Consider the following 72089-nt stretch of genomic DNA (forward strand, 5'->3'; position numbering starts at 1 on the left):
TTCATGTTTCTGTACTCTGTGACACTTTAAAAGTAACATCATAAAACATTTGGTCAATAAACAAGAGGGCCTTTGGAGCATGACTAGCCATGTGGGCTCCACCTTCATGAATGGGATTAGTTCTCTTATGAGAGAGGCTGGAGGGACCCTATTTGCTCTGTCTGCTATGAGGAAACACATACAAGGTGACGGACTCCCAACAGACTCAGATTTACTGGCTTCTTCATCTTGGACTTTCTAGTCCAGAACTGTGAAGGATGAGTTTCTGTTGTTCATAAATGACCAAGTTGAAGGCATTTTGCTTTAGCATCCCAAATGGCCTGACAATAGTCTCCCTACTTTCAGCCTCACCCCCTCAAATCTTTTCTCTACCTCAAACCAAGATTGGTACTTACACACAGCCTATCTTACACACAGAACCCTACAACAGTTTCCATCTCACTCAAAATAAAGCTAAAGTCTATAATGGTTCCAAGGTCCTCAAGGCTCTCAGAAAACCTGCTCCCGCAACACCTAGTATTTGTTCAAATTTCACCTTCCCAGGTGAACTTATGTAGTCATTGCATTTCAAACCATACCCATTCCCTTCACATTCATTATCCTTGTTAACTAGCCTATGCATCCCCCATCTGCTAGAAATGAATGTCACTATTCATTGGTACACTCCTTGTGCTAGAACAGCCTGTGTTCTTGCAGATGACACCTTGTACATATCTGTTGAATTAATGGTGTTTGAGTAAATGGATAATATTCTGAAGTATGTGGTTATTGATTTTCAGGTTTTAATTAAAAGAGAAAGGGAACAGGAAGTTTCAAGGGGAAATATAAGAAAGGAAGAGCATAGCCTAGCCAAATAAACAGATGTCAGTAGAAAGAAAGGAACAGCTCTCCTGAGAATATGCATCCAAATCATGACGTGCAAGATGCAGGTGCATGAACGGTTATGCTAGCTTTTAACAAAATTATACGCTCTTCGGGTGTTACCCAGGAAACTGGCGATGACAGCTGTTCCTACATAAGGATACTGAGCGGCTAGGCAGCAAGGGTTAGCAGGAACTAGCATCTCAACGGGCAACACTTTACTTTTGAATGTTGTGCCACGTGTAAACAATATCTATTGATTTAAAATTTAAAATAAAATCCTAAGAAAAGAACAGCGTCCATGATTAGCAATTCCCAAATGAACACTCGATTGATTAGCCATGATTTGCCTACTCTTCGAACAGGAAGACTTCATCCCAATACTTGACTGTAAGACCCATCTGAACATACTTAAATGTCGAGGAAAGAAGTGGCTCGGGGGCTGGCAAGATGGCTCAGCAGGTGAATGTGTTTGTGGACTCGCCTGAGTACCTGAGTTCAATACCTGAGATCTACATGGTAACAGGAGAGAACTGACTCCTGCAAGTCGCCTCTGACTTCCACAAGCATGCACGCGCGCACGCGTACACACACACTATATATATATATTAATATATATATTAAAATAAGTACTCAGGAAGGGCAGTCAGCCACAGTGAAAGTTGTTCAGTGCCATCAAACACCAACTTGACCAATCTAACCACATCGGCTACTCCATCCACAAGGACATGGTTAGAGCATGAAACATGTCCCCCTCCACTGTCCCACAGACACACTCCTCCTGGAGAAGCATCTTCCTGATGATTAAGGGTGCTCCAGGACAAGGAAGAGGGTCCTCCCTCAAATCTCCTTTTCTGACCGTTTCAGTCACATCTGCCTAAGCAAGGCCACGTATATGTGCAGAAACTGGAGTTCACCTTCCCATTGGTGGCACCACTGCTTTTGTCTCTTCATTTGCCTCATAGCTTCCAATAAATTCTTTGCTTATATATATCAATTTTTTACTCACTAGTGGATAGAAGAGGATAACACTCAGGCTTAGGTTCTTACCTGCCACATTGTGGGATCCAGGGACCCAACTTAGGTTGCGAGGCCCATGCACAAGAGCTTCTACACACCGAAGCCACCTCAATGGACCAACTTTCTTATGCTACTTATTTACTGGGTCTTAAGTATAAGAGATGTCTTCCAGGAAAATTCCAAAGCATTGGTACTGATGATGCTTTCAATGGCATTGATCTAATTAATTCTGTCTATTCAAATTCCTATAGCTTTTATATCAGTTTGACTGTTCCTCCTTGTAGCAAGTAGGTGAACACACTAGTCATTCATGAATTCTAAGTGTTCTGTTTTCTGAGACGTCCATTATGTGTTTGGCTGTGTGGTTTAAAAAAGTCCAATATGAGCCAGGCGTGGTGGCATTCACCTTTAGTCCCAGTACTCGGGAGACAGAGGCAGGCAGAGCTCTGTGTTTTGAGGCAAAAACATCTTTCCCCCTTGTTGGTGCTATTACGGTGGTACAAGTGACTAACACATCATGCATACTTTTGGGTTCGAGGTAAAATTTCACATGTGTGAACAAATTGTTTCTGATGTGCCTATATAGCAAAAGCGTCCAAACTCAGACTTATTTACTGATCACGAATGAGAAGTTATATACTGACAGATGATCCCTCGCTGCCGCTTTAGAAGTGGATGCTGCCTGCTTAGAATTTGCATAGCATCATTAGATGTGCTGAGATTGATGCCACCCACCTGTGATTTCAGTACTCAGGAATCTGAGGCAAGAGGACTGGGAGTTAGGGATAGCCTGGACTATATGTAGAGAAAACCCATTTCAAAACCCAAAGGGCTGGGGATGCTCAATGGCAGGCTACAAACCTAATGTGCAAGGCCCTGGAAAAGTTATGAAAAGTATCACATATATGTAATGGTTACACTAGAAACTAAATGGTGTTTGTGAGGGCTAGGGTGGGGACAAAAAGGCTTTAAAAAAACCTCTTTATTATTCTAATTTTTGGAGCATGAAAATGCATCACCCATTTAAATAAGCAAAGCCAGCTACATGGAGCCCTGTGCCTTGTGTAAAATGTGGGGTTTATCACGTAGCATACAGACATGCTATGCTTTGTGTTTTCTTAGTACCACTAAATGGGATAGAACCAGATGCCCAGAGGCTAGGGTTCCTAGAGTCTGGTGTATGATAACTACATTTTCTAGCTTCTAGATTCGATGTTTTGGCATTTTGGAGACACACTGACTTGTCTGTCTCCCAAGGACTAGCCAGTTCTTAGAGATTCACAATAAGGACTTGCCTGCAAGCTCAGCAATCCAGAGCCATGCTCCCAGCCACCTTCTCTACGGGCTTCCATATTCTGAGACACCATCCACATGCCCTAGTCAGCCTGGGCCCAGATACCAAACAGCTGTGACGCACAATCCTACTTAGTCTTATTTAACAAAAACCAAGAGTGAAATATTAGGGTGAAAACTGAAAGATCAGAGAAGCAGAGCAACAAAACCACTAGACTTCTTTGAAATCTCAGACCTAACGGGGGGATCCTGTTTGTATGAATCTTCAGACTGAATGGGGGAGATTCTGTCTCCACTAGCCTTATATTCCTGTCTCCACCTCCCTCATGCTGGGATTAAAGACGCAAGTCACCACCACCTGGCTCTGTTTCTCTTTTAGACTGTCAGAATCTCGTGTAGGCCAGGGTGATCTTGAACTCCTGATCTTCCTGCTTCCTCCTCCCAAGTGCTGGGATCAAAGTTATGTGCCACCTCTGCCTGGCCTCTATGACTAACTAGTGGCTAGTTCTGATCTCCAAGCAAACTTTATTTGTCAGAACACAAACAAAATATTACACAACATAACTAGGGATGGTTCTGCCACTGAAAGCATTAAATTGTCTGCATTGGCCCCTTCTGCTATGTCCTACCTGGTCCTCTTCTCAGAAGCCACGCTGAAGTCTCTTGCTAGATGTACTGCTGGGACTTCCATATATGGCTCCCACGACATGTGCATTTCCACTGGAGATCTTCAAGGATAACAAACTGTCCCTTGAGTGACTGTTACCTCCTGATCTATTGGCCTGGTCTTGCCAACATAAAATCTACATTTAAAAATATAGTAAGAATATAATGCTGATATACAAGAGGTACATTAGCCATATAGACATGAGACAACAGCAAAAAAAAAAAAAATCATTGCTGGAGATGTGACAGAATGTCCCCTTAAGTAAAAGCCAAGAATGTCACCTCTCCTCAGGAGGAGAAGGTTAGGATACATGGCTCAGGGCAGGGTGGGAACCAATACCCCTGCAAGAATGTCTACCAAGTGCTCTCTGGGTGAGAACTGCATGCTTAGGATGAAGCACGGTCCACTGAATGACCAGGTGGTATGTGCACATGCCTGGTCTACAGGAGGGCATGCACTATAGAGTATGTGAATTGTGTGCAGTGACCAGAGGGCACTTCCAGTTTGTTGATGATCATATTTTGCATTTTTACTTTATGTAAGCCTCACAGGAGAAGACCAACATTTATTTAAAACAGAAAGAAAAGGATCCTTTGTCCTGTGAATAGCATGTGCCAGACGTTCTTTTCCAGCTTAGTTGACTTAAGTGATTTTATTGGCCCAAAAGTCTTTAATTGCATACTACTTAGGAGCTGTTTATCCATTGTGAAGAGCAGAAAGAACACAAGCTCAAGTAACAAAGGTGAATGCCTAGATCGGCGTGGTCTTTTGGCTGCCAGAACAGCCTGAGGGATGTGGTCACTTGCGAAGCAAAGGGAGAAGCAGGTCTCTGGATGAAGGGATGGCAGGTGTGTGCAACTCACACTTGAACCTGCTCCCCTGTCAGTTCTCAGAACTGACCATTTAGAGGCTGTGTTGTATGAATTTGATTTGGGGGGGGGGCGCCATGAGCTCCCAAATATGTCAATACATGGAGGCTTATTATTACTTATGAATGCCTGGACTTAGCTTGGTTTGTTTTCTGCCTGCTTTCCTAAACTTAAATTATCCCATCTACCTTTTCCCTCTGGGCTTTTATCTTTTTTACTTCTGTATCTTACTTTCCTTCTTATTCCATGGCTGGCTGTGCAGCTGGGTGACTGGCTGTGCGGCTGGGTGACTGGCTGTGCGGCTGGGTGACTGGCTGGCTGTGCGGCTGGGTGGCTGGCTGTGCGGCTGGGTGACTGGCTGGCTGTGCGGCTGGGTGACTGGCTGTGCGGCTGGGTGACTGGCTGGCTGTGCGGCTGGGTGGCTGGCTGTGCGGCTGGGTGACTGGCTGGCTGTGCGGCTGGGTGACTGGCTGTGCGGCTGGGTGACTGGGCCCTGACGTCCTCCTCTTCTTTTTCTCTTTCTGCTGCTTCTCCTCCTCCCAGATTTCTCCTCCTATAGATTCTCTTTGCCTGCCAGTCCCGTCTAGCCTTTCTCCTGCCTTGCTATGGCCATTCAGCGCTTTATTACACCATCAGGTGTTTTAAACAAAGAATCACAGCTTCACAGAGTTAAACAAATGCAGCAGAAACAAAAGTGACACACCTTAAAATAATTTTCTACAACAAGGCTGCAAGTTCATGATTCTCTTACTTGGCCAAGTTTCCTGTGCTTGTTTTATGCCCACACTCACAACTGGGATCTTTCACCTAACAAGTCAGAGTTTTTCTCTGTATTGGAATCTATCTAACCATAGCAGTCCCCATAAAGAGCAGCAGTGGCTTCCTGGGTGTAGGACAAGCTCTTTGTCTACCACAGATGCATCAGCCTATACCCTTCATGAGGATGCTGAGTGTCAGTAACCACACCATTACACTGTAAGGAATATCCATCTGCAATCCCAGCACTCAGGAGTCTGAGGAAGGAAGATCTAGAATTCATGCCAGTCAGAACTTGCCTCAAAACAATCAACAACAAACAACAAAACCTGTTTGTTTGTACTTTACTTTTTCTCTTCCTGAGACGGGGGTAAGAGAAGAGAGTTGAGACAGAGTCCCATGTAGGGTGTTACTGAATTCCATATATAGCCAAAGAAGACCTTAAACTGGTCCTCCTGCTTCTATTTCCCTAAGGTAGAGATTGAAGACATATATGTACCATGCCTGGTTTTATTGGTGTCGATGTTAATAGGGAAACTCTTTTTGTATTGATCTTAATTTGACAGTAAGACAACAAAGATAACTGGCCAACCCCAGTCAGTCCCTCAGTAGCATATATGAAAAGCAGGATGCATTATAAGTTGAACACAGCTGGAAGGAAAAATTCACGGAAATACCATTTGTATTGTAGCTGGGTCACCAGAGAAGCTTCTTGTGCCTGCCAAAGAGGAAAGCGGAGAAGGGGAAACCCGTAAGTCAAAATGAAAGCCACCCCAAGCTGTTTGTTCATTATCTGGTTTGAATAGATCACTCCCCAGGGAGAACACATTTCCTAAATACTAGTGTGTCAGGAAGAGTGAGTGCTAGGGTCAGGTCTCAGGGTAGAGGTGGGGTGGGGGCTGGATGTCAGCATTTGCCTTCTTTCTTGTCCCTAAGCAAGGGACAAAATGAACCACATCTTTTTACACAAACAACCCCACTCGATCAAAGTAGAACAATAGAGTTTATTTAATTAAAATAGATTAAAAACAGACTGTGTAAAAGAATTAGAATTTTCAATAATTTACTATTATTTACATTAGCAAGTGCTGGTCGTTAGTAGACACAGTGAGGAGGCGAGCTCGCAGGACCCAGACCTTCCTGTGGTCCAAGCTGTAAGCTTCCCTTCCTCCCCGTCCTATCCTTCCTGATTCATCAGGGCAATTATGCCACTGAGTGCACCAGGGGAGGAACTTCAAGCACCCTCGGTGGTGGAAACAGTATCACAGCCTGGCAGAAGAGTTCGGGTGCTGGCAGAGAGAGGGAACTCTTCTCTGGAGGAAAACTTTTGCTGGGTTCGTATGCACTTTATGGTGCATGCTCTCCCCTCCCTGAAGCCGGCGCCCCCTCCCCTTCAGGGCTGACCCTTTGCGAACACTCCTTCCAGATGACCCCAAACCCTGTTTCCAGGGAGGAGATGTGAAGCAAACAAACAAAAGCCACACATCTCAGGGAAGCCCTGAGTCACTTAATATCCCCTGCCCTTGTGGTCCAGATCTTGTTGACTTATCAAAAATCCTCTTGAAATGCTTTGTGCCTTTTGACACATGAGAGAAACGTGGGAAGTCAGAACCATGTGACCAAGAGGAATGCTCCCCTGCAGTAGGCAATGAGAACAAGAGGAAGCATGGCCCGCAGGAACAGTGTGTCCCAGGAGAAGAGTCAAGCTGGCGGGCTGAGGGCAGGTAGAAGGCCTCTCAGAGCTGCAGGACATGTGGCCTCCTGTCGCCGGAGTCAGCCTGGGGACAGCCTGTGGACATCAAGAGCCCCCTGTGCCTCTGCTTTCAGGACATCCAGGCCTGGTGAACTTCAGGACCCTGGGAGGCCCAGGCTGAGCAGCAGCTTTGGCCCTTGGGGCCACACAGTGGACAGCATGAGGACATGCAGTCAAGGACTGAGGCAGAGATGGCCCAGTGGAGAGGCTCAGTCCAAAATGTCTGTCTCAAACGGAACCAGGTGGTAATAGGACAAGTTGGTGACATAAGCTGCCGGGTCATCGCCATCCTCCAGCTCTGCAGTGAACTCGCTGCCGTTCTCGAACCTGAAATAGATGACAGAGGTGAAGGCCACCTTACAGGTCTGCAGCTAGAGTCAAGGACACTGGGGGATCCAGGCTCTGTGGAAGGGGACAAGGGACATCAATGAGATGAGGTCCTTCCCAGACACACAGCAGACACATGGGAGAACCCTAGATACACAGACTGGAAAACACAGGTAGCACTGCACAGGAAAAGCTTCTGAGCTCTGGTGCCCTTGTAATTACTGTCCCCATTTGTTTCAGCGGGTTAGCGGGGCTCTCATTCATTCTTTGTGGTGACATTCCTGCTCCTGTTCTGTGTCAGGCCCTGTGTCAGCTTGGAGAGCAGCAGGGCGATGGGCAGATGAAGGCGATATGTCCTCAGGGAACAGGAGCTTGCAAGAACGCCAGGAAGGAACACTACAGGAAGCTCCCTATGGTCATGGAGGGAAATTCTACCTGGTGGCCAAGCCTGGTGTGATCTAGGCTGACTCAGGCTCAGGAGGATGAAAATCATGTGGATGTAGGGAGCTTACACTGTGTGTGCACAGCACGATCCTGAACTTCCCACCACTTGCTCTGCCTTCATCACCCTCCTCAGACCAAAGGATGTCCTGAAGACGGGAGGAAAGAAGGGATGCTTGAGGAACTGCCAAAATGGCTCAGGACCAGCACTGCCAAGCGTCCTGCTGCCTCTCCTGCCCCACCTCCATCAGGCACACCACGCCCTCAGTGCTCACTCACTGGTGCTTACCTTCCTTCTGGGTCAAATTAACATGCTCTCTGCAGAGACTCCACTGCATGGCAGCCCCTACTTACAGCCCAAGGCCACGTGGTAGGCATCAAGTGCCACCAGCCTTCCAATCTCTGAGGGTTCACCAACCTTCTTCTAAGAGATTGATGCGCATTCTGGGACAGTTACCGGGAATGCTGAAGAATTTCACAGAGGGCGTGATCTTAGAAGCTTGCATGAGAATGTGGTGAGAAACTGTGTTGACAGAGTAATCCCCTGACCTGCCTAGGCACTAGGCATGTCTGGTCAAGACACCATGGGATGCTGCACCCATCACATGCAGTTCCTTGGAGACCTCTGGCTGTCAGGGATGGTGCACACTGAATGAGTGTTAAGAAAAGAGAAGTCTTTCAGCTTTGTGTGGCGAGGTGCTGGCCAGGGACTGTCATGACAGAGGAGTCAGTTGGAGACCTTTTCACACCACCATTTGCTACAGGGCCTAGGTCTGCCCCCACAGAATTCCCAGGGACACCCAGAAACAAAGCCAGTTCTCCTGTCAACCTGTCTGAGGACTCTGCTACCTGAGTAATTCAACACAGAGCTGACTGGCAGGAGCCAAGCTTGCAGGTGGCTGTTCCTGCTGGCCGCTAGGTGGCAGGCTCTCTGCAGCACATTCTGGGGAGAAGCTCCATTGCAGAGGTGGGGAATGCAGGCAACAGGGAGTGGCTTTTGGTTGTCCAGCCCTCAGAAATCAAGGCTCCTCTCTAGAATAAGGCTCTAATGAAGCACTCATAAACGTGGGAGACCACATGTGTGTCACAGCCCTAGTCCAGGAAGTGTAAAGACATGTGGATCCTGGATCCTGGACCAGAAGATAGGGTTTCACACCTCAGAGCCAGCACAAACTAGAAGCTGGAGCTTTGCAACTCCTTCAAAACTCCCCTCATGTCTCATGACCGGGTGACTAGGTCTCTCCCTAGATCAGTTAACCAAATTCTCACCAGAATATGAGGCAAGCTTTTAAAATAGAAACCCTGAAACTGGCAGAGTCTGCGGCTATGTCCGTATTGGAATGGGCCGTGTCCATTCCTCCCTATAGAGCACTGCACACGCCACCAGCTTTCAACTCCAAGTACGAAAGCGCATCAGAAGCTGTGTACTCACAGATGCTCTGTGGGATCTGTGTCCAGGAGCTGGTCCTTTCCGTTGGGTACGCTGTGGTCAATGACTATTGTCTCTGTGTTTGCCAAACAAAATCCATTGGACCTCATGATTTCTGAAAACCAAAGCCATAATAAGGTAAGCATTCAGGAGAGGTCAGCACTTGAGGTTTAGAATTTCAGGACTTACCATAGATTGACCTCTCTCAGCCTTAGCCAGAGAAGTTTCTTTTCGCAGTGAGAGATTGTTAATGCAAACTCATAATTGATCACAGTGCTGAGAATAAGAGATGCTAAGTGCCTGTCCCCAAATAGGACATCTATAGCACCCTCTCCAAGGCTCTGGGAGTCAGTCTTGTGAGAGAGGGGAAAGAAAGAATGTAAGAGTTGGAGAATGGGGGGAGGAGGGCGATGCTATGCTGTCTTCTATAGCTGTTGCACCCAGGAACTCACAACAACAGAGGCTACCTGTCCAAATCTGGATCCATCAACACCTGTCATGGGTGGAAGAGGGACTCCAAAGGTCCCGTCCCTTCCTGAGCAACTGCAGGCAGTTGGTAATGGGAACCGTGGAAAGAAAAGTGATAGTCCTCAGAGGTGTCAAGTTGCTCTTGCTCAATAAATAACCTCCCACCCATGCTCATGCCAGCAACTCTAATTAAATAGAACATATCATTAAAAAAAAAAGTCATGAAAATAGGAGGGGGAACTGTAAAGAGAAGGGGTTCTGTGTGGGAGGGAGAAGGTGACAAGAGAGAATATTGGGTGAGGAGACCATACCGCACATGTGTGTGCGTGTGTGTGAAACTGTGAAATAAAACTTTAGAATTGAAGTTCACATCAATCTCCCCCTCCCCCATCACCCATTGTCCCTAGTTCTCCCTCCCACTGCCCGGAGAATCCTTCTAGGGTTCAGACAGACAGATTAAGGTGCTGACACCAGTGCCCAAAGGGGCAGCGTGCGTCTCCCTGAAGGAAGATCCTCCGACTTTCTGAGCACCTTCCCACATGCCTGTCCCTCTGGGTTTACAGAGGAGGATGAAGGGAAGCGGGTACAGGACTGGGCTCAAGCTGGAGGTAGGATCTACATATCACTGTGATGTGTGACATCACCGTTTTCCTGACCTGTCTGACCTCAGCCCTAGCTGAGACAGGGTTGGCAGCATCCACATTCTGGTTAATCCTAAGCATCAGATGAGAGCGACCTGCTGGCTTTGCTTGATAAAATCGTATATACACATTAAGATTTCTCCCGTATTCACAGATGTGGGTTCTTTAGAAACATCAACAAACAAAAGTGACTTCCTGTATCTACACTGGCTGTAAGGTTACAAGGGCTCTCCTATGCCTGGAAGGGCTGAAGTGAAGGGTTGGTGGCAGCCACTAAGCTGGAGGCTTAGCCTGCAGCCTCATGGCCTTGAAATTCTTCTTCTCCATGGGACACCTTCAAGATTGTATTTGAGAACCTCTAAGGATTTACCTAACTCTAGTATCCCATGATGTCCTGAACCCCATCATGGCAAGCAAGCATCCATATATAGCTACAGACACTCTCTTTGAATAGCAAAGCTTATGGTGTTCAAATCTCTAATGCAAAATGAGACAGAGTTTCTGGACTCTGCACCCATCCTCCCTCCAGGCTTTAAATCATCTTTAGATCACGTATAATACCTGATACAAGGTAAACGATATGTAAAGCACTGTTACAGTGCCAGAGGAGAAAGGGCTACGCTTGATCAGTAGACATAGTACTTCCCCTAGTATTTTGGCCTACGCTTGGTTGACTCCACAGATTCTGGACCCACAGATGCAGAGAGCTTACTATGCAAAACCCAGAAAGGCTTGGCTCTCTCTTTTATCTACTACAGCCTTGACATTTCAGAAGGAACTAGGTGCCATCTTGGCCGAGACTTGCTCATCTTGGGTCCTTGACTCGTAAGCAGCTGAGCTTCATTCTCAGGGCCACCTCTATTGGTTTTCTCAAGCCAGGCTCTCACCCTAAAATACACACTTAACACATACTCGGAGAATGGGTATGTTTAGTTTACAAGGTCGTATCCTCACATTAGGGACACAGCTGCCTTTAGCCCCTCCTCTCCTCCTGGCACACACAGCCAATAAGAGTATCTCTCCCGTCTTAAGGGTTAGGGGACATCAGATGCCTTTGTTTCTCAAGGATTATCGTAGTCCTTTCTCCACCTGACCATGGTCTAATTTATTCCTGAGTATAGAAATTGGCTTTTCCATGAAGAAATTATTACTTCCTGTTTATTTATTTTTTAACCTTTCTAGGCACTTGGTGCTCCATTCTGTGAACTCCTCTCCATATGTGGAGAATCAGGGAGCCACCCAAAAAGAATAAAGAAAACTTGGTTTCCTCCTCTCACAAAATTATCGTTCAGCCAGTTTCCCAAGTCCTCGCTGAAAAGCACACGGGGCTTTCTGGAGAAGGAGCTAACATGTGTCCTGAGTCTCCTGTAGCACTTCCCAGTCAGTCACACTGGTGAGGGGGGCGCTATCAGCTTCTGGCTTCCTCCCCTGCCTCTTTCCTCTCTCTTCCACCTGGGAAAAATGCTACAAACCACTAAGGGGGTTGGTCTGGGAACTTGGGCCAGCTATATTTCTTTGTATGAAGAACAAAGGGAAGATGCTTAGCCAATGAGCTGTCAGACTGAAAAACCAGCTAACCCCACACGAGTTCCGATTCCTAGCCTCCCCACTCAAAGGGGGAGGCAGCAGAGAGCCAATTTCTTTATTGTTCTTATTAACTCTGACCCAAATCTGTCTGTCTGAGGAAGTGCAGGCAGCCCCTGTGCAGCCTTCACACCACTGACTGACAGCCTAGGTCTCCTTCTCCCTCCCCTTTGCCAAGGGAATCCCGGCTGGGGAAGGGATCCTGGGAGTTCAAATAGATGTCACTCATGCAAGTCACTTCTGTCCATACTCCTGGAGGTATTGGCATGTCTAATGTATACTGCAGAGTCCAGGCAGTACATTCTATACTGGCCCCTCCAGAATAGATTTGGAACAAGTCACTCCTCAGCTGTCTATGACAAAGAGCTTTTGGGAACATAAATGAGATCTAAAGCTCCCAAGGCCAGTTGGGTTCTGAGGATAATAAGTATATTGGTTTCCAGTCCCTCAGAGTCCCGCCCCCAGGTCACAAAGGGACCCTGCTCAAATTACTAGTATCTCACAAAAGATGATCCCGGAGAAGCTCTTGGTCCCTCTTGGATTCCCAACCTCACCCTCATCACTCTGAGCCACCAGCCCTCAGGCCTCTCAACACACAGCTTGTATCTGTAAACCTTTAACACAGCCATCCCAGGCTGGCTCAGAGAGGGATGGCTCACTGAGAAACACTGACACAAAAACAGGTACCACAGCAGGCTCCAAACCTCGCCAGATACACGTGACCCACCTATACCTGTGCTAGCTAAAACTGGAACAAAGATTCTGGGACAGTTTATACTTTTATCTCCTCCATTCACTTAACAAACAGTGTCTTAAGAAGGGCTGTGATTTATGAGGAATTATTCAAAATTTACAACAAAGACAGTCTAACCTTAACACGCAACTAATTGCAGGGGCCATTGGTTTAAAATGACCACTTTGCTAAGAGTTGTTCAGTGGCGCCCTCTCCAGGCGCCGTCCACCCATTGAACACCGGCTTGAAGGGGCGGTTACTCTTGGGCCAGTCTTCATGGAAGGGTGAAGCTGTCTGTGGTTTGAATGTGAAATGGCCCCCAAAGGCTTGTGTGTTTGAACACTTAGTCCCCAGCTGGTCATGCTGCTTTGGAAGGTTGGGAATCATTCAGGAAGTGGGCCTGGCTGGAATGAGTCACTAGGGGTGGGCACCATAGCCCCCGGGCTATTTTCAAACAAACTTCACGAATTTCTTGCATGTCAGTTTAGAACCCACAACAACACACAAAAAAAAATCACTAAGTAGCTTAATTTTTGAAGTTACATCCCTAACTCCATCAACCCTGATGCAAGAATCAAACTCAAGGCCTCAAATACGCTAGGCAATGGTTCTGTCACTGAGGCACACCCCAGACCTCAAGATACACTTGTATTCCTGTGTTGGTATTTTGTAATCCAGGTAAGCCATGAGGACATAGACAGGGCTCAGACATGTCCCCCAGCAGCTCCCCTACTGTCAGCACTTCATGCAGGGTCCTTCATTGCATCCAGGGAATGATGACGTCACTAGGGAAGAGCCCCTTCAGTGGGGTTTCACCTGTCTTCTGCTAACGGCCCTTTCCTGTGGAAATGTGGGGTATGCCTATGTGCATGTGTATACTACACAATATCCATAGGCCCATTATCCAATACTATTAACAAATATCTTAGAGAATACGTTGTTAATACTGGGCAAACTCTGATTTTCCTTGAACTTCCACCCACTGCTTATCTTATCTCCATCAATGGATTTTTTTTTTTTTTTGGACATCTTCCAATCTGCGTGCATGGTGCCACGATTGTGATTTTTCTAATTTGTACTTATGGCAGAGTTTACATGTACCCTATACCACCACCCCTTCAGCTCATCAATTCTCTGATTCCATTTCTTTTGCAGACCTTCAGTCAGTCATGGGAGCATTCACACTATAGCCTGCCTCCCTTCTAAGTCCTCCCTGGCATTATATTTTCAGTTCAGAACAAAAGCATAAACAATATCCTTTTATTAACTGGCTGATATGTCTCTCCCCATATAGTAAAAATTAATGCTAACATGAATAGATACTAGATTAAAGAACACACACAAAAAATGTATTTCCTTTCAAACCTTGAATGGCAACAACGTGATTTTTCGAATCTATCGGTCCTTCCAGCCCTAACTAGGCGGAGCTGAGGCCTCTGTTTCCTTGGAGCTGCAGTCACAGCCTCACTGCAGAACACTTAAGATCTGTGCTCTCTCATGCTTAATAAACACCTAAATTAACATAGGAGAGGAATGCTTAAGTCTGAGTGGTCATCTTTGAGGAGGACCCAGAATATTGAGTTTTTTTTCTCAACACAACCAATGTCTAGTGCCATCTGGTGGAGCCCTCACTACCTACAGCCTCAACATTCAAAGAGAAAAGTCTGGAGGCTCAGGGTCCAGGCTCAGTAAATCACCATCCCAAGAGAGGGGGGATCTGTTCTAACTCCATAACACCCACTAAGCTCCCCAAATGCCAGAGTGCATGAAGAAACCCCTTAAGAGAAGGGAAGAAGGGTCAGGGGACGTCTTGACCATTAACCTTTATTTCCTAAATGGATAGAATCAACGAGAATGGCCGTGGGTCCGTAGCGTTTGCCTAGTGACTCTTGAGGGTCACACTACAAACAATGACCAGAGTCCAGGGGAGGAGACTCAGGGTGTGGAGATGATGCAATAAGACTAAAATTCATCTGCCAGTCAGACTTTAATCTGTCTGAGATGATGAGAAAGCTGGGCTTGCTTCTGCCGGTGAGGCTTTGAGAAAAGCACTGAAAACGGTTTGGGGGTCCTCATGTAAGCACATGGGGTGAACTCTGGAGAGATAGAGAGTCAAGGTCATGGGTTCCTGGGAAGCCAGAACTCCTCAGACTCTGGGCCTCTTCCTGAGAGCCACACCCCCAGAAACACACCGGTCCATAAGGGCACTGAGACTGGAAAACCTGAGGTGCCCACAAGGGAACAGTTTCCTCAAGAAGATGCCAGTGCTTCTGAACAAAGAACTTCAATAGAAATCAGTGGTTCGGGGCAAGGGGAGTGGGGAGGAGGTGCTGAAGGGACAGATGGATCAGCTGTAGTTAAGAGCAACTGTTGCTCTTACAGATGACCTGGTTCGAGTCCCAGCACCCACATGGTGACTCTTAACTACCCATAATTCCAGTTCCAAGGGATTCAGTGCCCTCTTCTGGCCTCCATAAGTACCTCATGCATGTGGTGCATAGACATATATGTAGGTCAAATATTCACATATATAAAAAAATCGTAAAAAAAAAAAAAAGAAAGAACTCAACATGGAAGCCTTTGCGGCTTGTTGAATGTGTCTGCTTTCTCAGTGGAGAGTGGAGCTGACACATGCTGCCCGCTGCATACACTCCAGTTAAGATTCATGCACTCCAGTTCATATTAGGAAACCCTGGCTCGAGGGAGGCCTGGTTGTTCTAGGAGCCAAAATAGGAAGGCTAGGAATACTGAAGGGTAGAGAGCCTCAGGAGTGGAAGAAATCCATAGAAGAATTCCAAACAGTTCACTTAGCAGGAAGCTATCCCCCAGACTGCTGCCTCACATAGCAACAACCCCACACCACATGTGCGCGCAGACACACACACACACACACACACACACACACACCATACCTTGCACCAAGACTTTTAGCTGCAGGTCATTTACAAATTTCCTTCTTGCCAAGCCAGGGTTCCCAAACCAGTAGTCAGCCAACACTTTCCATTCAGGTCCTAAGGGGCAGATTCCCAATCCCTCTGCCTCATTTCTTCCTACTCATTGTCCCTCCCATGCCTGGCCATTTCTGAGGCACCAGCTCGTTTTGCAGAGTCTCCGGAGCCAGCCATGACATCTCACGTAGTCTGCTGTCTCAAGGTGCACAGAAAGACAAGATCCCTGCCCTTGTCTTGGCTTGGATGCTGCACCTCTGCCATGAGCAAAGGTCACTAGCTTGTTCTCACACAGCAGCAAGGACCTCTCACCAGTCCTTGCAGAAACACATAAAAACAAACGTAAGGCCCCAGAAGGCATCTGCATTCATCCCTTTAATTCCACCCCATTATTTCCAGTCTTACAGAACAAACACATGCTGATGTAGTCATTACATCATGATATGATCATTACATGACAAAATAAGGCAGGATACGGACAGGGGACAGGGGACTCCTCCAGAGGCAGCTCCTGAAACTCATCTGTCCCCTCAACTGCGATGCCTCCAGGTCATCTTGAAGCCGTGTCCCACCCCTTTAAGGGTTCTGTTGTTCTCTTTCCCATTTGCCCCAAACCGTGAAATGATACAACACACAGGCCTAGGACTCTGCACTGTTCCCCCTCAGACTCAAGGGCAGAAGCTTGTCTGTTCACCACAGTAGGCAATCAGAGCCCCGTTGGACAGCCAGTAAGACTTCAGAGCCTGTGGTGACCCTGTAGGACAGACATCAACCCAGACAAACAGCCTCACAACTTGCCATCAGCTGGAAAGAAGGTTTAGAGGTTAGGTCCCAGTTACCAAGGGGCCCCTAGGCCCTCACACCATCCACTGTCCTTTAAAATAATCCAGGAAGGCCGAGCGGTGGTGGCGCACGCCTTTAATCCCAGCACTTGGGAGGCAGAGGCAGGTGGATCTCTGTGAGTTCGAGACCAGCCTGGTCTACAAGAGCTAGTTCCAGGACAGGCTCCAAAACCACAGAGAAACCCTGTCTCGAAAAAAAAAAAAAAAATCCAGGAAGCTACCAGAGACCAAATAGCCCAGATGGGCCACCCACCCTGTACATTCAGCCATATCTAGGAGACCTCTCCCACCCCAGGTCCTAGAACCCACCCATCCAGCTCACCCCTGCACGTAGCTGGCATTGCCATCCCTATGTGGTAAAGAGACCACTGCACCGTCACTCTGTCCCTGCCCGTCTTCCCTCCTTTCCTTACCCCTCCCACAGGTGGCTTTGAGCGTCTCACCAAATGCCCTCTGTTCTTCCCAAGGGGGAGGCTGAGCCCGCCCACCAAAATGCCACACTGGAAAGACCTTGCAACCACCACAGCCACCCAGAGCAGTTCTCCCATGCCTTCACTGCGGCTCTTACCTGATATTTTGACAGGACTTTGAAAGCTGGGTTGAATTTTATGGACATTATCATTTTTTAACACCTGGTCCAGAGGTGATCTTTCAAAGAAGGTGAGTACAACCTCTGACCTAGAATACTGGGGACAAACACAGTCATTACTGAAGATGAAAAGCTCTCCACAGTAGGTCCCATGTGTGTGCTGGGGTGGGGTTTGTGCACAGAGGTAACCCCGACTGATATGATGCTCAGAAGGCAATCCTGGGCCTGTGTAGGGGCTGGTTGATGACCTGTGCCCAGTAAGTAGACCACTGTAGTTTCTTGTTTACAAGTGGCTAACAGGCGAGCCTCTGGCTAGGGTGGGTGGCTCGGGGTAATGCTTTGCACATAGATGGTGGATTACACCCAGCTCTGTTGTAGGAGGCTGCTTATTCATTCCCCACTGTCCAGACTGGAAATAACCACACAGAAACAGTATTAATTAAATCACTGCTTGGTCTATTAGCTATAGCTTCTTATTGGCTAACTCTTACATCTTAATTTAACCCATTGGGCAAGGTTCTGGCTTGTCTGTTCCCAGGAGCAGCTACATAGCGTCTCCCTGAATCCACCTCCTTTCTCCCAGCATTCAGTTTAGTTTTCCCCACCTAACTCTATTCTGCCCTGTGCAGGCCCATGACAGTTTCTTTATTCATTAACCAATACAAGCAATACACATACAGAAGGACTTCCCAGACCACAGCTCCTTCCTTTACTATCAGCTTGGTTGCTTCTACTTCCACCATTTGCCAGTGGGGAAAATAGAACCTTTAGGAGCTAAGGAGTTCTGCCTGACCCTTCAGATGAATTCTTAGTTCTTCACACCAAGCTTACAAACTCAGTGCGTGAATTCCAAGGAGACGGAACTGAACACTGTGGCTGCCAATGATGAGGACACTGTGCTCGGTGCCCGTTCTAAACCTAACAGGAGAGCAATTCTGAGGTGAGGAAAGAAAGTAAGGGCTCCTGGCTGCTTCCAGAGAAGTCCTGTCTCCTCCTGCTTCACACCTCAGGATTCGAAAGAACCCAGTAGAGCTCACAGAAGCCTTCCTTCCCTTGATTGTCTGCTGGGACGCCTAGTGGGAATGCTACGCTGAGTGAGATGCAGGGACCTTGCCAGACACCTCACTCACCTTACACGGCATGCTGATGACTGTCTCGAGCAGTTTCTCAACCTCGTTGAGCCTGGTCTCTATGTCGTGTGCTTCCTTGATGGCAAGCAGTCCTAGAACAGAGACAGAAATGGCCAGGTCAGAGAGGCGAGCAGCCTATGATGAAATAAGTAACAGATACACAACAGGTGTGTCCCGCGATGAGGATGCCTGTGTCATCTTCCACAGCAAAATGTCCTGCTCCTAAGGTAGAAATGTCTCAGTGTCTCCCATGGATTCTTGAAACCACAGATAGACCCAGACCCAAGAAGATAAAAGTTTTATTCTACCATAATTCAGCCCATAGCTTTGCTTTCAGTTTGAAGTGAGATGGGGATGCTACCACGAATTTCATCTCCATAATTTTACAGACAGGCAATGCCCTCTACAGTAGATCTTAGCTACCTCCGCCTGCATTTGTAGGGCTTGTTTTGGGTTTGGTCTCCTTTTGCAAGTGAGACTATTCACCCCTTCTCTTGCAGAGAGGCTTTGTAGCTGCTTCTCTTTGCATGCCCCAGTGGCCAGCATCACCAGTCTCCCATTCTATGGCCAGCATTAAGCAAAGTGAGAGTAGGGACATAGGATCCTGAGTACTGAGATTCCAAGACAGCTGCTAGTGATTGGTGGCAGGGTAGCAAATACGGAGTGCAGACATGAGACAGGGGAACCATTCTCATCTCAGGAGAGTCAGGGTGGGTGGCTTAATTCAGCATGCTACTCATAGTGGCATGTGATTTGAAACTTGGGAGCTGTTTGTTTTGAGAACTTTTGGCCTAAAAGAACAGAAAACCAAGCCTCACATAGTGGAGACAAGGTACTCGTTCAGCCTTGTGTGTGTCAAGTGCCAACCTGTAAAGTCCTGAGCTACCCCTCCCCACTGTGCACATCAGTGAAGTGTGACTCTGCAGCTACCGATGCCACACATCCCAAAATGACAGTGAGAGGACAAGGGTGAAAGATCCCCTGCACTGGGACATTCTGGGGCCATACCACCAATGCCTGCACACAGCCAGAGCTAAGCCAGGGACCGCTTGGTCACCACCAGCATGATGGCTGCGCAAGGGGTGGGTGGCCCAGAACCCAATAGCCCTGATATCACAGGCAAGGACTCACTCATCCAGTGCCAGCTTCCCAGCCCACAAGGCCTGTGAAAACGGAGCCCATATTTAGGCAAGTCATCTAAATGCAGCATTCAGAAGGGGAAAAGATCTCAAAGAAAGCCCATGTGGGCATGAGTCATGGCCCTTCCTAGGAACCCAAGCACCAGTGCTTGTTATGGGCACCACAGAGGGGGCACCACAGGCTCTGACTGGATGTCGGGCTTTGCGGTACTTTATTTTTAAAATCTTATAGCTCAAGGCCATACTTGGGAGATGTGGAGTTTTCTGTCTCCCATGAGCAATACAAATGTAAGACTTTCCACTTTAGCTTCCCCTACCAGCTTTGAAGGGATGGAATTACGATTCCTTTGCTTGCTAGCTTTGTCCAAGACTCTGTATGACCAGAACGGCACAATCCCCACAATCTGCAACAGAACCCCAGAGACCTAGATCCCAGAACTGTGGCCAGTCCCCGAAAGTTTATCTCAGATCTGGTTTGGTTTTGTTCACAAAAGGTAAAGTGTTAAGGTTTCAAGTAACCAATCACCTAGATCAACAAGCATGATCAAAATAACTTCATCAGAATACATAGTTCCTGGGAGCTCCTACCAGATACAACGAGAGGGCATTTCTGAAAGGCTAGCCTAGGCTATCCCTAATGGCCACGCCAGTGCCTCCTTCACATGGCCCTCCAGGTATGCAAGTACTGCTGCTTGTTGATAGCATTTTCTGAGCCCCTCCCTCCCTCCCTCCCTCTTTTCCTCCCTCCTTCCCTCCCTCCCTCCCTCCCTCCCTCCCTCCCTTCCTCCCTTCTTTTTCCTTCCCTCCCTCCTTTCCTCCCTCTGTCCTCAGCCATCCCAGCCATAGGTGGTCAGTCATGGAATGTGAAAACCCAAGGTAACAGAGTGGGTTGTGGCGGCTCCACTGGAAAACCTCAGGCTTCATATACTCTGCATCTGCGCACATTCAAGGACAACACCCTGGCCATCCCCAGAGAGAGGGACTGGACCACCCACCCCACTTCCCAAGTCCCACCCTAATCCTGTCTGTTAAAGAAAGGAAAAGAAAAGCAGAAAACACCAGGTGCCAGAGTTCCTGAATGTCTTCTCAAAGCTCTGGGCTCTTCAAAGAGAAAAATAGAGAGTCATATGTGGCGTGTTGGTGTGTTTGGGGCACAGTGTGGCATGAATGACAGTGGTTCCATAAAAGACATAACCTAGAAACAGCACAGCTGGCTCAGCTGGTGTATATGCACTCACAATGTTCACACAATGACAGAAATCAATGACACCTTTCTCCTTTCTCATGATCATTAAGAGGGCATGGCTCTGTGCACACATGAGGATGAAGGTGTGGGGGTGTGGTTGTGTGTACATATGATGAGGATGCAGGGGGTGTGGCTGTATGCGCACACGAGGATGAGGAATCAGGCACTATTCTTTGTACTGGGTCACTTTGAACATCCTTCCTTGTTACAGAGTAATCTGCAGTGGACACAGCCAAGTCAGAGCTCCTTGGAAAGTTATTTGTAAAGAGGGGGGAATATTTACATAGCAGTCCCACAGAGCTTCTTTCTTCAAAGAAGCAACGCTGTCCTCTGGTTTCCAAGAACTGCAGTCCTAGACGGGAGGCCGTTGCACTGACACAGACCTGCTTTCACTCTCTGAAAGCGTGGTTCATAGGAGACCATCCTCCTGTACAGCCAGTGTACAGCCAGCCTACACCACTTTACAGGCAGAAGCATCTGTCTGGCTTCTTAATGGAGCTTAATTCTAGCTCAATAGCTGTGATACCAGAGCCCTGGTTACATCTGTTTCTCCTGGTTGGATTTACAACGACCAACGGAGAGGTAAATACACTCTGCTCTAGCCAGCATAGTGTTTTGAATGAGAATGTCCCCAGATAGGCTCAGATGTTTGAACACACATCCCTCAGTTGATGACACTGGGGAAGTTTAGTAGGCCTGGCTGTGTTGGAAGTATGTCATAAGAGGCAGGCTTTGAGAGTTTAAAAACCTGCACCGTTTCTTGTTCTCATCTCTTCTTGCTTATGACTCAAAATGTGAGCTCTCAGCTCCCAGCTCCTGCTGAGTTCCCACCACTCACTGCCATGCTGCCCTAGCCATTTTGGACTCTGGAGCTAAAAAGTTGTCTAAGATCTCCCTTCCATGAGATTCCTTGGTCACTGTTTCATCACAGCAAGAGGAGATCAGCTAATACAATCAGTCTTTCAGGGCAGCCAGACTGCACAAGGAAAATAGCACCCAGTGAACTGTGAATTTCAGATAAACACGGAGGAACGTTGTAGTATAAAGGCTGGCCTACTGAAAAGATGGCCTGCTGTCTGTCTCGTGTTCAACACGAACTTCATGCCCTGCCCTCTGTCTTTGCTATGACCCATTTTCCTGGCTGCAGAAGAGAAAAGCACAGGCACTCTTCAGTCCTCTAGAAACAGCCATCGGCACATTGGCCCTGCTGGTTGTGACCCCAGCCCATCTTACCAATTCCATGCCTTGCCTTTTCCTACAGCTATGGGTCAACACTGAGAAATGGGCCCTGCTGGCCAACAAGTCTCCAGTGCCCACAGAGCAGTCTCTGGCTACAGTCATAGGCACAGTAGCATTCAGACTATAAAGTCCTTCAGGCTAAGTTGCATCTGCTTTCTCAGACCAGTCTTATGATTCTGAATGAAAACCAAGTGGTGTTCTTAGCAAAAGTCACAGGGAGAGACATCCGAATGAGGAAGGAAAGCCTGTGAGATGCTCACATGCAAGCTCCAAAATGATCAAGTTGGCATTAGCTTGACTTTCTTAAGGTGCCTCATCCTGTCTCCAAAACCACTCTCGCCTGAGTGACAAGGAACACTGACCCCCCTCAACCAGATGATACGGCAGCAGCTTTGCAAAATGGTAGATTCCTCTGTGTTTGCCAAAACTTTCCTAACAGCAATACAGCCTGATCACCATTGCTGCAGTTACAGACCTGGGCCAAGGAGCCCAAACTCAAGAAGCAGGAAAGAGGCACCATTCAGCACCTGCCCTGACCCTTATCAGCCCCGAGGCCAGCAAAGCACAGATGAGTTACCACCTGGCTTCTGGCAACCCCAAACCTTAAAGCTCACGGTGTCCTTCCCTTCAATCATTTTAAAAGTGTTTTCTATCAAAAAATACTTTCACATGAAATAAACACATATGCGCACGTACACACACACACACACACACACTGGAAACTTCTTGCTTCACACTCCTGGGGTTTCTTAGTTTCACAGCTGGTGGGCTCCCAGAGTACCTGCAGCCACCGTGGTAATGAAAATCAGGCTCTCCAAGCACCATCTGTGAATGGTGGAGTTCTGAGAGCAGTCTTCCTATGGGTTTCTACTTTAATCTTCAGGGACAGGCGACAAGTGCCATGGGTCTAAGCGGCGTGGCATTAGCGCAGTACACTATCTGCTCATATTTGCATATTCTCCTATTGCACCTGCTGAGTTATTTCCTTGGAATTTAAGTCATTTGGCTCTTAAAGACTTAGGCTGGCTCTTGCAAAACTCACATGTGTATAGTAAGTCACAATTTCAACTTTACTTTTTAGTGTACTTAAATACAATAGCTTTACAGTACCTGATACCTCTTGGTTTTATACTCCAAGTACTATTAGTGGTTTAAGAAAAGTCAGCCTCGAGCTGTCCAGAGGCCCTTTCCCCCTAAAGGGCTTTAGCCTTGCAAGAAAAGAACCGAGAATTTGTTTGCGCTTAACTCATTTCATCAAAAGCAAACACCTGCTTCATTCCTGGAACCAACGCTAAATGAAGCAAGCATAAACAACTGTGTTTTCCAAGTCATGTCTAACATGGATTTGCTAGTGGGGATCGTAATGGTCAGTACCTCAGGTGGACAAGATAATTGTGAATGTGTACAGATGCATTCAAAAAATAAAGCCACATTGGGAGTCTGTAGTTCTATAATTGGCCAGCAGAGGGTGACAGCACACCGCCTAAGCCTAAGGATTTCAATCACAAGCTCACAGAAATTACACTTGCCCACTATTCAACATGGGGAAAAATTGACCCAGAAGGCTTCACAATCCCTGAAATTTGTCTGATTTCTGAAAAATTAATTACTCATATACCCTCAACTTTTAAAATTTATCAACACATAGTTTGTGACACAAGAATTTTACTCAAGTTTAGCACAGTTAAAAGCTTGAAAAATTATTAACAATATGATATATAAACTTCAGCAAACAATTTACATGATATATAAATACTCAGGGGCTAAATGTTGACCTGGTTGTGCATAGTGGTACATTACTTTAACCCTAACATTCAGGAGCAGAGCCAGGCCTGGTCTACACAGGGAGTTCCAAGCCAGCTAGAACTACATAGAGTCAGCCTAAAGCTGCTCCCACCCCCCACCCCACCCCTGCCCACAGCCATGGAGGTGGCTTTATTCCTAAAGGGCTTTGGCCTCACAAGAAAAGAACAATCTGTGACTGTTTTATAATTGGCTGCTTTTGGCAGAAGTAAATACTTTTACTCCTGGAACCCAAACTGAATGAAACAAGTATAAACAAATCTGCTTCCTCATCTCCGACACCTGAGTCTGAGGTCCCAGGTTTCTGTTAAACAGAGCTTGGTCTCCACACTTGCCACAGGCTTCCTCTAGGCTTGTGCTTGGTGGGGGATGGAGCGCAGTGGGGCTGAGGGTGCACTTCTAACCCGAGTGCTTCTGCAGAGGAATTCTAGTCACAAGGGCAAGACGTGGCCGGGCCGAGGTCAACAGAGAAGCCCATTAAGGAATGTCCACGGCCCACAGCACCTGCCTCTCTTCAGCGGGAAGATGCTTTCTGACTCCCCCCACAAAGGACAGCCCTGGGGGAAATTTTCTCTTGGGGCCAGACAATAAGCTGCATTAAAATGGCTTTTTGCCCATTTAACAAATGTGCCCATCAACACACTGCACACAGAAGTGCAGGGCTCTCAGCAGCACCCTTTGGGGCTGGGGGTTACTAAAAGCCTGAATACACACGTATTTTAGAGACAACATACTTCAAAAAAAATCAGCAATTTCTAAATATCTATATTCTTTTCCTTTTTCCCTCCCACCCTCCTTCTTGCTTGTCGGCTGGCCTGCTAGGGATAAACCAGGCCTTGAACACACAGGCAATAATTCCTTCTACTAGTCAGGAACACCAGCTTCTAAACAAGGCTCCTGTGGGTGGTTCTCAAATCCTGGAAAACAGCAGGGACTCTTTGCTCAGCGCAGTTGCACAACATAAGCGCATGGCACGCACATGCACATGTGTGTGTTGACACAGGGCAGAGCAGCCCTGCACACCAGCTAACTGGTCACTGGAGCCCTAGCACGGAGGACGGTGGCTGGTGGGCATGCTCCTCCCTTCTGTCCTATTGGTCTGGGCACAGCCAGGCTTACGGGAAGGGATCACAGAGGTGGAGGTGAGGAGTGATGTCCCATCCAGGGACCACAGAGGAGGAGGTGTCCCTCCACGTCTCTCCCAGGATAAGAAGCTGGACCAGGAGCACAGGAGAAAGAAACAGAAGAGGTGGAGCCAGAAAGAAACTTCCCTGGAACCCACAGGAGGAAGCCGCTCTTCCTTCCGGTTCCAAGGCTTCCTGCTCCCTGCAGGGGCCTCCTAAAGGGACCAAGTGTTTGTTTTTCTCAGTGGGGGAAAAATGCATCTGAATCCAAGCTTGCTGATTTTTCCTGTTCTCTTAATCCCTCCTCTCTGTTCATTATTCTCCCCCAGCTAAAGCAAAATTCCCTTCCTAAAACTCAGACAGTTTACAGAAGCCATTCATGAGCACATGCTGGTGGCACATGCTGGTAATTCCAGTGCTTAGCAAGCCCGGACAGGAGGATATTAAATGTGAGACCAGCCTGGAATACAAGGTGAGACCCTATCTTAACAAAACAAACAGGAAACTCATTCAGTTGGCCATTCCTTTCCCCTGTGCTGGAGAGCAACCCCAAAGCCTCCTTCATATGCTAGGCAATTGCTCTACCACTGAGCTACCCTACCCCTCCTGCCCCTGACAGTCTGTCTTAAAGGCACAGGGTACCTGCCCATTTTCACCTCTCCACACAGGAAGGGCACACTGTCTAAAGTTCACAGACCAGAGGTCAGGTGATGATGTGGCCAAAACAGTGGCAGGAGCCTTGCCTCTCCTGGACATTTGTGTTGGCCACAGGCAGTCAGGAGGCAATTGCTGGCCACAGACGGTTAGCAGCGTCTAGGCCCCAGGAGAACACAGAGCAGGCACCTAGTCACCCTAGCGGGAGGAGGCCTGAAGGATGAGCAGATGTAGAGGGTGAGGGAGGAAGGAGTAGAGGCCCACAAGGGGCCCTGAGGCTGGGGAGGGGTGCAGTGGTAAGAGCTGAGGGGCAGAATAAAGACCACGGCCTCCCAGGCAGGTTCTGGCGCAAGCACCTCACAGGCTTGGCAATTCTGTTTCTTAGAGTGACTGACGCACACACTTAACCCAGGATTCTTCAGTCACTCAAGTCTGACACACACCAAGCAATAAATACTAGTTTGGGAACCGATGAAGCCACAGGCCCAATCAGTCCCACTGTGGTACATGCTACATTCTCTCCCTCAGTCAGGGCAGAGTCACTGGGAGGGTGGGGTCGCACCTACAAAGGGCACTGTTGGGAGCATGAGTAGGCTCTTAGGTGGATCAGCCTTGCAGGACGCTGGTGGTGTTGGGCACCCCCCCACACACACACACATACACACATTCTCTTACCTAGAGGTCTTTTATTGGGGTTACTGGGATTACTCAGGGCATAGGATAGACAACTGGAGAAAGCCAGCGACTCCACGTGTCTAGCTTTGGTGCTGGGCACTTTGTGGCTGTTACTTAGTGGGGCTCAATCACACCTTGTCTCACAGATGTTCTTGTAGCTATTCTAGCAAGAATGAGCCACCAGCAAGGAGAGAAGGGGAGACAGGGAGGGTGGCTTGGAAGGCCAATTAGAAAAAAATATTTGCATGAACTGCCACCATGAAACTTATTACTTTGTATGCTAAATAGAAGGGGGCAGAAATACCAAGCTTTGAGGATCAAGCAGATTGGCTGAAATCCATAGGACAAGCAGCAGGTAACAGAGCATGCAACTCCCCCCGCCCACACACACACACACTGTCTAGGAGCAAATGTAGTGCCCTCCTATGGTGACCTGGCTGTGTCCCCTGCTTTGCCATCCAATCTCCCAGGCCCCCAATGTCCTCAAACAGAAAGCAGGAATGGTAATGGTGGGAACCAGATACTATGTGACAAAATCCCTTTGACTCCCTTCCTTGCCCTGTTCTGTCCAAGGACTGAGACATGGTTTCCTCATCAGCGAAGAGGAAGGAGACTTCAGTTCTCCGGACAAACAGGAAAAGGAGTTTGCATGCATCCATTACAAGATGTGGCCTGTGACCACCTTCACCCTAGTTGGGGGTGGGATGAGGCACCCGCCCTCAATGTCATCAGGACAGTTAACAGCACCTGTGCTCACATACCAGAGACCCGGCCTCATTCAGGAGATGCTGTAGCTGCTGGGAATGATTGGAGCTCAGAACTCTGGCTACTCTGGCCCCTCCTCTTCCCACCAACAAGGACAAAAGTCAGATCAAGGGCTCTCAGGAGCTTTTCCAGACTGGGAAGTGACAAAACACAGCCTTCCAAGTGATGGCAACTAAAACTAGCCAGTGGACGCATAGTGTGACCTGAACATGCCGATGACGAACAAAAACGGCATTAAAGCAGGGCTGGGAGTATAGCGCAGAGTGGGTGCTTGGAATGCACAGTCTTGAGTTCAACCCCCAGAACACAAAATAGAAAAACACTATAACCGTCTTGCTGTGAAATGGCAGTGCCAACACACGACAGTTATGTGCCTTCAATCTACTGTCCCCAGCCTGCTGCTGGCCCAGGGAAGGTGCCATGGCCTAGACTTTCACCTTTGAAGATTCTCAAGCAAAACACAGGCTGACTTGTGCCTCCCTGCCAGCCCCTTGCACCCTCCCGAGTTCAAGCTCACACACCTCATTTGCAGCAAGCTGAGCTCTGTGGAGAGGCACCACAGGCCTCATCTTTGAGTCTCTCTGTATCACTGCTCACAAGTACCATGACTACTCTTATTTCCAACTACGCACAATGCATGAACAGATTTCCTTTTACTTCTCAAACATTCTGCCAAAACAGACAGCAGAGAACTCTCAGGCCCAGACTCATTTTTGCAATGGAATGATCTAAGTTCCTGGCGGGCAGCCTTCGGGCGCAGGGTTGGGGGTGCCCTGCCTGCAGGCTTACAGCGAGGCCCAGTAGAGACATAGAGTCAAGTATCTCCTTCAGCATCTCATGGTGAAAAGCTGTAGGTGCAGGCCACTGGACCAGCTATCTTAAGTTCTAACTGTTTCCACCTACAGATGGGAAAGGCAACCCAGGTGTCACGGCTATCCAAGGCATAATACAAAATCTATAGCATGAAATCAGGGAAACAGGAACCAAGTACAGCCAAGAAATCAATTATGAAAAAAGAAGAGAGCTGCCAAGTGGTTGTGGCACGCTCCTTTAATCCCAGCACTCAGGAGGCAGAGGCAGGTGGATCTCTGTGGGTTCAAGGCTAGCAGTCTACAGAGTGAGCTCCAGGACAACCAAGGCTACACAAAGAAACCCTGTCTGAGGGATTGGGGGAGAAAGAAAGGGAGGAAGGATGAAACGAAGGAACAAAAGAAAAAAAAGAAAAGAAAAAAAAGAGAGTCCAGGATGTCAGAGTGGAGCCTGGTGTGGGCAGCAGGGTATGGATCTGGGAGCAAACACAAAACAAGGAAGAGAGGAGGAGCAGGCAGCCCAGGAGAGGACGGATGAGGGGTCCTAGACATGGAAGAGTCAAAAATAGGTGAGTGAGTCAGAGGAGCAGTAGAAGTGCCCGGATAGGACAGCAGGATGGCCCCGAGGAAGCTCTACATGGCATTGTGGCTGCAGCAAAGGTCAGGGGCAGCATCACACTACCCCAACATCGAAGGCCAGGCAGAGGTGGCAACTCCATGCCCTGCTCTGCTTCCACACCTGTGTGGAGCATGCTCGCTGAGAAAGTCAAGCTGGTGCCTCTGGGTGGCGTTTGGCACATCCATCAAGCACCATTCTCCCTGTTTGGTAGTAACATCCAACTTCATCCTGATGTCCAGGTGAGGGCAATGTGATGGTGACCTGGGGTAGACCTTGGGAACTGAGCACATGTCTACGGCGTGGGAGTCAGGTACTGTATCAGTGTCCAACCCTTCCTGGTCCGGTCCCAGCTGTGGCTTTCACGTCTAGGGAGAGGCCATGTCCTGAGTACTGAAGATACTCATCACCGGTGATGAAATTAAATATAGCAAGGACAGAAACACCGTGCACAGGTTCACATTACAAAGTGTGCCATTAAATGCCAGGTTCAAGGCTGGCACCCTCAGGCAGCATCTTTGGCTCAATTATCCCCTGAGGTGGCCCCACTGCAGCGCAGGGCAAGCCCTGTGTGAGAATTCTAGGCTTGTGCTATGTGCCACACACCAAGTGTGAGAGACTTTCAATGCCTCCATGGCTCTCTCTTCCAGGCCAATCGGTGTCCATCTCCTTCTCACACCTGCCCTGTTATGCCTGGTTCCAGCAGCCCTCCAGCAGCCTTGCCTCCCTGCTCTCCCTTGCTTTATTCCATCTTTCTCAGTGGCATCAACTAGAGCTCAACTCAGATCAAATCAGTTCCCTGGTCCAGAGCCCTCAATGATGATGACCATGACTGACCACCATCTGCCCCTCTCCAGCTCACTAACCATACTCTCCTCCTCTCCAGCCACAGCGATCTCTTTATTACTTGGTGATCTTGTTTATTAATGCATTTCTCCCAACCCAAATGCAAGAGTCAAAGAGATAGGTCGCAAGGTTTTAGTTGTTGTTTTCTCGTTTCATTGTCCCGTGCACCTGCGTGGTGCCTGGCAGCCAACATGTGACCACATAAATGAATGCAAACCCAAAATGGAGTTACCCAAGACTCAAGCTCACCTGGCCACCTTGAAATAGAATCTGCAGCAGCAGAGGTAATCAGGCCAGCTCAGATGTCACAGATCTGCAATGGGTGCTACTAAAAAGACGATCAAAATACTCCAAGAACCTCAAACGGTCGACAGGAGAGTTTTGAATGTTTCTGCTTTCAAACGCAGACCTTGTGTGTGAGAAGTAAACAAAGCGAGAGGTCTCACTCTCACAATCTGAACCAGTAGGCGATACACACGACAGAGGACTTAAACACAAGACATAGCCCTGTGATGAAAGGGCAGGAAAGTAAGAGGGGGACCACTGTGGCAACACAAACATAATGTCCACAGGAAGCAGCTCAGCTACCTCCTCTCCCAGGGCTGGAGGGCAACAGGGCTGGAGGTGGTTATTTCAGCCCTAGGTTATGAGCTACCAACCTACTGCGAGTTAGTGTCTGGAGAGACTTGGTTTGGTGAAGAAGCGATACATGACAGAAGCAAGACAGGTCCTGAGATCAGCGTTATTCCAGGTCATGGAAACAGAAGGCCAGGAAGGTAAGGTAGTGAGCACTGGGCCTCCGCCCCATGCAGTGGCACCGTATCTCTGCCTGTGTCACCAGGACACAAAAAGGTCATGGATATCCACCAAGCATAAAACCACAGAGGGAGAAAAAAGTCCGATTCTCCCCATCTAAAATCTCTCTCACAGCAATTCTGGGGGAATCAAGGCTCAGGGCTTGGCACCTCTTCAACTGCATGAAGATTCAGAAGCTCAAGGTGGAGCCATGGCTGGCCCACTGTGTCAGGAGCTCAGCCTAGGCAAGGTGGAGCCATGGCTGGCCAGTGTAGAGACCCCTTTCCCTGAGAAGCTTCTCTAATGAACCGAGGACACAAACCTAACTCAGCCTAGCAATCTAATAAATACTTGAGAATCTGACCGACTGGAATTCAAATACCAGCTGCATACCTTTCATGGTTGAAGCTTGAAAATCCAGACAATCTTTTTAATGCAAATAAGAAATTTGCATGGAAACAAGGTAGAATCTTCTTTTGTCTTAGGATGAGGTGTTTTGCTGGGTATAAGACTTCCCTGAACTTGAAGGGATCAAAGAAAGAAAAGGGGCCTTCCTGGCTTTGTGAAACAGAACTGAGGTGGTCCTAGGGAAGAACCATGCGGAGAAAGAAGAATCAGAATGGAGCATGATTCCTGGTCACTCCTCTACTGCTCCCGGGATTCATCTTTATTCCGTCTAGGCGCTACTAGCTGGACCCTTGTAAGAGGCTTTCGTCAGATAGAAATGGCCACCAGTGGCAGACAGTTCTAATAGTCACATAGCAGGCTGTCAGAGACTCCCTTCCCTCCAGCCACAGGGACTCACCCCAGCTGCCCCTGCCACTCCATCACCCCATCTAACCCCCATTTCTGTGCTCTCCTACCCTTTACACACTTGAAGGCAGCTCCCATAGGCCTCGTTTTACTCTTTGGAGACTGCATGGGGACAGTCAAGCACCTGTGATTCCAGTAGTTTGTAAAAATGATTCCAGAAGTTTGTATAAATGCAAAAGAGGCCAGGTGAACAAGCGCTTTGGTTTCCTCCCTCCCGATCGCCTTAGGGAAGGCCTTTCCACCTGGGACTCCACACTGCCGTCACACCGTCACACCTCTTTCCACAGGCTCTATTCCAGCCACCCTGGCCAGAAGAGGCTGGCCCTGACGGTAAAGGAGTGGTAGACTTACTGTCAACAGACACTACCCGGCTTTTCACTCCTCACAAAAGCCCCAGGGCAATAGGTTCTCTCCTAGACGTAGACCTGGTTCCAGTTTGCCTGGGGTAACCGGGAGTTCTGAGACCAGGTCAGAGGGACTGCCTGGAAGTTCAACTAATTTATGGCCTGCCTTGTTCCAGGAGAAGCCACTGAGTAAACCAGAGACCCTTTGTTATGCTTTCCTGATCAACATTCATTGAAAATTAAACAAATAGCAAATTTGAAACAATAAAAACAGGTCCAGTCTTGAAATGGTGCTCAGCCCCTGGGAGGGGCTGGGATGGCGGACTTGTCAGTCGTGGCCTCCACACTCGCTGTCTTTGGCAATCTGTGCAAATGATGTGTCTGCCAGGGAATGTGTCATGAGAATGGAGCTAATTATCCACATAATCCACACATGGGTGGGGCATATCACCAGGGGGAACAGAGGTTATCTCAGACCTTAGCCAGACGGGCAGCCCAGGAGGTGTGTACTGGCTAACCTTGAGTAACTTCGCTCCAAGCTGCCCCAGAATTGCTGCTTACTTGGAGGACTCTGAAAAAAGGTCCATGGATCTCGGAGCCCCGGGAGGCCACACACACACAAATTATCCATCTCTCCTGTCCGCAGCTGAAAGCCCCACACCTCATTCTTCCGGGTCTCAACCAAGGCCTCTCTGGTTTCCTCCCCTCTTCCAGTTCCTTTGCTGGCAGTAGGAAAGGGGAAGCCACCGCTGTTTGAGAAAACAAGAGTCACATCCAACCAGGACCGTCACAAGGCCGGGGAGGAGGCAGCCGTGGCTAATCAAATCCGAATGCGGACCCAGCTCAGTGGTGGGGACCCTGGGTTGGCCCGACAGATGCAGGCGGGGCGGTCTCCTTTTAGGAGAGGTGGAAAAAATTGCTGCGTGGCACTTCACGCTGAGGCTCAACTGTCCTGGGGCAGAATAGGGTCCGGGGCTCTCCCAGACAGGACCTTGACAGCGATCGTACTCGATGCAATCACCCAATTCCGATACTCTATAACTGTCTCTACTCTCTTCAGCAAACCCACCCGAGCCGCCACTGGTTCTCCATAGCGGGGAAGGCGACTGGAACCCAGTAGCTGTCAGTCCCGGGTGTCGCCTCGCAAAACTCTGCCTTCTTCAGACTCATTCTTTGGGACAGTCGGGTGAGAGTCCTGGTGGCCTCGTCCCCTTCCCCACCTATCTCATTTATCCTCCACGAGTGTGTGCCTCAGGCTCCATGCCGGCTCCCAGTCCGTCCTAAACCACAGCTGGGTACCCTTCTTCGGGAAACCCGGGGTCTAGATGTCAGGTGCAGACCAGTAGAGGGAAGAAACAGTCTCAGTTTAAGTAACTCTTCCCTCTTTGACTTCATTGCACTTTGACAGGATCTCTTTGCTCGATTCCTCCCCCAGCGCCACTCCCGCAGCCCGCAGCCCCCGGCGCCCGGTAGCCCCGGTGTCCCACAGCCCCCAGTCCTGCAGCCCCGCACCTTGCCGCAGCGGCGCGCGCGCCAGCTCTGGCCGGTCCTCGGGGAAGGCGTCGCGGAGGCGCTTGCACAGGCGACCCAGGTCTGCGAAGCTGCGGTGCAAGTAGAGCACGCTGCGGTCCGACCACTCGGTGCGGATCTCGAAGAACTCCTCCTCGTCGCCGCGCCGGCTGACGATGAGCCGGCGGATCCCGTTCACCCAGCAGCCGCGTACGAACATGTTCACGAGCGACGTGCCCTCAAACACCGCCGAGGCCATGCCGCGGACCGCGCATACCCCTGCCGCCGGGGGCGCCCTCGGCCCCCACCCGGGGTCCGCCTGGGCAGAGTGGTTCCGGGCAGTGGCGATCGGGGGGTTGGGGGGGTCCTTCTTAGGACGCGGTCGAACCCCACAGGACGGTTAAGAGTCCTTGTGGGGCGAGGTTGGTGCCCCGCAGATATGCCCCGGCTCCGTGCACTCTCTGGGGCGGCTGCGTGCGGTCCGCGCTCAGGGCGGCGCCGCCAGGAGTCTGTCCTGCCGCGCGAGCCGCGGCTTTATAAGGCACTTCCCTTCGCGGGCGGCGCGGGCGTCTACGTCGAGTCCGGGCTGCGGCGCCGCCTCCCTAATCTGCCGGTTCCTACGCGAGGCTGGCCCGGCACTGCCAGGGAGACTTTCTTTCCTACTACTACCGATCCTCGGGATTCTCCAGCCCGGAGTTGAGCACTCTGCCCGGTCCGCGCTGGGGTGGGATCGGCAAGTCGCTGGAGTCTGGAGTCCTCGGGCGGCGCCACACTGGACAGGGACGCGGGGCCATACAGCGCGGCAAATTGGGACAGTGGGCCTGGTGCTGGTCCCCGCGCCGCCTTCGATCTGCCCGGCCTGTGCGTAGCCTGGACCGGGACTCAGGCAGGCTCGCCCCGTGTCCCCTCGGTTACCGGCGTCTCCGCCCCGAGTCCTCCAGCGCATTCCGGTCGTGCCTTAGCCTGGCGGAGACCCGGGACGCGGCGACACAGCAACCAGAAAGCGAGACAGTGTAGTTCGCAGAGGAGGAGGCCCCAGGAAGTCTACCAGCCACCCCAAGGGTTGTCCGCCAAAAGGGCATGTGGAATTGTAAGGGACAGGGTCTCCCGGGAAAGAATGACTCCGGAGGAGCTTAGGAAGTCCAGCTGGTAGGACTGCCCGCTGAAAACACATGCACTGTGCGTTTCTTAGACTGTTGTCAATAGATAATGTCTAGCATTCAGATTTGTAAGTGGGTTCCAGAAACGCTCTTCTGGCCACAGCAGGGGAGAGAGACTAAGCCTTTACACTGTTCTAGAAAGTCTCTAAAGTCCAATGTGGAGCGGAGACACTGGAAGCTGACAACAGGTCTTTCTGGGCGTCATTTGACCTTGCTGTCCGTTGCCCCTCACCCCCGAGGAATGGGTTATTTCCATCACAGTTTTTACTGCAGAAACCTGCTGGGCAGAAGAGTGCCTCTGTCCTCTTACTAACTTCTTAATAGTTTCCTCCTACTGGTCCCTGGACCCAGGTTCCTTCTGAAGCTGCCTACTCTCTCAGCATCATCCCCAGGACCTCCAGGCACCCCATCTTTGGGGGAGGGTGTACTGGGAACAATCAGGTCTTCAGTTCCTGACTGCCCAAGTGACCTAGCTTGGTGAGACTGGCCTGCACTTTGAGCCTAGCATTCCTGAGCGCTGAAGAAAGTGTTTTCGTATTAGCAGGGCTTCCTTAAAGGGTCTAGAGGTAAAAAAAAAAAAAAAAAAAAAAAAAAAAAATGTCACTGTCGGGAAGCCACTGGTTAGAACACGTTATCTTTTATGTTCTGTAGAACTATATTTCTGTCAAGGTTTCTCTGTGCAATCCTGGCTGTCCCTTCATTTTAATACTTAAAAGAGAAAAATAAAAAGATTGTATGGGGTTGGAATTGTGGCTCACATATATAATTCAAGTATTCCAGGCAGGTGCAGGAAGATCTGAAGCTGACCAGAAGCCTGAATTATTTTGCCTTATATTATATTTCACCGCACAAGTGTGTGTGTGTGCCTAAAAAAAAAAAAACAAAACACCAAGTTCCTTCATGTCAATTCTTTTTGAGATAAAGTCTCACTTTGTAGCCCAGGCTGACTCATACTTCTGACCCTGCTCCCTTACTCTCTGCCCCCTTACTCTCTGGGAAATTGGGTACATGTGCCATTCCCAAATGGTCTTTGAAATAACTTTTTCATATTTCAAATTGTCCCAACATCTCCCTCTGGGGAACAATTTCCCAATTCTAGAAAAATGCCTCTGTGTGCTAAGATACACATACCAAGCAACTGTGGTTGCCTTGTTTGTTTAGGGGAGAAATGATAAGGTAGATACCCATCCAAAGTGGAATGAAGAAACCTCTGGCATGTAAGTATAGGGAACTACCATATGGCTGCAAAAATGAACCAACTCCAACTCTGAATGCTGCGATACCAACTTGCCTGGCAAGATGCACCCACTAATAAAATAGTGGCTTCATGGGTATGGGCACAATGTGAGGCCTGCTCCATTGGAGGGATTTCATGACTGGTCTATAAACATGGTCAGAAGCCCACTACTGGGCAGATCCCAGGCCCTACGAAAAATGATAATTGTATCACTTAAGCATCATGTTGTCAAACTGCTTTCTAAATAATATGCCCACACCTATAGATCTGTGTTGCTCTCAATTTTGGTTAGACAAGCTTCTTTTTGCAATGGGTAACAGTTAATGCAGAAACCCCTAAGTCGTTAAGTGCCCAGTATTGGGAGTGTTGAGCTGTGAAAGAATCATCTACAACAACTTCCTCCCTCACATCGAAGGCTCAGAGAGCATCACAGAAAAGGCAGCAGAAAGATGAGTTGGTGGGTCGGGAGAAGCCATGGAATGCTAACTTCTGCGCATTGCACAGCGTTGCACACATCACTTCATAGGGGCTATGGTTACCGGCACTAGCGTGGTGCTTGGAACCAAAGGTGTTTCTGATTTTGGAGACTTTCAGGTTCTCAGATATGCACACAGACATTCACAGGCTGAACGTCCCTAATCCGAAATTCAAAACGCGCAAAAATCTGGAATGTTTTGAAAAGCATCTCAAATTCAGTTAAGAATTTAAAGTCGGATTTCAAAAGCCTTCCACAGGATTAAGGGCAGCGGCGAGGTACATGGCGCTAAGTGTGAACACCTTTGAGGACCTGAGTTCCATAAACATCGTAACAGATACACAGGACATGGGGTGGTTTCAGGTTATAAGTCAGGCTGGTTGGCTGACTCAGTGCTGGGAGCTACATAATAGAATGTGAAAACGAAGAGCAAACAGGAGCTCTCTGGGTCACCTGCTCCACATCCAAGTCAGGTTTACAATTACCGAGTTGTATCCAAGGCAGAATTTTGCTCACAGTTAAGAGCTTGGGGAACCAGATACTTCAATCTGATCCATAGGAGTAAATAGCAGGCTTGAACACAACTCTGCATGAAATTCGAATCCTGTGTTTTGGGAGGGGTGCTTGGATATTCAGTCGATTTCTTCCGTGATTCTTTTTGCTTTTATTTCTTCTTTTTCCTTCAAGCTTCCCCTTTCTTCTTTAGCTTTCAAAGTTAAGAGAAAGAAAACACAAAGATTGATATACTTTCCCGCAGCTAAACTTGAGTGAGCCACGTATTTGGCAGCAGACCCCACAAAGAGTTCCTAATAAGCCAGAGTGCTCAGCACAGAGCAGAGAGTGAGGATGCGTCAGAGGATATGTCCGGGGGACACCTGGGACCCTGTAGTGCCATCCTTTGTTACCTTCCCCATAACTCCCTGTTTGTCCCCCACCCACTTCTCTCTCCCACATCTCCCCAATATTCAAGGTTGGAGCAGAAGGCAGCCTGATTTCATCCCTCTCTTGGGGAGTCTGGAGGTTTTGACCTCACCAGCTGCTCTGCCAGCAGGATGATGTGCAGTTGAACATCCTGCAGCAAGTGACTCATCTGTTTCTCCTCAAGGCAGCAGCAATGGGACCGCAGCATTGTGGACAGGTTTGAAGCACACTGACAGGTATGGGTCTCAGCAGACTAAGGGCACAAGAAGAAGGTCATTGCACCATGACAGAGGAGGAAGCTGGGGGCAGGGGCCTCCAGAGCAGACACTGAGCCCCAAACCAAGGACCTCTGAGGACCTATTCAATGCAGACTACTCACCCACAATCCTCATCAGCCAGAATATTGGCCTTCCTTCATTGTTCCAAAACACCAAGTATCTTCACAGCCTGGGCCATGCGTAGAGCCAGCAGGCTTTCATTGTGGAATGAACTTCCTGCAATGCCTACAGATTCCTACTCGGTCTTCCCACCAGTGCTTCTCAAACCCAGTGGACCTGTCAATTTCACAGGACCTCAGTGCAAAGCAAATTGCAATGTAGTGTGTCCACATGGAGTTTAAGCTTCTGTATTACTGATGAAGACCCAGAGTTTATTGGTCATCTAGAAGCTTCTCTGTGTTAGTAGCATAGCTGGGCATGGCACAGCAACACTTAGGAAGGTGCCAGGAGATGCCGTGGTCTAACTTCACAGTGTCTGCTTTTTCATGGTTGTATGAAGTAGCCATCAGATTTATCTGGCTAAAATGGAATCTCTACAGGGCAAGGGCTTGCTTCAACCATGTCTTTCATGCTTGTATTACCAGTGTACAGGGCCAGGCACCTGGTAAATGCTCACTGACTACCTGCTGAATGAGTGAGCCAATGGCATGAAGGGCTGGATGAGATAGATGGACAATCTGTTCTTGGCCTGGAAACTGCCATTCTTCCCCTTCCTGAATGGGACATGGGAAACATTTCACAACCTACCATCAGCCCTGAGTTTTACTGGAGACACTAGCCCTATGTATTGAACCACCTTGCAAAAGTACAATGTTCATGGTTATTGTACCTCAAGAGTGGTAGGAGCTCTTAGGAGCATGAGGTTTTCCTTTATGCAATGGTAGCGTCTTCTAAATTTAACACAAAGCCAGGGCATCGCTGCTGTAATTACAAAGTAATTTCAAAGCTCATTTGAGCAAATTCTTTTCTCTCAATGATCACATTTTTTTCTTTTTTTGCCCCTTTGCAGATGGTGAACCCACAGTGTGGTCACCGTCTGTTTCTGCCACTCACTTTACTCAACTTTCCATCATTGTGACCAAAATGCTCAGGACAAGGCATCTTAAAGGAAGAGAGTGTGTGTTTGACTCATGATTTCTGTCCACGGTCAGTTAGTCCTGTTGCTTTGGGCCTATGGAGAGGCCACATATCAAGGTAGAAGCACAAGGCGAAGATCTGCTCACTTTGGCAGCCAAAAGGGAACGAAAGGGGTTGAGGATCCCAGGACCCCGTCGGGAGCTTGACTCCAATGACCTAACTCCCACCAGGTTCCACCCCTTAAAAGTTCTATCACTTCCTAGTAATGCCACAACGTGGTGGCCAAACATTTAGTATATGGGACTTGGGGGACACTTAAGATCCAAACCATGAATGCCACAAAGTGAGGATGGGCTTCAAGTGACCTCAGTCCCGAGCATTCAGGATTCTGTCTTTGAATCTGTATTTGCTGTTCCATCTCAGCCTCACCACTCACAAGATGAGGCAATCCCAGGGCCTTTCTTGACTCTCTTATATCTACCTCTCACACCAACCCTCACACTGTCCCGTCTGCCCCTTTCCTGAGGATGGTAGTAGCTACGCATGGCTTAGCGTTTTGGCTGCCTTAGAGGTGTTAACATAACTTTAATAGATTGTTTTTATTTTGAGACTTTTATTTATGTATGGTACAATAAAGCAAATACAAAATTATGGTTGACCAGATGTGGTGGTGAACACTTTTGATTTCAACATTCAGGAGACAGAAGCAAGAGGATCTATGTGAGTTCCAGGCCAGCCTGATAATAAGTTCCAGGCCAGCCAGAGCTACATAATAAGACCTTATTTTTTTTTTAAATGTGGCCAAGAAAAATCAAATTTTTCTGTGAAAAGTAAATATAAAATCAAAGACGTAAAGTTCCCATGATTGCAATCTGAATTGGAGGCATTAGTATGAGGCAGATCCCCACTGTACTCTGAGAAAATGTGTTTTATTAGGAGCCCTTCCCATGCCCCATGTTTTGTTTTTTTGTTTTTTTTAAAGGTTTTTATTTATTATGTATACAGTGTTCTGTCTGCATATATGCCTACTCGCCAGAGAAGGCACCAGATCTCATTACAGATGGTTGTGAGCCACCATGTGGTTGCTGGGAATTGAACTCAGGACCTCAGGAAGAGCAGTCAGTGCTCTTAACCTCTGAGCCATCTCTCCAGCCCCCCATGTTTTGTTTTTTATCAACTTGATACAATCTAGAGTCGTCTGGGGAGAGGGAGCATCAATTGTGATTGGGCTGTGGGCAAGTCTGTGAGTCTTTTTCTTGATTAAGGGTTGATGGGCAAGGGCCCAGCCCACTGTGTGTGGTACCACCCCTGGACTGGAATGGGTAAGGAAGACAGGCTGGGCCAGCCATGAGGAACAAATCAGTAAACAACATTCTTCCCTGCCTCAACTTCATTTCCTGCTCTGGTTTCTTTTCATGGTGGATCACACCTATGAGCTGACATCAGCTCCTCCCCAAGTTGCCTTTGGGCATCGTGTTTATCATGGCAACCGAAAGAAAGCTAAGACATATTCAGTGATGCTCAGATTCCTTCAACCAAATGGCACAGCATGAGCACAGAAATATGCAATCTTCCTATATTAGTTAAATCATGTCTAGATGATACAATATAAGGTTGTTTAAATAAATATATATACTAAATTACAAAAAAGTTTGTAAATATTCAAAATAAATCTTTCTTTTTCTCTGTGGTTGGTTGAATCTATGGATATGGAGGTCTGGCTGTATTATCTGGCTTTGTCCATTGTGAGAATTTGTAAACAAATCCTCACATTTGAACACTGAGATTCCTTCAATCCAAAGAAAACTCAAGATCATGTGAAACTAGCCAGACCTGGTAGCTCAAGCCAATAATCCCAGTTACTCAGGAGACTCAGGCAGGAAGGTTGGAAGAAGTCCAAGGCCTCTCTGAGTTGGAGTGAGTTCAATACCAATACGGACAACTTTGAAAGACCCTTTGTCAATGCAGAAAGTAAACAAAAAATTGGTAATATAAAGTTCAAAAATAAAATTTTTGATTGGCAAGCAAGAGGCCCAAAGTCCAAGATTGTGAGATTATTTGTAGCCATGAGTGACCCCATTGAAAAGGGCTGCTTGGCGTTTTGCACTTTCCCTAATACTTAGCCTGTGAAATCATTGAGCAAACAGTATCATGCAGTGTTGGCACCCCTCCCCCACCATCTCTATCCTTTTCCTCACTGGCAGGAGCACATGAGTGTTATCTTTGGGGTTCATGTTTCTTAGCTGGTGGAAGCATCTACTTGACCCACTTTCCATGGGCTGCCTGAGCTTGTTGTGAGCAGGTGAGCCAGTGAGTCTGTTTGTGGAAACTGTAAGGAAAACAAGGAAAGTCTAAGGGTCAAGTTGGAAATGTTTATGGGTCAACACTGTGACTGGAGACAGGGACGTCATGCTGCTTCATCATAGTGATACTGGCCTGTGTTTTGTGCGGTTAGATAAGTTCAGATATCACCCTTCCTACTAGGATTCAGCATTTCCTTATAGAGCCAAAGTCCCCAAGCCTGAATGCCATTTTTACCTGTTTGAGCTAACGCAATGCCTCATTAAACAGCAAAATTATTATAAAACAAGTAATATGACTTTAAAATGTTTACCACATAAGTTGACAGGGGTATAGAGTAGAGTCAATGATATATAAACATAATACAGGTGTGTTTGATTCCCCCAGAGGATTTACAATAACTTGATCACACTGATGTATAACAAAACGTGCATAAATTTTGGATTTGAGGCTTAGGAAAATGTAGAAAAATAAGGAGCTGAGGCAAACTGAAACACGGGTAGGTAATCCACAGAAGTTTACTTGATCACTGTGGGTGTGCAGTGGCTTCCCCCCCGTGGCTTCCTGTGTCAGAAGTAAATTCTAGAACCTCCACCTGGTTTCCAGACTTCTGCATTCTGTCACCCCTGTCTTCCATCCCATTTCCAGACACTTTCACACCTCCGGTGGTCCATTCTTCTATAGATATAGACAGCCAAGGTTCAGCAGCCACTCCAGGATGCTACTGTTCCCCAGGTCCTCAAATGCCTCCTCTCTCACTGCAGTTGAAGTCTAGCACCTCTTCAGAATGTCACCCGTGAGTGCCCCCCAGGATGGGTACGCTCTTGCATGTCACTTCTTTGTACTGTGTGACCTTGTCTGGTTTCTGCTGTTGCAGCTATATTTCTGAGACTTGGTACTTTATAAAGATCAAAAGATTATTTATTATAACTGAGGAGTCTGGAAGTTCAACTGGCAAGTGCTTTGGACCACTGGGAAATTATTTTTAATATAAATAGAATATTAGATGAATTTTATAATTTGTGTTTACCTTCCTAAGCATACTTCTTGTGCTTTGTAATATAAGCGTCCTTTTTGGTTTTATATCCTGAAGAATTTAAATTATGCTTGAAAAGAACTGCCTTTAAACTACTCTGCAATAGCTATACATATAAGCACAATACATGGAGACAGACAGGTAGTAAATTTATGAAAGAAATAGAGCAAAATATTAAAAACTGTCAAACCTAAGAGAATCAGTCCAGATTTTTGTAAGACTTCTCCCATCCTCTCAACTTTTCTGACTAAATAAAAATTTTCACAAGAAAAAGCTGGAGAGGGAAAACAACATTCTTCTGCTTCCTACAATATCCAGATAACCTAAACATGGCTTCAAACCGGTGCATTATACATCAAAAGAAACAGAAGAACAAAGGAAAGCTTTCTAGCTTCCCAGCCTGTATTTCTCCTGATATTCTCATGGGTCATGTCTGATGGATTCCAGAGTGCGAGGATCTGCTCTATGGCCCTCTGTGAACACCTCTGTGAGCACAGGCAGGATGATCACCTCTATCCAGATGCCCTGATGAACCCCTTGGACCAGTGCTAGAATCTGCCTTTCTCCTACTGCTGCTAAGAAAATAAATAAGAAAGGCTTGGGTTCTGTAAACTCAGGAGTGGCCTGAGCTGTAGTGGAGGCCATTAAAATTATTCTCAAGCTCGTGGCTATTCATAGATTCAAGGGTCAAGGAAGGAGATCAACATTGTCTTGTAAGTAAATCAAGTCCACAGAGTCATGAACTTGCAATGTAATTTCACAGAGGACCCATGCAGCATGCGAGACAGCCTTGGAGTGTTCACACAGTGTGTTAATAACTACACGGAGTCTTTACAGAATGTGAGAGACAGCTTCACAGAGTGTTTATGGATTATGGGAGACAATTTCCTAGCACATCCATGGAGCACGGATGACAACATCCTGGAGTTATTCAAAAGGTAAAAATGATGCGGCTACTGTATTTACAGTTTCCTCATTCCTGGGAAGGCAAAGTTTAAGGCATACCAATCTTATCAAAAGGCCCAAGAGCCTTTAGCAAATTGGGTCTAGAATATTGCTTTTCATACCTAAACCCCCAAGGAGACATTCAACTACGCATTCATGGAATCTTTTCTCATGGCCACTGAAAAAGCTGGTTACAGTCTTTGGACTGTAGTGAGTATCCATTGTAGAATAATGCCGGCTGGGGCAGCAATAGTGTTCTGAGTGCATTAGTGTGTCATATGGCATGGGTGTCTTAGTTTTTTTTCTGCTCCTATGGTAAAAATGGCATGACAAAAAACAACTTACAGAAGAGTTTATTTTTTCTGTATTCTTTCTTTCTTTCTTATTAATTTTTATTGAGCTCTACATTTTTCTCTGTTCCCCTCCCTGCCTCTCCCCTCCCCTTCAACCCTCTCCCAAGGTCCCCACGCTCCCAATTTACTCAGGAGATCTTGTCTTTTTCTACTTCCCAGAAAGAGTTTATTTTAGGCTTACGCTTCCAGAGGGCCAAGAGTCTATCCCTTCAGGGAGGTGTGGCAGCAAGTGGCAGGCATGGTAGCCGGAGCAAGAAGCTGAAATCACATCTTCAACCATAAGCAGGGAGACCAAACTGGAAGTAGGGTGAGGCAAAAAACTCTCAGCCTGCCCCAGTGACATACTTCCTCCAGCAAAGGTCCTTAGCATTCTCAAACAGCAGCCAGCAGGGGACCAAGTATTCAAACACCTGAGGCTGTGGGGAACACTTCTCATTGAGACCATAATGGGTCAACTTCTTTTCCTGTGAGGGAACGAAGGACGACAGAGGTTCGTTAGGAGTATTTGTCATGTTGCTTGCTTTTTTGGTAGCTGCTTATATGTGTATGCCCCATGTCATGTTGTCTGTATGCAGTTTTATGGGTAAAGATCTGGCCTCCATACTGCATAACGGAGGTCACAGGCTAAGATTTTTTAAATATGTAAATAAATATTTAATGAGGAGAAACCACTGAACACCTAATTTTAATCAATGACTTAAAAAAAAAAAACTAGGAATAACAAGGGCACTCATTCCCTCCTTATTAATAAAAGTTTAACTGCTGTCGGGTGATGGTGGTGGCCATTAATCCCAGCACTCAGGAGACAGAGGCAGGTGGATCTTTGTGAGTTCAAGGCCAGCCTGATCTACAAAGTGAGTTCCAGGACAGCTAGGACTACACAGAGAAACCCTGTCTCAAAAACAAAACAAAAACAAAAAAAAAAACAAGACAACAACAAGAACAAAAAACTTAATTACTTATAATGCTTATAAGTATGAGCGAGTAATGTGGGTATGTGCATACATGTGTACATGTATATACATGTGTGCAAGCGTGTGTGCATATATGCAAGTGTATGTACAAGTGTGAATAATTATGCATGCGTTTGTATGCGTGCATAGGGGCATGTATGTGTATAAGTGTGAATATTTGTACATGTGTTCGCATGTGTGCATAGGTGCATGTGTGTGTGTGCATGCGAGTGTGAAAAGCCTGGGCTCTGTGGTATCTGTTGCCACCCGTCTCTTGCCCCACCACAAAATGTTCCGCCTAGAAAGTCAGTGTTAGTCCCGGTGGCCACAGTTTAGGAGCTAAGCAGCTGCAGACCGCTCTTTGTTAATAACCATTTTAAACTGGCATTGCCTTGGATTCTAATTACACTTCTTCTAGAACCCCACTCTAAGTTCAACATCAGCAAATTCCTGTGTGAGAGCAACTTAGATTGTCTCCTTGGCTCATCAGTGTCCTGCTTATGAACGGCACTCGAAACAAGCACTGCTTTGAAGAAATCCATAGGCCTTCCCGCCACACCAGAAGATGGTTTTATTTAAAATCAGTAGAAATAGCTGGTATATGGCCGTGTGGGCCTGTATTGGCAAACAACCGGGGCTCCGGGGCTCTCCGCGGTGTCTCACTCATAACCACACCTGTGTGTAGGTTAAGCTCTGTCTCGTCTTCAGAGGCCTTTATGTAATTTTATCCTTGATGATAATAGCTCTTGGCGATTAATTTTCCTCCACTTTCAGGGCAACATGTTCTAACATGTAGTCAGTATATTTCAATCAAGAGAAAATGGAATTATGGAGAGTGTTTGCAAATGAATTAATCTCCATGATTGGGAATCCCACACTTGAAGAAATGCAGTTCTTTTAAGAATATAACCGCACAGTTGCCCTGGTGCCTGCAAAAAACAGATTCCAAGATGCCTCAAGGAGCCCCAGTGTCTGGAAAATGACAGTTCTTCCCTAGAACCTGCACACAGATACCCATATCCTTTATCTTCATTCTTCTTATCTGATTTTTACAGGAATGGAACCCAGAACCTTGTGTATGCTACACAAATACTCTATCACTGAGATACATCCCCAGGCCTTTTCCATTTATCTTGGAACAGTCTTTGTTAAGTTGCCCAGGCCGGCTTTGATCTTTGATTAGTTGGTTGAATCGGGAATATGGAGCTGGTATATAGGGAGAATCAGCTGTCTGTACCTACTTCATTCCGAGAAGGATTAGAAAAAGCTGCCAAATGATGAATTAACTCACAGTGGAGGATATTGCGCAGATTCTGAGTATATCTGATTGATTTTACTTTCCTGTTCCTGTTGCTGTTCAAGTTAGTTCCTGAAGTGTAAGAGGTAAGGGTGAGTGACAGGTCAGGGGAAAATGACACCAATTCTGGGAGAATCCTCATTCAAACTGCACGTACACACAGGACAGCAACAAGACTATTGTTATTCTGTTGGTTGTTTATTATAAATAGAGAGTAAGTAATGGTGGCAACAACCATTTCCATGGTGTAACATCTTCTCAAAGCCCTCTCTCGCCTTCTGCATCAGAAAGCAATTATTTTTTAACAGGTGAATTTTTCCTGCTCACTGTATTGATTCCGAGCAATGTGAACCAGTCTGAGGTTTCAAAGCAAACACACTTCAGGGGTCACTCATGTCGAAGGAAGAAACACGGTTCTCTTGGTTCGGGCAGGAAGTGGGGATGCAGGTGTGGGGAACATTCTTGTTCTCTCTTCACAAGGCACATGGCTCTTCAATGGAACAAGATGGCCGGAAACCAACACTTTAAAAAGGTTTCTGTGTAACATGGTGTGACCGGCACGTTTCCTAGGGAAGTGAAACTCCCAAATGCCACCGTGATTTTACTGGTGATTTTGAAAGAAGCTGCTTTTTTTTTTTTTTTTGATTTTCCAGTTTAATGATTATAAATTCTAAATTCAAATGTGAAACCCAGGTCTATTTCCCAATATTAGGCATTTTTTACATGTATAAAGATTTTTGTTCTTTCATTTAATCTTCCTCAAATATGTATTCATCCAGAACTATTGTTCTGCCCTCTGAAAGTCTCTTTGCCCACGTGTTTTTTTCATCCTTCACTACTGTTTGTTTTAAAGTTTGGATTTTTTTTTTCTGCTGTAATTTGGATCCATCCCCCAAAGGCCTATATAACAAGGTTTGGTTTCCCAGTGTGGTGTGGCACTGTTTGGGAGTCCTAGTTTGCTTTCTATTGCTGTGGTGAACACCATGACTGAAAGCAAAGGCAAGAGTTTGTCTTACCTACAGCTGCAGCCCATCATTAAGGAAAGTCGGGGCAGGAACTCAAGGCAGGACTGGAGTTAGGAACTGATGCAGAAGCCACGCTTACTGCTTGTTCCCATGGCTTTCTCAGCCCCGGGAACACCATTCCAGGCGTGGGTGGCAACACTCACAATGAGCTGGGTCCTCCCACATCTATTATTAATCAAGAAAAAGCCCCCATAGACTTGCCTACGAGCCAATGTGATGGAGGCATTGTGATTGTCTCCATTGAAGAAGGCTCTTCCCAGATGGCTCTAGCTTGTGTCAAACTGACAAAAGAGTAACCAGCACAGAGATGGTCATTCGAAAGGGGAGTCATAGCAGAAGGTATTCATGTCATTGGAGATGCGCTTTCTAGGGGGACTGCAGGGCCCTGATATTTATCTCCCCTCAACCCTAAGCCTGAGTGAGCTGTTTTCCCCACTATATGTGCTTCTTCGCCACATGCTCAAACCAACAGGACCAATTCGTCATGGCCTGAAAGCTCCAAAACTGGGGGCCAAAAATAAGCCCTTCTTCTTTATAAGGTGATGGCCTCCAGTGTTTGTAATGGCGATAGGAAGCTGCCTACCACATCGACCTGGGAGAATACAAATTTCCTAGTTCCCAGAAACTACAAGCATGGAAAGATGATATTCTAGAAGCTGATTGTCTGACATCTCCAATATGTTCATATATCAGATTTTAGTTCACCATGGCAGTGTTTTCAAAGCCAAAGAAGTTTGTAGTGTAATAAGAGCGATAGTCCCCCCGCCCCATTGGTAATCAAAGTGAGCTCTTCCAGAGCACAGCCATGCTGCTGTGCTTTCTGCAGGATGCTTCCAGGAAAGTAAGGCTAGGATTCTCCCCAGGTGGCCTGCTACCCATTTTTGTTATAAGGGCCCCGCACACAAGGAGCACACACTGCGTCACTGAACTCAACTCCTAGGCAGACAGTTCATTTCTGCCCCTATTTTCCCATCCACTTTGAAAGTCACATTTAGACTGAACGCACGATTCAAGGTTCATTTCATGGGATGCCTTTCTAATGCATTTTAAACGGCATATTGGATTTGTCAAGGGAGATCTCGTCAGTCCTTCCTTATAATAAAATTCGCTTATAGATTACTTGTCCTGGATTTTAATCATTTCTGTACCCTCTGAAGAAAAAGCCATCAAGAGAAGAAGCTCCGGACGTATAGGAGTGTCCTAAACTTCCAATTACATTTCTCTGCTAAAGAGCATTATCACTGAGTTGCATACTTCTGCTGTCCAAGCTTCTGCTGAAATATGCTAATCATAAATATGTTAATCACAAGTGTGCTAACCATTCTAAGCAGTTCAGAGCATTGTGTCTGCAAGGAAGGTGGAGATATGAAAACACAATCAACTCAAACAATACGGGAAGAGAAACCATGCCTAACCACAACAGATAAAGAAGAAAATAGCCGGTTCATGCTTCCCTCCTTTGCTTTGGATTGCGGCACTTAGGCATCTCAGAGCCTCTATGCTGAGCAGTTTGGTGTGCTCAACCCTTCTGTAGTCTGCAGAGCCAACTGGGCTTGGGGGGAGGTGAAGGGTCCTCTCAAGGGAGCAATTCCAAACTATTTTTTTCTCTAAAGATTGCTTGTTATGAATACATACCCACTGCATTTGCATAACAGCTACCTGGTGGTCCTGGGAGCTCACTCTCAGCTTCCTAAGGGTTTAGGAAGGCATTTTAATATGTATTTTAATATACATTTTATTCTGGGTGATGACTGAAGCTTGAGCCTCTAATCTCATTACCAGTCAGTGTGCTCCCAGTGACTTATTCCTCTGTCTTCAGAATTGTACTTCCAGTTTGTAAGCCCAGCTAACAATTATGTTTTCATTGCTGAAAAATGTTAAAGAGAAGAATGTCTTTGGCGAGAATTAAATCAAAAATCACAGCAAGGCTCAACAGGGCTAGTGCTATAAAACTCCTCTTTGGAGCATTCATCTTCACCCAGACAACCTCGCAGAAATGATGTCAAGTCGGCATTGATGAGCCCCATTCAGTGGATGCTCAACTTGATTACACCAAAGAAGAAGAATGTTCAGGCTTGGAGAGAGAGTGCTCCATTACTGAAGCACTGGCTGAGTGAGATGGCAGGGAATATGTAAACAACTCACTTTAGCCTGGGCAAAATCCTAGCCAGTTCCTAGCTAGTTCCATGGTTTTGCCACCATGGGGAGATCAGCTGATGTGCCTCCATGTTTAATACCTTTTCCACACAGGAGACAGGTCTGAGGGATGGAACTGCATCTGTCTCATCAAGTATGAATTAACCCATGCAAAACTCTTCTTTTACTTTTGAGAGCCTTCCAAGTCTTCTGCCTTTGTGCAGACTTTCTAGGATGATATAGGACAGGGCCAAGCTCTCAGATCTGTGCTGTGCAACAGTCTTTGTACACTGTAACTATGCACTGCTCTCACTGTTAATAAAAAGCTGATTGGCCAGTAGCTGGGCAGGAAGAGATTGGGCAAGGCACCCTGAAACAGAGAATTCTGGTAGTAAGAAGGGCAGAGCCAGAGGAGTTATCAGCCAGGTGCAGAGGTAACAGGAAATGAGCTCGCTAAGCTAATAAAGGTATCGCCATGTAGCAGAACATAAATATGGGTTAACTTAAAATATAAGAGCTAGTTAGTAATAAGCCTGAGCTATTGGTCCAGCATTTATAATTCATATTAAGCATCCGAGTGAATTATTTGGAAAGTGGCTGCTGGGTATTTGAGAAAAGGCAGTCCGGACAGGAAAACTCCAGATCTGCCCTTGTTATGCCCACATAACAGAGTCTCCCCGCAAAAAAAACCAACTAGGAGACTGAGTCGTGTATGTAAAAGCAAAAAGCCTTTATTCTTACATGAGTTCGCAAGCTCAGACTCTCCATGTGTCCAACATATTAGAATGATCAGAGAGCCCCAAGCTCCGTTGGGGTTAGGTTTCTATAGTAGCAAAAGTAAGGGTGAAAGATTCCTAAGGTTCAGAACCCCTGATTGCCTGACATTTGTCTAGGGGTGTCCTGGTGAAAAGAGATGGATGTGTGCTGACAGGTGATCCTATCTACAATGGTTATAATGTTAGGAATTTCCTTTGGATGGTCTGTTCCTAGGTGGTGCCTGGGTGGTCTCAGTTTGTGATCTTTCTTGGAACCAGGTATTGCTTCAGGGTAAATTACTGAAACTCGCACCTCTATTGAGCTTGTCATGGCTGGGTCCTACACTCTCCTTTTGCCTGGCATATTTCAACCAAAAATCCTGCTTTTCATCTTCTTGATGCCCTGAAAACTACTTTCTGACAAGGTGGGTGTTTCCCATAGTAGCTTTATCCTAGGGTGCTTATTAAAACACAGACACTCAGCATCCTTCTCAGAGGCATGCTTGAGAACCAGCAACCTTCACTTAGCAAACTTACTGCATGACTCTGACAAAGGCTTGAGTGCATCCTCCACAGATTCATGTGTGGAAGCCAGGACCCCAGAATGTCAGTGGGACGTGGGGTGGGGCTGGGGGACCTTTAAGAGGCGCAACCTAGGGCAAAGTGATTAATGTAATGATTCAGCCACAACATGACTGACACTTCCGGGTTCCAGGGCCTGCACGTGCTGACAAGCCCTCAGGCAAAAGTGCCTAATGGCTCTGGGGGATGTTAAAGGACCCTGTGTGACCCACGTGTGGCATGGTTGCATCACCTATGTCTGACGCAACTACGAGAGTCCTTGTGTGCATATGTGAGCTCCGTCATCTGCGTATGACAATGCCATCTCCCTGTGCACATGTGCTAGGCAGCCCTTAAAAGCTGGAGGTGCCATCTTCAGCTCTCTCTCTCTCTCTCTTTTTCTCTGCACACCAACCTCACCAGGCCTGCACCCCCCCCCATAAACTCCTAAGCAGACTTGTTGCATGTTCTGCATTTCCTTTTCACTCATGCCAGGTAATTTCAATTAAGTTATTGGGAACACTCCCTCTGGAGCATATCAATGCTTGTCTTGTAGAGGGAATAGTTCTCATGAGCGTGACTTATTGTAAAAGAGAGTAACTGATCTCTGGCTTCCATCTCACCTACCATATCATCAAGTGACCCATCTTGTATGTATTCCTGCCATTGTGGTACTGAGGCACACTAGAAAGGCAGAGAAATATCAGAGGATGTGAGAAGAGAGAGAAGCTGTTTACCCCAGAGTTCAGTTGAAGCCTCTTGCCAGCTGTGGTGAAGGAAAATGGCCCTCAAAGGGAGTTGCACTATTAGGAAGTGTGGCCTTGTTGGAGTAGGTGTAGTCTTCTTGGAAGAAGTGTGTCACTGTCGAGGCAGGATGTGAGGTTTCATATATGCTCAAGCCACACCCAGTAAGATAGTTCACTTCCTGTTGCCTGTATAAGATGTAGCCCTCACTCTCAGCTACCTCTCCAGCACCATGTCTTCTTGTCTGCATGCCACCACATCCCACCATGATGATGATAGACTAAACCTCTGAACTCTAAGCCACCCAATTAAATGTTTTCCTTTATGAGAGCTGCCATGGTCATAGTGTCTCTTCACAGCAATAGAAACCCAAACTAAGACACCAGCTACAAAGCAGAAATTTCAACACAATGAACAATTGGCCAAGGCATTTCTCTCTTCCCAGCTGTAAGCCTGTAGTGTTTTTAGTAATCACACCAAAATTTCTATTTAAAAGAAAAGAACATATCCTAAGTCCCTTGAACAAGTATAATGACTCTGGGGTTTACTCCTTATCAGATTATAATTCCACCTAGAGTATATCAGGAACCCCTCATTCAATTCTCCTACAAAAGAGAAAGAGGAGGAAAAAGACTTTAAGCATCCTTTTGAGATGTAACTTGAAAGCCACCCAAATGGTACTTATAGTTAATACCAAAACAATTCGTGGTGGCTGTCCTTCAAGGACCCTGCCCTCACACGTAATTCTTATTCTCTGAGACTCTCGGTTCATGCGCTTAGATGTGTTTTGCTTTCTTCAAAATGTCTCTTTTTCCTCTACATTGAAATATCTTTAATAAAAATCTATGACTCAACTTCATTATTCTAAACTTCTTTTCAATGTTGAAGCCACAAATCCCAGTCTGACCCAATAAAGGTCCCTAGGCTCCTTTGGCTGCTGGGAATGACAGTGCAGAGCCATGTCTTTGTTCCCTCTCTGCTAGCAGTTCCATCAGCTGAGTCCCTTGTGTCCAAACAGAAGCTAGAGAGATACTAGCTTCAAACCTCTAGAACCATGAGCTAAATAAACTTCCTTCTCACAGACCCAGCCTCAGGTATTTTGTTGTAGGAACAAAAAACCGGAATAATAATTCAAGTTAAGGAGAACATGCGATTTCAAACCATGAAGCCCTTCTACATATGGCGCTGACGAAATGTCATCTACTTTAGACTATCTAAGGATATTTTTAAACTGTTTCCAATGTAATATTAGCAGTGATCATGATTTGATGCAGTTTTACCTTTTCTTCTTCAATTGCTAGTGCTATTCAGCATTTTGATTTAATGTGAAAAGTTATAATTTATTGACAAAACAATTTTAGAATGTCCTGTCACATTGTGCTGGGTTTTGGAAAACAAGGGTTAAAACAGCCCCCGATGGACCATGTTCTTGGAAAACTAAACAGAAATTTGGTGTCTTCAGTTTTTCATATTTGTTTCAAAATGATAAGAGAAAATGTTTCTTTTGTAATGGAAAACCAGTCAGACAGTCACTGCTTTCTCATTCACACAAGATTGTTGGGGTGTGGGAGATTCAATGTCCTCTAAGAATTTTGACTTCGTGGATGGTAATCAGTAAAAATGTTGGTGTTTATTTGAAGATCAATTATGTCATGTTTCAGACACTTTCATTTAAGTGCCTTGTTTACTTAGCTGATAGCCTAGTCTGGGTATAAATTAAAACACACAAATATAAGATTAAGAATAATGTGCAACGAGAGAGTTGGTCAGTGGTTGAGCACTTGGCTGTCATGCACAAGACCCTGGGTTTAACCCCACCCTGTTTAGCTCTACTGAAAAAATAATAACCCAGGTGTGGTAGCAACTGTGATCACAGCTTTGAAACGGAGGTAAGAAAACCGTTAGTCCCACAGCAGCCTAGGCTGTTACGATACAGCAGCACCAGTTGGGGCCTTAGCTGTGGGTCCCATGGCAGGTGGGTCCAAACTGCACGGGGTGAGGGACAGACAAGTACACCATATAGACAGAGTTTGAGTGTGGAGTTTATTGAGATAAAGGATAGAGGAGAGGGAAAGGGGAAAGAGAGAGAGAGAAAAGAGAGAGTGAGGGCAAAGGAGAGTGGCAAAGGCCTGCTAGCCTCTTCAGAAATGTGAGGAGGGGCACGGAGAGATATGGGAAGTCGGTGAACTTGTCTCTTAAAGGGACCTTTGTACCTGTGTACAGTAAAAAAAAATCCAAGAGACAACAAAGGACACACTGTGTGGATAAATTACTAATTCTGTGCATCCTTTTCCAATTGTCTGTTCTCTTTCTTCTCTCTCTCTCTCTCTCTCTCTCTCTCTCTCTCTCTGTGTGTGTGTGTGTGTGTGTGTGTGTGTAGGAACCTGCCACTTTGTGAGACAGGGTCTCTCACTGGCCTGGGACTTGTCACCAGGCTAAGTTGGCTGATCAGGGAGCTCAGGGATCCATTGAGTATGTATGTGTGTGTGTATATGTCAAGTGTGATTTCTGCTGGGTGTGTCTATTGTATATACATATTGAATATGTACATGTTGAATTTGAATGTCTGTCATATGCATCTGTTGAACATGCTTGTTAAGGATGGGTTGATTGTATATATATGTCTGCTAAGTGTATGCTGAGTGTATCTTTTCGAAATGCATGTTGAATGCAAGTATATGCCTGTTGGGTATCCATGTTGAGTGTGGGTGTGGGTGAATGTATATGTCTGCTAGGTATATATATTCACTGTGTATGTCTAGTAGGTATGTTTTGGGGATTCACACACTTTTGTGGTGACAATGGTGTGATAGAGAGAGACCTATGGTCATTATTGAGGACCCCAGGCAGTGTGTGCCCTGTTGGGAACAATCTTGGATGGGATAGGAAAGCAGGTGGTGCTATAAACTCCAGCAGCAGAGGAGAAAACAGGGAGGGGCATGCGCAGAACATAGCCAAAAGGCTTCACTAACTGCAAGTCGGGAAGAGGAGGGGCTGTTGGATTTCTGTCCACCAAGATGGTGCCCTTCACCCAGGCACAGGGTTCCGGGAGACAATGGGTGGAAGACAGGATTTTGGTTCAATTGAGTTTGAGTCCAAGAAGTTTTTTGCTTATAGGAACTTGAAACTCAAGTCTTAATTTAATTCTATTTATTTAATGTGCCATAGAAATACTAGTTAAAATATTGTCTTAAGGGATATAAGGAAGAAATATTTCAGTGGCAGAAGAGTTGACAATACGGAACAACCTCCAGACTGAGGGTTTCTCCCAGGCCTATATAAGCTCCGGGCAACTAAAGCAAGCCCGTGGGAACAGCGTATCATGGGTCTTTCTCGACTGCTGTGCACACTCCAGCAACTGATTGCTGTGGCTTCTTTGCCTGGATCCGGGTGGTCGAGGAGGTGGTCTGCTAAACTGGGCAGCCCTCTAATGAAATTCTGCTTCTCGCAGAATCCCCTTTGTTCCGTGCACAGAATTCCTGAGAGAGCTTTTTGTGTCTGCTCTTTTCGGCTCCCAATAAATAGATCCATAAGTGACAATTGGCAGCAGAGCAGAAAGAAATGGTTTCTGACTCCCACAGCCCCCCCCCTTTGCTGTGGGCTAGGCAAGAAAGCTGCACTTCTGTTGTTTGCTTTTTCCCACCCTTAACTGTAATTTTCCTGCAACAGCTTGAATTCCTTCCAGGAAAACAAAATGCGGTGAAATCAGCAAGGATATGTATGGACATGCATGAGTGAGTGTGTGCCAGGCATAAGCTCATCTATAAGGCTGCCTGCTTGGGATGAAAAGACAGTTTCTTCCTGACCAGAAAAGCAATGTATGTTTAAGTTAAGCCAGCTCAGCTGGCAAATTTCTGTTTCCCCTCCTTTGCCCATGATTGAAATCCATGTGTAATTCTAAAACCACACTCATATTAATTTATTATTTCATATATTAGGAAATTTGAGTCTCATAAAATGTGTGTTGTATGCTTCATTATAGTCAGCCCAAGGAACTTTACCTCTTAGACTTGATATTACAGTTTCAGACATCAATAGCCTTGCACTGGCAAAGTTAGTGAGATTCGGACAATCCGTCAGCAAAATCCCCAGAAGTGCAATCTCTCATGGACCATGACATCAACCACTAGAGTGAATGTGAGTTCCTCCCACTCCCAGCAATGGGACACAGAACACTGATTTCCCAGCCCCCTATTATTTCCATCATTTAAAAATTAGCATGAAAGTCAGTATCAAAGTATCTGACAAATTGCACTGACTCATGTCCTAATTAATCCTGCATATGGCTTGTTCTTCTCTGTTTCAACCTGCACAAACAAACCAGCCAGAAGTTACCCTGGTGTCTAAATCAGAAGTGATACCTCAGACATTTCCTTTCCTTGGGATATGAGTAGCCATCCTTCCTTCCCTGGTGTGGAAAATACCCCTAACTTTGGTCCAGAGAAAATGGTGCATGTGGCTCATGCCCCACCTCTTTCAGCCTGCTTAGTGGGGACAGTGACCTGCCTCTTGGTTTGGCAGATGCACACTCTTTCCAGGATGTGCTTATGTGACTCCAGGTCATGTGACAGAGCATGCTGAGGGTGTTAAGTAGGAAGTTTCTCAATGCTCTTACTTCCCAATTGTCCCAGATTCAAGAACGCTGTTTGGTCAGAAGTCTGGGTCCGATGCTTTCTTCTTGTTGTGTGGGCTATGTTACCCTTTCAGGATAACTCCTGCAGGAGCTCTGTGGATTCATGGTTGAGAAAGGGCCTGGAGGTTCAGGCCAGCATGCCCTTACTCAGTGGGTGAGCCAGACATAGGTTCTCCTCTTCAGTGTGCTCTTACCCAAAAATAGCCACACAGTAGAACTCTGCAACAAAATAGAAGCACAAACTGCATAGTGATGTTTTGAGCAAAGGAGGCAACCCACATATGTGGCCTGTAATGGAGTTGAGAATTTCTTATCATTGGTGACACTGTAGCTTTCATCATAGCAAAATAACACGTTATTCGTGGGTTAGTGAGGATGCTGGGGTCAACACATCCACCATGCCACCAGTCTTGTAGAGTATAACACATACAATTATGTATGGCTCACAGTGCCCGATAGCAATAATAACCAGCTATGATACAAGTTTACGTATTCACTGTGCTTTTCTCTGTATTGTTATTATATCTTTTAAAAAATGGCTGTAAATAAGTCTGCTGAGTGACACACATATCCATTTCATCCATCCTGTTTCTATTGCATGTGTAGACTGCATTGTAGCCGTGGTAAGCGACAGACCAGGAAATCCAAGTTTGCGTAAGTTCATATAGCAGAAGACATATTAATATAGTATTTTTCAGAGTGTGTCCCCATGGCTATGTGACACATGATCATCACAGCACTGGCTGTGATTGGGTTGACTGTTTCTGAAGTGTTGACACAGGATGCCCACTCACTCCATGGAGAGCCTATACTCTATATAGGTTTCTGGAGGCTCTAAGGATTCTGGGAATCACTTTCCTGTTTTCTGTGTTTTCTGTTTCAGTGTTTCCTGACACCAGGACCCTTGCAAATGAATCTACAGTATTGTCTTTTATTGTTTAGTTTATTTTGATTATGTACATTTTCAAGGCCTGTATTATTTATTTTTCATTGCTGTGATAAAGTATCATGGCCAAAAGAGACATCAGCTCCCTACAGCACCCAAAGTTGTGTCTTTGGGGACTGTCACTTGTTTGGGCTGGGCTTTCAGTGCTGCCTTTGAGTCATCCTTGCTTCTGTAAGTCACCCCTCACCACACTCCTATAAGTAACCTCAATGAAAACCCGTAATCACTAAACTGGACGTTGATGCAATCATTACTTTGGTCTGTCACGGGTCTTCTTCAGGGTGAGTAGATGTGTGTAGGTGTTGTATCTTCCCAGAAAAAGTCTCTCATACAGCAGTCTCTCAAAGACCACCATTGCCCAGAGTAGCCCAAGAATGTGCCTGTAGTCCCAATCTGGACAAGACAGCCCACAGTCGCCTCTCTTTTTGGTCCAATGGAGTTTCTCATACTAATTTCAGAGACAAAAAATACTTACTTCCTGACCAAAGCCTCTAGGCCCTTTCATCCCCAGACTTGGAAAATAACAGGCCAGATATGTCTCCTTAGGTGAACACACCCATGCCCTCACTTTGTGCTAATTATGCTACCAGCCGGAAATCTCAAACATGCAGTCTGTGGACATGTAGAAGAACAAAGCCATGTTCCAAAAATAAGCACAGGTCAAATTTGTGGGTGAGACTTCATGGTTGAGCAAGCTTAGTTAGAGGCTTCAGATTCTCTGATTTTAGTGGCCCAAAGTTGCATCTGAGTGAGCCTCCAACCAGCATGTTTGCAAACTAGTACATCAACAGCAAGAAATGACTTCACGTGCATCCTTGAGTGTGTGTGTGTGTGTGTGTATGTGTGTGAATGTGTATCTGTGTGTGTATGTGTATCTGTGTGTGTATGTATATCTCTCTGTGTGTGTATGTATATCTCTCTGTGTGTATGTGTGTATATGTGTATCTCTGTGTGCATGTGTGTGTATGTGTGTCTCTGTGTGTGTGCGTGTGTATCTCTGTGTGCGTGTATGTGTATGTGTGTGCGTGTATCTGTGTGTGTGTGTATCTGTGTGTGTATGTATATTTCTCTGTGTGTATGTATATCTCTGTGTGTGTATGTGTGTGTATGTGTATCTCTGTGTGCGTGTGTGTGTATGTGTGTCTCTGTGTGTGTGTGCGCGTGTGTATCTCTGTGTGCGTGTATGTGTGTGTGCGTGTATCTGTGTGTGTGTGTTTTACTGGTGATGGAACCCAGGGTCTCAAGCATGAGGCAGACAAAGCCTAGACACTGAGCTACATCCCCAACCCCGCGTGGCTGTTTGCAGAGACTTGACAGTGGATTCCTGATATGAACCCTGCCAACATGTCACAGGGCTTCACTCTAAGGAACAGGTCTGTATACCGCTGCAATGTCACACTACAGCCCTGTGCCAATCAGAAGTTCTATACAAAAAGCATTGTCTTCAGAAACTCTTTAGAGCCTCAGGAGGCCTCTCCTGTGGTGCCTCCCCTTAGCAGTTCCAAGGGCTGCAGCATCTGCGAGTGCCTCCCCTCCCCCACCCGCCCTTCAGGAAATTTCAAAAGGAATCCATCTGGTGTTTAGCATCTTTATGTTGGTTCTTTATATAAACATGTTCTGTGATGCCATCGAGGGTTAGGTTTTTCTGATTCATACTGGCTTCACAGTCCCCTCCCCTTCCTTTCTGGACTGACGGCATCTAGTATTTCCACGTTCTTCTAGAGCAATGGTTCTCACCCTTCCTAATGCTGTGACCCTTCAGTACAGATCATGCTGTGGTGACCCCCAACCATAAAATTGTTTCATTTTTGCTACTTCAAAACTGTAATTTTACTACTGTTATAAATTGTAATGTAAATATCTGATATGCAAGATATCTGATGTGTGACCTCTGTGAAAAGGTTGTGTGTGACCCACAGGTTGAGAATGGCTGTCCTTAGCACCAGGGCTCTTACTCCGTGTGGCTGGACTTGGCTCTGAGGACCATGTATCTTCTGAGGACAGACTGTGAAAGTCACAAGGGAACTAGCTTAAGGAGACTATGAATCAGCCAGTGGCAAAGTTCCTGCTTGGTAGAAGTCCTCACAGTTATCTGCCCAGGGCTAGGAGCCTAGGTCTAAACTGCCATGTGTGGTCTCACTCGAAAAGAAGCGAGGTACAAAGAATGCTTCACTTGTCATTCTGAGAGTCAGTGATTTGTGTGTGTGTGTGTGTTACTGTGCTACAATTCAGCATATTCTGGTGACCAGCTCTAGGTTTTTAATCGGACCACAGACTAAAATCACCTGGAGGCTTTCTGAGACTATCTTTCCCCCCTCCCCCGAAAGTGGGTGTTGCTGTGTTCTAAGCGAATGAGCATGTCCAGGCCACCGCACTTTTACAGCTCCCCATGTGGCTCTGATAAGCAGAATATTGTGAATCCCAGCTTTGGGGAAGGCTGCCTCTCAAACTTGTATGTGCTCCAGTTGCCCCAGTGCTGCCTGATTGGCTCCTCAGGTTCAGCAAGGGGATGGGGTTACTGCATGACTGTCACACCCTAGGTGATGCTGCTGGTCAAAGGTCATGCTTCGATTAGTAAAGGTTAGAGGTTTGTAGCAGAACATGATAAGCCATGGCCCATAGGCCAGCTGCTTCAGAGTGTCCCTGGGACACTATGAGAGTTAGTTAGTCTTCATTATCAACTTAACTGGACTGAGAATCACTTAGGGGCACCCACCATGATGGTACACACCTGTAAACCCAGTACCCAGGAGAAAGAGAAGTTTGAGAGTAGTCCAGACTATACAGAGAGGTCGTACCTCAAACCCCAAAGACTGGATGTAGCTCAGTCATAAAGCAAGACCCTGAGTCCTAATGCCCAGCCCTCCACTCCCGAAGTCACCTCGGAAATTGGTGAAGGCATCACACTGGTGAGGGCAAATCCAGAGAAGATTAATTGAAAATTGAACGGACCCTGAATATGGGGAACACAATTCTATGGGGTCTTCAATAGCGTAGTTGGCACAGTAAAAAACAGAAACGATTATTGTAGCTAGTTCTGCCTGTAACATTTGTGGGGCCTCAGAGAAGAGCACCAAAGTCCACATATTGTCTTCTACAGATTTAAACATCACTTGTCAAACTGCAAGAAAAAGGTTCTTAACTTCCTGACTTTGAAATATAGTTAAAGACAAAATCCTGTAATCCTAGCACTTGGGAGGTGGGGGTTGCAAGAGGAAAAGGAGTTCAAGGGCATCTTTAGGTACGTGGATGAGCTTAAGACCAGTCTGAGTGACACCAGACCCAAAGTCAGTATTTCTGGCCACTGAGGGTGTCAATAGCATATATATAGGGTCCAGAGCAGGGCAAGTTGGCTCTTGGTCACCATCCTGGCCTCTCCTCACTCTAGCAAGGAATGGAATCTCATGAATAGATACAGGCTCCCTACTTATCAGCTTGTATTGTGTAGTCACAGCCCATGAACAACTGTCTTCATCCCATGGCCTAGGGATTTGATCACCTGGAAGACCTTGAGAATCCACCCACATTGACCACAAAATGAGAACGTGGCAGTTTGGGAAGGAAATTTTGGATCCAAGTTACTTGGAGTATGATCCAGAGAAAGATACATGGGCTCCAGGAGAGTTCAAGTCTCTTTCCAACAGGCGTTGGGTCTATACTGCAACCTATGGACCTGGGCCAGGGTAGACACCACACTCAGGCAGAGCTGTACTGTGAACAGCATTTATACAGCTTGCCACCTGAGCTAGACACTGACCTCTGAACTTGCACCCACAACCCTTTCTACATCCCAGGCTCTGCTAGGAGCTTGTACCACTCACAGCAAATGCCTGGAGAGCCAGGATTCCGTCTGGAGGCCTAGTGCAGAACCCACATGTCCCCCTGCTCCCCATTGTTGGGTTTACTGCTTCTCATAAAAGGCAGGAAGCCTGGATCAGATCATCTCCTGATTCCAGTTGCCTCTCCGGAATGCTTCTCAGCTGTGCCAGCAGTGCCAAGGTCAGCGTGGCCAGCTGTAAAAGGAGAAGGTAATCCCGGCACTCTCAGGATCAAGGTCTGCTTTACCATCACTGTGTGTGTGACTTTGGAGTTTCACTTTCTACAAGACATGTTCCAGAGTTAGCAAGTGTTGCAGATCCCCCTCCCCCCATCCAGTTGTTATTACTAGATGTAGGAGACTTTGTTGGAATTTTCTTCTCTGGTGACCAGACGTGTTGAAAGAGTCATTCCAGGAAGACATTTCTCAGGTCCTGGTGCAAATTACATTTCATTCCTGCCCTTGGTAAATGAAGATGTGGGATAAATATATTCCTTTAAAACTGCTTCCAGTTCTGATTCTAGATTTGTACACGATAAAGTATCTTATCAAAGTAATATTTAGACAAAGGAGCCTTTTCCTGCTTTTGGAACTTGGCCGGCTGTATGGATACTTTAGCCAGGACTGTGATCTAGCTTTTAATTCCATCTGGCAGGGCTGGTTCAGGAGCAGTGTGGGGCCAGTAGGATCCATTTTCTCTGCTGTATGGGCCAGCTTGGGAACTGTGACAAAGGAAGCAGGGAAAGACGACCCATTTGGCCAAAAGTAAGTCTGAAGATTCCCCTTGCTGTGTCTTGACTGTAGATATACAGGGAATATTTTACCTGACGCAAATCTGTAAGGCAGCTCACATTCCTGGAGTGACTCTCTTGGACCAATTTAACAGGCAAGGGCCTGAGAGTAGGCTGGAGCTGTGGTGCAGTTGTGGCATGGAGGCCCTAGCAGGACTGATGTCAATGTGTGATTCTCCGTTGAAGGCAGCAAGAGGACTCTACTTTTCTGTTCTCACTTACATAGCCTGGAAGAGGCGGCTTCATCATTTGGCTTGTTCACACGTTCATCCCTGCTATGAGTGACCTTAGGAATGCTGAGACAGTGTTCTGAGGTTGGCAGTGGTGGCACGTGCCTGTCATCCTAGCGCTGGGAGGTGGAGGCAGGGGGATGGAAACTTCAAAGGAAGATGGGCTGTATATTGGTCTCCTTTTCTCAAGCAAACCCATAAACGAGGAAGTGAGTAAGTAGTCTTATGATATCGGAGAGGCTTGTGTTCCTCCTATGGGGTATTTTATGTCTGTCTTCACTCAAATTCGAGACCAACTTGCTCTTTTTCCACAGTTCAACTTAAACCCCATTTTTTTGACCCTTAGAAATACTGTTCAGTGTTAGTTTGGAGCCCTCTGTCAATGCGGCTATCAGAGAATGATCTGATTACTAGACCTTTGAGTTCCCAAGCCATGAGTTCTAGTCCTGTTTGTACCATTTCTGAGCTTCTATCAATTAAAGACCCTCCCCTTTGTGCCTTGATTCCACTGGTAGTGAGCTGAAGATAGAGGGGCCTGCCTTGCCCAGCTGTGGAGCCCAGAGCCCAGCGGGTGACTCCCCGAGAACCACTCCAATCAACACAGTGGGTAACGGGGTAATGAGAAGGGGCAACACATGGTTCCTGCTCTTACAGAAAGCAAAAAGGGAAATGGCCAACTGTGGCCCATTATGTGGGCAAAGGAGGCTCTCTCTGCACGAAAAGGTACTATTGTTTGCCATTTGAGGTGCGGCTATAAGGTAGGAGGAAACAAAACCCCCAAATGTCAGTCAGAGGCTGAATCAGCACAGGTTTGTATGGCCAGAGGAAGACAATTTCCTGGGCACCAAGGAAAAAGCCCAAGCTTCTGGGATTGTAGGCACGGTGCCTAGGCAGACATGGGTTTTAAGGACTGAGCAGGCAAAAAAACAAATCCCTTTGATTAAGATTTTCTCAAGCTGTGCTTCTAGTCTTTTGGAATGTATTCATAAGTATAGCTCACAATGGAGTAAGTCGGGGCTCAGTGGGTTTGGGGCATGTTGTATATTACATGCCCTTGCAATTCCTTGTCTGTAGTAACGTGTTTAGAGGAAATGGAACACCTTGAGAAGCATTTTAGATTCCTACAATATAATGATTGGTGGAGAAGTATCTTACACAGAGCAGGTTTGGGAAATGCTAATGCTAAGTGTTACAACAAAAGCTAGAGATGCATTAACAGTTCCTTAACAGGACACTTGCCCAGCACGTGTAAGGCCCTGGGTTGAGTCCCCAGCACTGCAAAAGCAATAACAGCAACAGTAAGTATGTTGGAACTCTAGACAGAGAAAAGAAAAACAACCCACAGCACATGACTTACAGACCAAGTAAATCAAGATCCAGATGTTGAATTGGTCATTGAGTTGTTTCTTACAGCTCATGTAGAGTTCATGTCGATTCCTCCAGCATACCACAAGTTCAAGGCTTTAATAACACACTTAAACACTTCTCACTCAGTTAGTATTTTATTTTAGAGCTGGATTTTAATTCACTGTCTCTGCTTTACTGATTTGGGCGAGTCATGTGACTTTCCCAAACACTCAGCTCCTTCATTTACCTCGAATGAAGATTAAAAACCTGACTTACTCCCACCTAAGATGTGCTTAAAAATTATTAATCTATATTAAAATGTTAACCATCATTATGAATTTTACTGCAAAAACCCAGACATTAGAGCAATATTGTGAGGATGAGGGAAAATACCTGGAAGAGCAGCCTGCCTTGGGTGTGGTACAGAGTTCACCTTTTGAAAATGAGTGTCCACAGCAGCCCACCGAAGTGATACTAAAAATTCCTGGGGCAGCTTTCTACTACAAGAGCTTATAGCATTCTTAACCAAAGCTCCCCATTGCTCAGTGCTGCTGTAGGGCTCAGAGGGAGCTCTTATTTCATGCTTCGGACTCCTGTACAGTGAGGAAATAATGACCTAAAATAGGTTTCATGGCTTTCAGAGCCACTTCCTTCTTAACCCTAGACAGGAGGCTGTGGGCACGAGTTGAGCCCCACAGAAAGCTGAAGTGACACTATTGTCACTGTGGCTGTGGCCCACAGCAAAGAGCAGGATAGTCCCTCCTCTGCTAGGACTGGCTGTGGTCAGGACTAATGTCATCCAAGCGCCTCACTTCCTTTATACAGTTTTCCTTTTTACCCGAGTGTTTATGAAACTAGAGGGAGAAAAATTCTGGAAAAAACAAAAACCCAAAAAACCAACAGGGGGATGTGGTGTCTACTTTACTTTTCTTCCGTGAGAGAGCTGAGTCATCCGACCACCATCCTTTCATTTATCTGTATGTCCATCCAATTATCTATCCACCAGCAACATCCTCATTTATTGGGTACCTACAATAGATTAAGCTGCAATGCCTTTGTCCTTAAGGCTCTCTGAGTCTGGAAGAGTGACTTGGTCTCCAAGCCACATGATGGACTGCTCACACACAGTTGTGCATACCTTTTGTCTCCATCTGCCAAGTGAGCTGCTAGGTCTGAGCTCCCCTAGTACTTCAGAACTATCCCTGTCTTCAGATCCAGATAAAATCCTTCAGGCTTGCCATTCAATGGCAGTCACAGAGACAAAGGTGTCTCTAGCAGTCCATCTTCATTTCATAAAGCCCAAAGTATCTAAGATGAATGTGCTACAAAAGTGTGAAAATACCCAGGGCTTCTAGTCAATCCCCATGCGGGAAAAATCATGAGAAGGACTCTTTGGCCCCTGAAATAGTCCCAGAGTAGAGTGTTGTAATATGATTAATAAAACCCAGAGACAGAAATTGGGGTTCAGCCTGGAAGTCAGAAAAGTAAAACAGCCAGCCACTGGCTCTTACCTCTACTTTAGTCCAAAATGGTGATCCTGCCTCCAGGAAACTCAGAATGAAACTGTCTGTGAGCTGTCTCCTCCCATCTTGTATTCCTCTCTAGGGATGGAATTAAAGGCATGCACCACTGGGATTAAAGGTACGAATCACCTGGTTTTTCTGGCAAACTAGTGTGGCTAATGGAATTAAAGGTGTGTGTTACCACGGCCTGGTCTGTAAGGCTGACCAGTGGGCCGTTTTACACTTTGGTCTTCAGGCAAGCTTTATTTATTAAATACAAATGAAGCCATGCAGTGGTGGTGCGTGCCTTATTCCCAGCACTTGGGAGGCAGAGGCAGGTGGATATCTGTGAGTTCGAAGCCAGCCTGGTCTACAAGAGCTAGTTCCAGGACAGGCTTCAAAGCTACAGAGAAACCCTGTCTCAAAAAACCAAAAAAAAAAAAAAAAAAAGAAATATCACACCAGAGCTTGGCAAACAAAGAATTTCTGGAAGCCAGAAAGCCAGAGAAGGGGGAGGGGAAAGTGCAGATGGCAAAGCATGATTGGGCATAGGTATCACTTTTAAGGGCAATTATTTCCTTTTAGCTATGTTATACAGCACTTCATCTGGGAACTTTAATGTAGGACAACATCTCATGCACTAGACAATCAATTGTGCCCCAATCTGACAGCTTCTGCAAAAGCTGTGGCCCTGCATTCTGTCTGGACCCTTCTGATAGGAGAATAAGAAACCTTAAGTGACTCTACCCTTTACCAGCCAAATTTCTTTAATTTACCAACATAGGAATAACACCAACACTAAAATTATAATAATAACAATAAAGAAGGCTAGAAATGGTGGGTAAGAGCTTAGCTTTGTAGGATGAGGCAGATGTGTATTTGAACCAAGGTTCTAACATTTATAAATAATTTGACTTTATGTTAGGTGGGATTGTAGTGGTAGTGGCAGGGCTGTGTCCCTGGCACCCGGCCGCCCACATGGCTAGCTTATGCCCTGAAATAATTACACGGAAACTGTATTTTTTTAATCACTGTCTGGCCCATTAGTTTTAGCCTCTTATTGGCTAGCTCTTACATATTGATCTAACCCATTTTTAATATTTTGTGTAGCACCACGAGCTGGCTTACCAGGAAAGATCTTAACCTGCATCTGTCTGGAGTGGGAGAATCATGGCGACTCACTGACTCGGCTTTTTTTTTTCCCTAGCATTTTCTTCTGTCTACTCCGCCTACCTAATTTTGTGTCCTATCAAAGGCCAAGCAGTTTCTTTATTAATTAACCAATAAAAGCAACAGATAAACAAATGACCCTCCTCCATCATGGGATGGTGCCCATCTGTTATCCCAGCATTTCAGGAGACTGAGGCAGGAGGGTTTCTTAATTTCTAGGCAAACATAGATTGTATATAGGACCCCATCTCCATAAACAAACAAACAAACAAACAAACAAAAACCTACCATAAGCAACCAAAAATAATATGGACCTAGGAAAGTTACTTGAATTCTTTAGGTGTCAATGTTTCTCATCTGACAGATGGGGAAACAGTAGTCATCTTGATACCAATGCAAGGTGAATTGTGTAAACAACATGGCGACTGGACGGCTGGAGGCAAGGTGAATTGTGTAAACAACATGGCGACTGGAAGGCTGGAGGCACTCCGTAGAGCTGGCTGCTGTTATTAACCACGCTGACTGACTCCCAGGACTGTTGTCACTCAGGAAACTTAAAGTAATAACATGTAGACTCCGATGCTTTAGAATGTTTACTGTATTGTGTTACTTATCATTAGCTGTTGTAGGTAGCTGTGGCTGCCATGAGTGCTTGCTCCTAATAGTTTTCTTTGTAATTATATGCTCTAAGAAGGACTAAATTTATAAGCTACTTCTTATCCTGCAACACGTAAGACTACACCAAATATTGTTGTGTGCCAGGAATAAAATGCATTGTGGGAGCGAGGTAAGGGCAGGCTCCTCTGCAGGAGGCAGAAGAAGCCTTTGGAATGTTTCACAATTGCTTTTCTACTTTATCTGTTATTGGTTACCATGAACATTTATTCTGTGCCAAGGATTCAGGCTACAAAAGTGTGGTCGAGGAGCAACCTGGACAGCAGGAAGCGTTTCTGGGGAGGATGGTGGCATACATACCTGTTTGTTTTCTGCTTACCAGCTACTCACCTATCTCTCTCTTTCTCGGAGAATCCACGTAATACTTCCATTCCCCTGCCTCTTTTGCAGTTACAGCATCACCTTTTCTAGCTCTGGCCAAGGAAACATAAAGAGATGCTTCCTGCATGACCCCTGGTCATGATTTTATTTTTTCCTGGTAAAAGAGATGGGCAGAGAGAAACATAGCTGATACAGTTGGGCCTTGCTTGTGTGGGGATGTAATCTCTGACCTCAACCTCAACGTTTTATTTTGAAACGGAGTTGCTATTTATTAAGAAAAGGTTTTATATAGAGTCAAGCACAGACATTAAGGCGGAGTGGGGCATGTAGGAAAAGGGTAGTGCCCAACTAAAACATGGCTGTGAGCTTTTAAAGAGTCACTTGTAGCTGCCATCTTGTAAATATAAATATTGAGAGGTGACAGGTGTTGGCTGTGGGTGGTGGTGCACAGAAGCAGGCCAAGTCTATTTCTTTTATAATATTCATTGTGGATAAACTTACCAAAATTGAAACCACCCCCTTTTGGACTTCTCATTTATGAGAAAAATAAGTGCTTCTTCTTGAAGTCACTTCTAGTTGGATATTCTGTGACTTACCACCCAATCATTCCCATGTATCCAGACCCTTTCCCTGTATTTACAGCATCTCCACCTTAAGTGGCAGAACACCCGACGCCAATCGCTGGAAAAGGCCAGAATCCAGAGAACTTGGGAATGGGCATATTAGCTTGGCTCTACCAAGCATGCGCACCCATGCAGTCAGAAGTCAGTGTGTATAGAAACAGCTGGTGCAGAACCCATGCTAGCGAAGGCGGCAGGGGTGACATTCAGCTTCCATGAATAGCGGCGGCAGTGATTCTACTTGCAGCTGCATGTGGAGTCTACAGATGCCCCGAGTCAGCAGTGTGGCTGGAGGTGGCAGTGCCCTGATCCAACAGTGATGGCATTACTAAGAGTGGTTGGCAGAGAAAGGTCCCTGACTGTGCAGCTTTTAAGCCAGGACTTTTTGAGCTCCTCAATATTCTTTAAGCAAATTCTCACTTCATTAAACTAGCAAAATTGTCTTCTATTTGTCTTAGACCGTTTGTGTTGCCATAACAAAATGTCTGAGCTGAGGTCGTTTATGAAGTATAGCAATTTATTTCCCATGGTTCTGGAGGCTGCAGATTCCAAGACCACTGGAAAGATCCATTGCCTGGTAAAGTCTAAATCCCCCAGAGGGGAGGAATGTTCTGTGCTCACTGGGCAGAAAGACAGGAGAACGCCTTAACTGAATGTGTCATGGTGCCTCTTCCGTATAGGCCTAGATCCCCATCCCTGTGTGAACCTCTTAAGGTCCCTGCCTCATGGCTCCACCTTTTCACACTATCACACTGGCCACACCTGAAATTTGAAGAGGACACATAGGACACATTGAACCATAGCATCGCTGCTTTGTGACGGACATAATAATCAACATCCAGTGGCAACATGGATAGAGCTGGCTAAAGAAGCCCATGGTTAGCATACCACTCGCTGTCCTCTGAGCGTCTGGGTGGTTACAGCAACTGAGTATGGATGTGAAGACATCAGAACATCACCCCTCGTGTTCAAATAACTTCTCTTGAGTGAAACCTCTGCGATCAGACATGAAACGGTCTTTTCTCCTTCCTGGAAGGAAACCAGAGCTTAGTTCATCCTTTGTGGCTGCTCAGAATGCCCACAGTGACCTAGTTACTGTAGCTAAAGCACTGTGCAGAAACAGCCAACTCAGAATGCTCTCCAGCCATCCTATGATCCTTTTCTGCTTCCATGGACACCAACTCTATTGTAAGCCTCATGCATTATTGTCTTCCTCCTTTACATCAGCTTGTGCTGGTGGAAGCTCCTGAGGCCTTGATTGAGGGCCACCCGAACAGCTTCAGTAACAGTTGTCCCTCTTCTGATTCTGCTTTGAGCCTTTTGATTGGCGAGGCTGTCAGAGAAGCCTGAAGTCACAGGCTGAAGTGGCGTGTGGGAAAAGCAGCCCCAGAGCCAAGTTTCTCCATTCTAGCTCCTCATGCTGTTCGGGCCTCATTGGTAGATCAGATGCCTGATGGAGTCTCTAAAGTTACTGCCTCAGATCTTAGTTTCCTGCCACTCTTCTTACCCTGCCTTTTCCTTTTCTAGTTTATCTATAATAATATCGGCCACCTTTAAAGAAGGCAATCAGTGTTACAAGCAAAATGCTCTTTGACATTTAATTTAATCTTCTTGTCTCCCTTGTGATGTTGAGTTTTTTTTTTTTCACTCCTGTTTTCTATTGCTGTAAACTGAATGCCACGGGTCATTTATAGAATATATTTATAAGATATAAGTTTTTAGGGGATGGCTCAGCCATTAAGAGCACTTGCTGCTTTTGCAGACAACCCTAGTTTGGTTCCCAACACCTACATCTGATGGCTCACAATTACCTGTAATTCTAGTTTGAGGGGATCCAGTGCATTTATATGCACACACACACACACACACACACACACACACACACACACACGTCTGGAGAGAGAGATACAAATACACATAATTAAAAATAAATGTTAAAGCCGGGCGTTGGTGGCGCACGCCTTTCATCCCAGCACTCAGGAGGCAGAGGCAGGCGGATCTCTGGGAGTTCGAGGCCAGCCTGGTCTACAAGAGCTAGTTCCAGGCCAGGCTCCAAAGCTACAGAGAAACCCTGTCTCGAAAAACCAAAAATAAATAAATAAATAATAAAAAGTATATAGATGTTTCTGTAGTTCTGAAGGCTAGAACCCAAGAACATGGTGCCAGCATCTACTGAGATGCGGCAAGTGTGCCACAGAGAGCTCAACGGTGTCACAGAGCTGCTGCAGAAACAGTTGCCAATCCACGGACACATGAGTGAATAAACCCTTTACAAGGGAAAAGCCCTGAGAACCGAATCACCTCATAAGAAGCTCACTGAGTTCTATCTCCTAAGGTCTCACAATAATGATAGACTCTTACCAGGGCTTTGGGGAGAGCATTAAAACAGTAGCAACTCCTGTTTCCTAGACAACAAAGCAGGTGCGGAGTGGTTCAACTTCTCACCCCAGGGTTGGGGGTTGAGAAAAACTGACATTATAAGGGAGTTAGTCAGCGGTGTTGCCAGGAAACCTTGAACATCAACCCCTCCAGAGCTTAAAGATCCGATTCTCATCACTTGTCCATTTCCCACGTGTATGCACTTTCCTTCTCTGATTTCAAGTCACCAGGGAGAAGTCACTGAGAAGAAACGATATATTTGCCTTTTATAGGCTATTCGAAGCCAACTCCCACATCTACCAGTAGGGTATATTAGGGGTCTAGCTCCAAACCCAGTTTGCCTGTTCAGTGCTTGGTTTTTGTGAGACACAGTTTGTTAAAAGCAGTGTTGGGCTGGGGTTTAGCTTAGGGTTAGACTGTTTGCCTAATAAGTCTTAAGGCCCAGGCTCTATTCCCTACCATGCATGAAAAGACAGGAAAATGTTTGGGAGGGAGGTGTGTTAGAAGATTGTGTGAAAGTGACCAGTGGATAATTTACCTAGATCTTATTCTGACTCGGAGGCTCCATCCCGTTGTAGCTGTGCCCACCCAGTGTTTGATATCTGGGCTTCATGCTAGTCCTTGTGGGCACGCATCCTGTCTGTTTGAAGCCACATGTGACAGAGGTAAGCTGGGTAGCTCATGGCACCTTCTTTATGAAAGCAAGCCTTAAAGTGAAGCCTGTTGGCTGTGACTTAGAGCAACAAGGTAAGAACTTCCTTCCAAGAATGAGTAGCCCCACAGCTATGAAAAGTATGTCTGACCAAAACATCAAGTTGAATGGAGTGATTTTCCTGATGCCAACTGCTAGGCCTTTGCACCATTCACCCAGGTCTGAGATGCTCTTGTTTAAACACAAAACAAAACACTTCTTGTTTAAGCCTTAATTGGACTTATCCCATGGACCCCCATCAATGTTTTAAAATGCCAACAATACCAGGTGCTGGCGTGTCCATTTTTCAAACTGTGCATAGAACAATAAGTGAATAAGGCTGTGGCATTAAGAAGCAACATGTAGTCCTAATTTCTAGCAAATCTCAAAGGGGTATGAACTCTTTTATCTCAAGTTAATGAGACTGGAAGCAGTAGTGGGCAGATTTATTATGGGATGATGTCATAGGTGGGCATGCGTGGGCTGGGGCCTCATCTGTTCTTTCAACAAACTTTTATTGACTATCTCACAGGTGCCAGACACTCTGTACCATCCTGAGGGTATAAAAAAGATTAAAACGCGAGCCAAGGATTGGGAATAGAGTAGTTGAGAAAGGCTACTCAAAGCTGGCAAACCACAGCCTTAGGCCCCAGACCAGCCTGAACCCTGGGTTATGGACCATAGCCACAACTGTTCATGTTAATGGCTTGATAAACTGCGTTGATACAAGCAAGTAGAATAGAGATTGTATATCCACAAAGCCTAACACAAACACAGAAACACAGATTGTTCTACAGCAAATGGTTTTTTTTTTTTTTTTTTTTTTGAGACAGGGTTTCTCTGTAGCTTTGGTTCCTGTCCTAGAACTAGCTCTTGTAGACCAGGCTGGCCTCGAACTCACAGAGATCTGCCTGCCTCTGCCTCCTGAGTGCCAGGATTAAAGACATGTGCCACCACCACCTGGCTTGCAGCAAATGCTTTTTTATAAGTACAAGGAACACTCTAAAACAATGATAAAATATAGTATAGTAAATACATAAAGCAGCAACAGAGTCATTTATCATCATTCTCAAGTACCAGCCACTGTACATAATTAATTACACTTGCTGTGCTTTTATGACTGTGGTGCTTACACAAGCATTTATTCCCGTGTCACCACAACATGTGAATGATGGGTTATGCTCTGTAAGAATGCCTACAATGTCAATTGGTCAGAGGAGTTGTCAGCTTCATTATAATCTTACAGGACCACCATCATATATGAGGTCTATCATTGACCCAAATGTCATCCCTTGGTATCTGATGGCACTTACGTTGTGAACCTGAAGAAGATTTTGCCATACTCTTGTCCAGCGAGATGGTGTGGACTCACTCTGAGATGCCAGTGGGGATAGAGATAAGGAGCCAGCTGGATGAAATTAAGGAAATGGAATCTACAGGATGGGGATGGGGCCTGGAAAAGTGGTAGGAGGGAGGATAACACCCAAAGTGTAGAAACTCTGCTTCCAGGCGTTCTTATCCTCTTCTGCAGGCCTTGAATTCACATTTCACCCAAGATATCATGGCACCCAAAACACACATTATACCTTTCTGCCCCAAACATTCCTATATTCAGGCAATATTTTTTCAAGGGAATCTGAGACAATATGTGTCAAAAGAACCTCCTTTCTGTCTTAGTAATTTACTGGAACATTGTCAGTTGCTTTATTCAGTGCTGCCACAGGAAGCAAAAAGAACCCAGTCAATCATAGTGGACAGAAGCAGTATTGAGCTTGGAAAGTTAAAAATCTATTTTAAAAAATGTTTTCATAACCATGATCATCAACTTGGCACAAAGGAAACCCTGTCTTGAAAAACAAAACAAAACAAACAAACAAAAAAGAAGTCATGATCATCAGTAGACTTAGCTAAAATAAGCCTCTATCAGATAATTTAATCATTAGTAGATAAAAATTTAGTAAAGTAGAAGCTGAGTAATTTGACAAGAAACAGCGCTTGAGACAAAGAGATTAAAGATCATCAGAGAAATATGGCTCCGTGATGGAATACGGGCCTCTTGGCATTCCCGCTCTTTCTGTATTTTGAGAACAGTTTAGTTGCCCATTCTCTGAACAAGCTAGGTTGTGTTGGGTTGTAGGCCGAGGCTGACAACTTCTGAGTGATCAGAAAGGGCTCTAAGGAAGCAGAGGATAGGGACAGTTTCTTCTCAGAGCGCTGGAAAGACCAAGTGTCTTTGCAGACAGAGGAAAACCCTCCAGAGAGCAAGCATGACTCTCGGAGGCAAGGACCATTGTTCTGGAACCCCCAGTGCCTACATGGATAGATGTGGCAGTGTAGGGACTGAAGAGAAGAGGAAAGAAAATCCAGCCATTGTCAGGGAGGAGGCACCGGTGCTTGCAATGAGTTCTCAAGGCAGGTGAGATGATCCTGAGGTCTGAGCTGAGGAGTGGTGCCCAATTACTACTCTCCAGCTAGGGGCAACGTGTGGGCCTCACTAGGGAGGGGGACACGTCACATTCAACTGGCTTCTGTCTCATTACTCTTCTCTCTTCTTGACCTCCCTGTAATTAGGTTCGCTTACCTGTCCCTGATTGCCAGTGTGGGGACAAGAGGTTTGAACCGAATGAGCTGGTTAACAGATCTACCCTTGAAGTACAGTATTTTGGTTGGGTTCTCATTTGCCTGTGGCTGCTGCGAAAGATGCTAAAAATATATGTTCTGAGTTTGGCCCTGTGAATAAAGAAGCTGAACAAGCCAGTGTGTGTGTGTGTGTGTGTGTGTGCGTGTGCGTGTGCGTGTGTGTGTGTGCTGTTTACAAATCAATGGGAATACAGAAGCTAAACAAGCAAGCGTGTATATGTGTGTGTGTGTGTGTGCTGTTCACAAATTAATGCAGTTAGCTTCGAAGAGAGAGATCTCAGATTTCTAGCCGGAATTGACTGTTTTTGTCTTCATCAAGATTTAATATAAAAAGTGGTATATGTT

At 46.3% G+C, this 72089-nt stretch overlaps 1 protein-coding gene across 1 annotated transcript; it reads right to left on the minus strand.

Annotated features, from left to right (window-relative positions):
- Window positions 1–6450: 6450 nt before the first annotated feature.
- Pxdc1 (PX domain containing 1) lies at window positions 6451–33656 on the minus strand. Its single transcript, XM_057788179.1, has 5 exons — window positions 32732–33656; window positions 18352–18443; window positions 17201–17318; window positions 9420–9531; window positions 6451–7546 (listed from the first exon to the last, which is right to left on the minus strand). Exons 1-5 carry the CDS (start codon window positions 32985–32987, stop codon window positions 7429–7431), a joined length of 696 nt encoding a protein of 231 aa, XP_057644162.1. The 5' UTR covers window positions 32988–33656; the 3' UTR covers window positions 6451–7428.
- Between the last annotated feature and the right edge of the window lie 38433 nt (window positions 33657–72089).

The sequence above is a fragment of the Chionomys nivalis genome, chromosome 13 (assembly GCF_950005125.1).
Source record: "Chionomys nivalis chromosome 13, mChiNiv1.1, whole genome shotgun sequence".
Taxonomy (NCBI): domain Eukaryota; kingdom Metazoa; phylum Chordata; class Mammalia; order Rodentia; family Cricetidae; genus Chionomys; species Chionomys nivalis.

Coding starts and splice junctions, on each gene's coding strand:
- Pxdc1 (XM_057788179.1), bottom strand. CDS start 32,987: ATGGCCTCGGCGGTGTTTGAGGGCACGTCGCTCGTGAACATGTTCGTA. Junction 17,319..18,351: donor TCATCAGCATGCCGTGTAAG/GTGAGTGAGGTG, acceptor GTTTGTCCCCAG/TATTCTAGGTCAGAGGTTGT. Junction 9,532..17,200: donor AAGTCCTGTCAAAATATCAG/GTAAGAGCCGCA, acceptor TTTGGTTTTCAG/AAATCATGAGGTCCAATGGA.